This window comes from Linepithema humile, unplaced genomic scaffold (assembly GCF_040581485.1).
Source record: "Linepithema humile isolate Giens D197 unplaced genomic scaffold, Lhum_UNIL_v1.0 unplaced_3, whole genome shotgun sequence".
Lineage (NCBI taxonomy): Eukaryota > Metazoa > Arthropoda > Insecta > Hymenoptera > Formicidae > Linepithema > Linepithema humile.
Window position 1 is genome coordinate 32,707 of NW_027124987.1, and position 60,948 is coordinate 93,654.

Genomic DNA, 60,948 nt, shown 5'->3' on the forward strand with positions numbered 1-60,948 from the left:
CGTCGCTGGCACTGGGGCCAGTGGCGCGGTGCGCCGGGTGTTGCGCGCGTCGGTCCCCCGCGAGACCGCGGCAAGGTCGGCACGTTCCCCCTCTCAACCCCCGTCAACCCGGGTGACGGGGGTGACCACCAGGACCACCACAGCGAGAGGGGGTGCAGTCAGAAAGCCGCCCGGCATTTCCCCGCCGCAGACCAGCGCGGCGGGTGCGAGGAAGATGAGCCGGGCGGTGAGCGTGCCGACCGTGAAGAGCGGTGCGCGACAGCGGACACCCCCGATCATGCCAACGATCGGGGAGGCGTCGAGGGGAGGGCGGGCCGCCACGGTGAGTGCGGAGAAGAGGCCCGTCGCTCCCCCGCGTAATGAGGCGACGCCATCACCGACGCTGAGGACAGCGGGCACGCCGGCGTCGCAGGATTCGGGGGGCGAGCCGCGGACAAGGTCCGTGGGCAGCCAAACGCCCCCCATGAGGGCCCCCAGTCCGCCACTTCCATCACCCAGTGTGGCGGAGGGGCCCGTGGCCACTGCACACCGAGTGGCCATTACCGCGACGTCGGCAGCGATGACGACGACGACCACGACGACGGTGACGACGACGATGTGCCGCAGCCCCATCATGTCAACGGGGCTGCCGGCACCGACGGGGGGGACGTCGCCCCCCTTACCACCAGCCACACCCCCGTCCAACGTGGGGACGTCACCGGTCGTCAGTGGGGCCAGGAGGTCCTACACGCCGACCCACTTACCAGCGAGGGCAGCGGAGCGGCGGCAGGAGCCCAGCGTGGTGCAGCTGGACACATCGGACAGCGAGGGGGACGTGGAAGGGCCATGGAGGACGCGTCCGGGGCGAAGGGCCAAAAGGCGTCGGCTCTTGAGCGGCGGCTCGCCCGCGAACGAACCACCGGTCGCAGCGGCGACGGTTGCGCGCGCGGCGCCCGCGTTGCCACTCGCAACGCTGGCGAATCCTTTCGTAGTATTAAGACGACTCGAGGAGGAACAACCCCTCAACATAATTGGGCAACGGCGAGACGAGGCCACCCCGCCGAGGGCGCGAGAGGGAGGAGACGACCGGGCGAGTACTGGTGAGTCAAACGCCTCTCATTCGAATGCTCCGGTAAATGTCCGCGGAGTGATGGGTCGTCGACGAGGCCCGAGGACCCGCGTACAGGCCGTCGGGGAGAACGGGGCATCCGCGGTCCCTGTGGATCCAGCAAGGCGCGGGGCGAATCAGCGCCGGCCGCAACGACCGCCTGCTCAGCCCGATCGGTCGCCCCGTCGGCAGCCGGCGCGAGCGACTGTCGAAAGACAGCGCAAGCGTGTGAGGCTCGCCGCACGGGACGATCTGGTCGGTCGAGCAGCGGCCGTTGAGACGATTGCGGACCTGGAGGAGTACGCGGCACTCGTCGCGGCCTTCTTCGGGGAGGATGCAGCGCCGACGGCTGGCGGGGAGGCGCCCGGTGCCCGAGATCGTCCACGAGGGGGCGGGCGGCCGCGGGGGCGGTGTGCAGCGGAAGCAGCAGTCGCCGACGAGAGAGGGGGTGCCAGGGGGGAGGCACCGGCTGACCCCCGATTTAATATTATAAATTCGGGAGAAGGACGCGGGGGCTGGGTGCGCGAAGCAACCCGCATTCAGGCCCTGTACAGGAGGAACCGTCGCAAGGCGGTGCGAGAGGTGCTACAGGGCCCCGCTGACTTTTGCCAGGTGCCTAAGCAGCGGGTGCACCAGTACTTTGAGCGCCTGTACCGCGACGAGGGCCGACTGGATGGCGCCGATGCGGATGTGGAGCCCGCTGAACCCGCGACGCCGGAGGATGTCGCGCGCCTCACGGATCCCTTCGCGGAGCGAGAGGTGGACCGTCGGCTGCGGCGTATGACTAACTCTGCGCCGGGGCCCGACGGTGTCACCTACCGTGACCTTCGCGGAGCGGATCCTGGAGCGCGCCTTCTCGCAGCACTGTTCAACATCTGCATCCGGCTCGAGGCAGTCCCAGCGTCCTGGAAGACCTCCAATACAGTGTTAATTTTTAAGAAAGGAGACCGCGACGATTTGGAAAATTGGCGCCCTCTCGCTCTCGGTGACACTATGCCGAAGCTGTTCGCCGCTCTCGTGGCCGATCGTCTCACAGACTGGGCGATCGACCGGGAAAAACTTAGTCCCGCACAGAAGGGATTCCTGCGGGACGAGGGGTGCTACGAGCATAATTTCGTCTTGCAGGAGATCCTGACTGATGCGCGGAGGAGCCGCAGACAGGCGGTCGTCGCGTGGCTGGACCTTTCCAACGCGTTTGGTTCGGTCCCGCACGCGGCGATCCGCCGCGCTTTCGTTCGAGCCGGCGTGCCGCGGAAAGTCATAGAAATATGGCGATCCATGTACGACGATTGCACTACTCGGGTTCGCACCGTCGAGGGCTACACCGCGCCCATCAACATTCGCTCGGGGGTGCGCCAAGGGTGTCCGCTGAGCCCCATCACCTTTGACCTCGCAATCGACTCGGTGCTGCGTGCAGCTGCCGGGGCGGGGGCGGGGTATGACCTGAATGGGGTTAAATGGTCAATTTTGGCCTATGCGGACGACATTGCACTGGTGTCCGACACGCCTGAGGGAATGGAGCGGCTTTTGGCCGCGGTGGAGGGCGAGGCTCTGTCGGCAGGATTGCGGTTCAACCCTGCCAAATGCGCCACACTGCACATCGGGGCAGCTGCCGGCGGCAGGGTCCTGCCGACAAGATTCGCCGTCCGGGGCCAACCGCTGCCTTGCCTGGCAGAGGGCGAGCCTTATCGGCATCTCGGCGTCCCTACGGGATTCTCGGTCGACCAAACGCCCTACACCACAATTCGCGGCATCCTGGAGGACCTCGAGAAGGTAAACCGGTCCCTGCTCACCCCGTGGCAACGCGTAGAAATGGTTGCCGTCTACCTGTTACCTAAATTAGATTTTCTGCTGCGGGGTGCAGCCGTGGAGAAGGGCCCCCTCAAGGCCACGGACCTGCAGATCCGCAGGTTCGCCAAAACGTGGCTCAACCTCCCGCAGAGAGCAAGCGCGGAGGTAGTCTACCTGCCTCCTCACAAGGGGGGATGTGGACTGCTTCCGTTGGCTGACCTCGCCGACGTCCTCACCGTTGCTCACGCGTTCCGTATTCTTGCGCGTGACGTGGCGGTGCGTGACTTGGCGTGGGCTACGCTGCGGGGAGTGGTTCGGCGACGAATCGGCCACGTCCCTGACTGCGATGAAATCGCCGCCTTCCTCTCCGGTTCGCTGGAAGGGAGGCTGAGGGGTGGAGGGGAGTCCTCCTTCTGGTCAAGGGTCCGGAACGCCGGAAGGAGACAATCCGAAAGGTTGTCCGTGCGGTGGAGGTGGGTAAGCGAAACCGAGGAGATGACCGTGGGATGTCGGGGCCCCAGGGGAACGACGGTAGTGGTACCACCAGGAGCTCGCTCCCAGGTGATTACCCGTCTGCGCTCGGCTGTAGCTTTTTATTATTTAAATACGCTCGTGCGAAAACCGGACCAAGGGAAGGTGTACGAGGTGTCGTCGCGGAACGGGGTGAGCAATCACTTCCTCCGTGGCGGCAGCTTCACTCGTTTCGCCGACTGGCGATTTGTACATCGCGCCCGCCTAGACGTGCTCCCCTTAAATGGGGCACATCAATGGGGGGAGGGCGATAGGCGCTGTCGGCGTTGCGGTGGGGCAGCCGAGACCCTTCCCCACGTATTGGGTCACTGCGGGGTACACGCGGCCGCGATACAGCTGAGGCATGACGCCGTCTTGCACCGCCTCTGGAAGGCTTGTCGCCTGCCGGGTGAGGTACGCGTGAACCAGCGGGTTGAGGGCGTGCACGGGGAGCTTCGAGAGCTACGGCCTGATCTCGTGGTCAGGCACGAGCGATCGAAGTGCGTCGTCATTTGCGATGTCACGGTGCCCTTTGAAAACAGGCTAGTGGCTTTCGAGGAGGCTAGGGCGAGGAAGGTCGCCAAGTACTCAGCCCTAGCGGAGGAGCTGCACCGACAAGGGTATCGTGTAGCGGTGACGGCCCTCGTCGTGGGCGCTCTCGGCTCGTGGGACACGAGAAATGAGGCGGTGCTCGCGATGCTCCGCGTGAGCAACAAGTATGCGCAATTAATGCGCCGCCTCATTGTCTCGGATACCATTCGCTGGTCTAGGGACATCTATGTGGAGCATGTGAGCGGCGTGCGCCAGTACAGAGCTCCTCTCCCTCCGTCTGAAGATGGGGCCCTTGTTGAGCCGCCCCAAGCAATTCGCCAGCGTTGGCCCGACGATCAGCGCGGCGACGATCAGGGTGCTTTACGACCTTTGTGTATGCGTGTGCTCTAATGCGATAGTCGTGGCAGGTGTCTGTGATAATTTTCTGTGATAATTTTTATACTGCTTTTTTCGGCCCGCCACGACGATTGAATGAATGTCGCAATGAACCGAGTGTGAATGTCGCGGTTTTATTGATTTATTTATTTAACTTATTATTTTAATAGTTGACTAGGATTTTATTTATTTATTATTAGATTAAGCCGCGCATGCACCCCCGAGACAATTTTATCTATTGACCTATGTTTTAGGCCGAATTCCCACTAAGCGCGTCACGCGTCGGCGTCATCCGTCGTGTCACAAATTAACCAATCAAAACATCCCATTTTATTCGCGCGGCAAATGATGCAATAAAATGGGATGTTTTGATTGGTTAATTCGTGACGCAACGGATAACGCGACGCGTGACGCGCTCAGTGGGAATTCGGCCTTACTGTGTCTCTGGGGGTGCTCTATTAATAGCGCTGTCTTTTAAATTTTTACATTGCCCCAGTCTACCAGCTATATTGAAAAACATACATATTTCCTTTTATTAAAAACAGACGGGATTTTGCCCAGAGCTTATGGTTTACCAAAGATTCACAAAACAACAACAAAGGGTTATCCACTCAGATTAATAGTTTCTTCCATTAACAGTCCTCTATATAATTTAGCTAAATACATACACGAATTACTTTACAATAGTATAAACAAACCAGACAGCTATATAAAAAACAGTTTTAGTTTGTTTAAAAAATTAAACAGAACACTTATTAATCCAGATATTTACATCGCCTCTTTAGATGTGGTATCTTTATTTATTAACGTACCTATTGAAAATACAGGTGATAGCATTGAGAAACGGTGGAATCAGATGTAACGGTGCGTATTTTTACGCCTCATGGGCGGTGCGTAACGATGCGGAATTTCGACGGTGCGTAGGTAGCAAAGCGGATTTTTACGATGCGGAATTACGACGGTGCGTAGTTAGCAAAGCGGATTCTTACGACGCGGAATAACTCGCCGGTTCGCCAGAATTCGTTCGTGTGGTTTTTTGGGAGACTCCAAATTAACAAAAACAAATTAAAGTAACAATATAAATATTTATTCAAGAGAGCATTTGGATCAATATGATTATAAAAGAAAGATATAAACATTTAACAATGAGTACATAAGTAATTCCTTATCGGTTAGACGATTTAATGTTTCAACGGTATAAATGGGTATAATCCTAACTGTGAACGAATAAACAACTATCGGAATTAATCGGATAATAAATAAACTGCGTAAATTGTTGGTGCGTCTTTGGCCGAATAATAAACAACTTAAATTATTTTATTTTAAATTAATCGTCGGTCGGTTCGTACGGTATGGAGTCAAAATATTAAAAAATAAGCGATACCGCGTATATCCGAGCCCTGCTGAGTCGTCGACGGTTGCCGGTGCGCTGTGTCTGAAGACAGAGAGAGTCTTCTCTCGTGCGAGGGATATAGGAAGTCGAACGCCGGGAACACCCGACCAAAGCAGAGAACGCCCTGCTCCTGGAACGACGAGAGGTCGAAAGTCGAACGCCGGGAATACCCGACCGAGGCAGAGAACGCCCTGCCCCTAGAACGACGGAAAGTCGGAAGTCGAACGCCGGGAACACCCGACCTAGGCAGAGAACACCCTGCCCCTAGAACGACGGAAAGTCGGAAGTCGAACGCCGGGAACACCCGACCGAGGCAGAGAACGCCCTGCCCCTAGAACGACGAGGTATAGGAAGTCGAACGCCGAGAACACCCATAGGGTGTTTACGATAATTCAAGTTCAAGTTAGTTTCACTAGGACCGAAAAATGAGATAGACATAACCATCTAGAACCTTTATGATTCATGACAACTCGACGCTGTCTTGTATTGCTTGAGTTAAATTCATTGAATTTGTTGAGTTTATTGAGCAAATTTTATTGTAATAGAAAAATGTCAACTGCAAATCAGTCTATGAAAGAAACAAATAATGTTGGTATGTATGTTGGTATACCTCTTTAATAAATTAATAATAATATAATTAATAATAATAATAAATAACATTTTTCTATTACAATAAAATTTGCTCAATAAATTCAATAAATTCAATGAATATAACTCAAGCAATACAAGACAGCGTCGAGTTGTCATAAATCATAAAGGTTCTAGATGGTTATGTCTATCTCATTTTTTGGCCCTAGTGAAACTAACTCGAATTTGAATTATCGTAAACACCCATAGACATATATAACTAGATCCAGCATGCCGTATATTTCCTTATGATATTCGTTGGGTTTGGCAGAACGGAGAGAGAGACAAAACATAGGGGATATATCTGTCCTTTTTTTGCGCGCGCATCATGACAGTAATGGCCGACAATTGTCAACTGGTCATAACGTGAAAGTCGGATATCATAAGTTACGTGTTATGTGTACGAACATTATACCCTATTATTATACCATATATATAAATATGTTAAAAAATAAAGACGTGCAGTGCGTGTGGATATTGGAAGAAGCCTAACGGCCGTCACATGGCTGTCACGCTCGCTGTCAATAGCGACTGCGCATCCTACTTGCGCAGACAAAGAAAGAAATCTTCTCTTATGTTTTGCCTCTTTGTCCGTTCTGCCAAGACATGCATGCTGGGTCTAGTTATATATGTCTATGGGAACACCCGACCGAAACAGAGAACGCCCTGCTCCTAGAACGACTATCGGGATGGGAGCGAGTACGATCGGAGCTTCAGAATGCGCCCTGAGGCTTGTCCGAGTCGTACTCGGGGGAATGGTATCGGTCTGCTCCGCGAGCCGGCTTTTATACCGGTCGCGCTACCCCCACTTGGGGTGCTACCCTACCCGGCAGCTACCCCTTCTCGAGCTACTACCCTCGAGTTGGGGGATCGGAATGCGGCCCGTAATGGAGGGGTGCTCACGTGAAGCCCGTGTGACGCTTAGTAACAGCGCGTGCTGTTACACAGATAAGGGGTCATACTTCTATACCACTTAATGAATTGGTTATGGGTATCACTCTAGTCTTAAATTCTACGTTCTTCAGTTTTAACAATAAAATTTACAAACAGATTTTTGGTACACCAATGGGCTCTCCCTTATCCCCCATTATAGCGGACATTATTTTACAAGACTTGGAATGTTTAGCCATGGAACGTTTATCATGTACACCTTCGTTTTATTATAGATATTTTGACGACATCCTTATTGCAGTCTCATATAATTTACTAAATGAAACCACTACGATCTTCAATTCCATACATCCAAGGTTGCAATTCACACTGGAAATTAGCAATAATAATCGGATAAATTTTCTCAATGTCTTAATTATAAATGACAACTCGAAGATTATATTGGACATTTTTCACAAACAGACATACTCGGGAAAATATTTAAATTTCCACTCACACCATCCTTTATCTCATAAAAAAAGTGTCATTTTTGGCATGGTCGATAGGGCCCTATGGCTCTCACATCCACGTTTTCAACAAAAAAAATTTTGAAAACAATAACAATTCTGTTAAACAATAGTTATCCACTAGATTTTATTTTCTCAAATATTGGAAACAGAATTAATTTTTACATACACAAAAATTTTAACAAAAATGACGATAAGAACAACAATAATAATAATAAAAAAAGAAAAATTTTTACGATCCCGTATGTTAAAAATTTATCTGAACAATTTTTTCAATTTTCAAAAATAAATGACTGTATGTTGGTCTTTTCATGCAACAACAAATTAAACAAAATCATAAAAACTGGAAAGGACTCTAGACAGGATGAACCAGTGTGATATTGTTTATAAGATTTCTTGTCAAGACTGTGACGCCACGTACGTAGGACAGACAAAAAGACAATTACGGACTAGAATAAAAGAACACAGAACAGATATCAATAAAAAATCAGGTTTCCCCTTAGTAATTTCTTGCCACAGAAAGGATTTCAATCATGACTTCAAATAAGACAAAGTTGACATACTAGACAGAGAACCGTGTTATAGTAAAAGATTAACTTCCGAAATGCTACATATAAAAAGACAGAGTACAGAACTGAATAAACAGGAGGACACGGAATTATTACCTGATACATATCTTCCAATCCTTAAGAAATTCCCCACCCCTTAAAATTTTTCCATAATCTATTCCCTCTCCTCTTTCTTTTCTACATTTTGCCAGTCAAGCCTGGCTCACTGCCGTCGACGCATGTCTTATTTTATTTATTTGATACACATGTCTAACGCATCTCCTAAGGTATATATCTTTTTTGAAACTAATTTATTTTTCGGTTTAGTTTTGTTTTTTCTTTTAATTTTTAACCTTAATTTTAATCTAATTTATTTTTATTTATTATTTTTTTTACATTTTCTTAACTGAGTCCTAAAAATTTTTTAATCTCTGACCTATTTCTTTTTCTATTTGCAAGTTAGATGATCCTTGGCTTCACATAAGTTTAATATGAAAAAATGTACTATTCATGTCAAAAAAAGGTATTTATACATAATTAATTTTCTAAAATTTGTTGTTCGTTAATTTCGTGTTTGGAGAACGTTCTTAACTCGTTTTGTTCGTTTTCACATTAACAGAATGCGTTACCTAAATTATTCTGACTATCTTGTCAACGTTTTCCGACTAACGACGACATATTAATTTGTTACACTGAAGATGGCCACGTGTTTTAGGCCAAAACGTCTGTTTTTGTAATTATTTTATAATAAAAGGAAAATTTGAGCAATTATAACTAGCTCCTGCTCTATCAGCTTGTTGTTTTCAAGAATATTATTTTAATAAGAAAAAGAGCTACATATTTATACTATTGTATTTATAATTATTATTATTATCTATTATTATTAAATATATTTTTAAGAATAGCATGTTTGTGATGAATCTTACCTGAACGTTGTGATCCTGATATATATCAGCATTGAAAAATAAATATTTTAAATTGCAAATTGCTAAACTAAAAAAAATCTGCACGTAATAGTTAAATTTGTATAAATTAAGTAAAAAATAAAAAATAACATTTTATATATAAAAGTCAAATATAAATTAATATAAATATGGATTAATATAAAAAATAAAAAAATTAAATTTTATGAATTGAATGCGTAAAAAATATACTTTTAAAATTAAGAATCAATTTTAAGGCCGGCGTCACATAGAACCCGTAATCCGTAATCCGCACCGGAAGTCCGCAAAAGTTACTAAGGATTGCGTCCGTAACGTTACGTGTGTTTTTTCTCCTTGTGTCCCATGGAGCCGTAAATACACACGTAACGGTATTACTATTTTTTATTTAACAGATTATAATTATTTATTTGTATTTTATTCATAAGAAAACTACAGAATATATTATAATTTTAACAAAAATTTTAATTAAATCGTCAAATTTAGTTAAATAAATAAAATTAAAAAAAGCATTACTAGTAATAACTAGTAACTTTTAGTAACTTTTACGGAAATTTCATGGAATTACGGCTCCATGGGACACAAGGAGATAAAACACACGTAACGTTACGGACGCAATCCCTAGTAACTTTTGCGGACTTCCGGTGCGGATTACGGATTAGGGTGCATCCCGACGAAGGAAGAAATAGCGGAACGGAACAGTAGCGGAAAAGAAACTAGATGGAAAGTAGCCAATCAGAATGATTCCGTTTCAATTCCGTTCCGCTTTTTAACCACTGGGTTCCCCATGGCACGGAACTGTTACGGAACGGAAAAATTTCTAACCTATCGACATGAAAAATTCGCGAAGTGTCCGTTTGTTTATTCGTTTTGCAACGTACGTGCATTTTGGAAGCTGTTGGAAGGAAATAAAAAGCAATGTCGTCATCGGTACGTTATTATTGTATAAAAATAAAATATATATATATTAAAACACTATGTGTATGTTTTCACATAAATTCAATTATTTAACATGAAACTCATAAAATAGATTAGGTTAAGTTGTTCTTATAATATATAATAGAAATTTAAAAAACAGATACAATTGTATGTAATATATTTTATTGATTAGGAGAAATTCAAATGTGGATATTGTGGCTGGATTATTTGGCGTGATAAAAGTGGACAGATTTCACATGGTTGCTTTGGAAAGTGTAAAGAATTATTAATGGATAAGGATAAAAATCTTTTTAGAAATGGTACGTATATTTGTGTCTACAAAAGAGGCAATATATTCAACAAACTATTATTTATTTTTTAAGAACTGTCATTCATTTAATTAATTAAGAACTGTCATTAATTTAATTAATTGGCATGTAGAGAATGAGACTGGTGGAAATAGCACTATTGAAGAAAGTACCTACGAGAAAGAAAATATTGATGAAAATCTTGAGGAACACATTGATATCGATAAACTAGATGAAGATTTAATAAGTGCAGTAAAAGAAAGACCAGCATTATATGATTTTCGCATACCGGTGAAAGAGCGAGGAAGGAAACAAAAAGACAGCTTATGGCAAGAAGTCAGCGTACGTTTGAAAGGTAGTATTTATATTTATTTATTTATATATTTATTTATATTTATTTACTTATATATATATTTATTTGCAAGGTTTTCTGTATATAAGCAAACACACACGCACACATATGTATATATAAAACAAGTATTACACATTTAAATATATTTTTTAATTACATTATGTGTTGTAGGTTTATATACCGCTACTGAAGCGGAAAAACGATGGACCTATTTAAAAGATTGTTATAGGAAAGCAAGAAATATATTTAAAAAAAAACAAAGTATTGTGCAAAAAAGTGGTGCGGCTGGTATATCAAAAAAATATGAAATGAAACCGTCCTTTCGTCACTACAATGTAATGAATTTTTTAAATGATATGTTGGAATATCGACAGTAAGTTCAAGAATAGTGGTAGTTTTATTGATAATAATTATATAGTAATAACATCCTAACATTTATTTCAGAACCGTAACGTCTTTAAGATCAATGTGTGAAGAGCAAGCTTCAAGTTGCAACAGCATTCCTTCCACATCAACAAGCAGCGTGGATGATGTTCTGACTCCTATCACTGATGATAATACTTCCACATCACTGTCTCCAGTCTTACCGAAATCACGAAGTATGAATGTTTATTATACGCAACTTACATTAGCGAATTTGAATTTCTCCTAATCAATAAAATATATTACATACAATTGTATCTGTTTTTTAAATTTCTATTATATATTATAAGAACAACTTAACCTAATCTATTTTATGAGTTTCATGTTAAATAATTGAATTTATGTGAAAACATACACATAGTGTTTTAATATATATATTTTATTTTTATACAATAATAACGTACCGATGACGACATTGCTTTTTATTTCCTTCCAACAGCTTCCAAAATGCACGTACGTTGCAAAACGAATAAACAAACGGACACTTCGCGAATTTTTCATGTCGATAGGTTAGAAATTTTTCCGTTCCGTAACAGTTCCGTGCCATGGGGAACCCAGTGGTTAAAAAGCGGAACGGAATTGAAACGGAATCATTCTGATTGGCTACTTTCCATCTAGTTTCTTTTCCGCTACTGTTCCGTTCCGCTATTTCTTCCTTCGTCGGGATGCACCCTTACGGGTTCTATGTGACGCCGGCCTAATTCTAATATGTATCGACCAGTGATGCAAACTCGAGCCGGCCAGCACCAGGGCTCCGTGGTAGGGGAAGCATGCACACAAGCAAGAATCGTATTCATATAGGTGCGAAGGCGTGCGATAGGTCTTCACGTGAGCGGTAGTAAAAAACAAAAACAAAAACTCACTGTAGGGATGGGATATCAAACACAGATGTCTATACTAGTACTAGATCGCTAACTTCGTCAAAAGAGCTGAGGCCGGCAGGATTTCCGGTTTTGGCCATGACACTCTACAACAAAATGACGACAAAATGCGTGTGTTATGTGTATATCTCTACGTGCGTATGCACATGTGATACCCAGCGTGGTGATACAAATTGATAATATCGTAAAAATTCTTGAAAGATGCCGAGCAGTTGTTGCATTCCAAAATGCAAAAATACCACAAAAGATGGTTTTCATTTATTTAGGTAAGTAAAATGTATTTATTTATAATTCGAGATTTGTAATATTTGAAGATTATGTTTCAGTTAAAAATGTAAATATTTCAGATTTCCATTGAATCGTCCAGACATTTTAAAAATGTGGATGAATGCCATTGGAAGAGACGATTTTGAACCCACAAAATATCATTTAATCTGTAGTGCTCATTTCATAGATACAGATTTTATGGAAAGGCCTAATGCAAGTGGCGCACGTTTAAAAAATCTTGCTGTACCTTCGGTATTTTGTGAAACTCCAGCTCCTACCGTTAATTCTATTCCTGAGGATGTTACAACAATTGAGACTTCTTCAATTAAGTTTGATACTACTCCTGCTTCTGCATCTGCTGTGATGCCAGCAACTGCATGGAAAATAAGTATATTGAAACCAAGAGAAGAAAATTCAACATTTTCAATTCCATCGCCGAGTACAAGTGCTACTGATACCATCAAAATGAACATGCGAAAACTTATCAAAATTAATACTTTTTAATAATATTACATAAATTATACTTTAATAAATATAGTAATGTTTTTTGCAATTCTTTTAATAAAATGTATTTTTTACTATAATATTAATGTTTTATTATTATTTTATGCGTCCATAGCATACGTTTTATTATTTTATAAATGTTATAAATATTTTTTTAAATATTAGAATTAAAAAATGTTATTTTATTGAAAATGAAAAAAAATACAAAATAAAAATATTTTAGTACATTTCATGCAATAGCGGGAGCGGCCATTTTGTTGTAGGGTGTCATGGCCGAAACCGGAAATCCTGCCAGCCTCAGTTTTTCCATACGTCAAAGCCTAAAGTTAGCGATCTAGTACTAGTATAGACATCTGTGGCAATAAAGAACAAACCTCTCTAGTGGCAGCTAGTGCATAGAAAGTAACTTTCGACGTGACCATATTGTAATTTGAAGTAGCTTTGCCAACTAATTGTCCTACTTTTTGAGCGAAATACAACCTCGACGATAAGAATATCGCGCGTTTATCAGTATTGATTACGAAGCAGATTTTCACATTATTTTTCCATTACGTAAAGTTTCGCATTACTGTGCAACCGCAATGGCTACTTGGGATGGTTCGTATTCGGAAGATCCGAATTACTTTGCGTACTCCGATCAAAACGCACCCAATGTCGTTGGAAGAAATTGGCCATACCTTGGTAGGAACGTCACGCATCCGCAAGAAGTTTCCGTAGAAAACTACTATTCAGGAACTAGTGGACAACACATTTACGAGCAAAACAGATCTGCTGCTGTTTTACATCAGGTCGGCACTCAGCAATTGCCAATGACATCAAATATGTTGCCTTTGGAGAATACTTATCAGGAACAAATGCTGCCAAATACCACGCTCATGGACAATGTCCAAGTACCAAATGGTTTGCAAGATTCCATTAGTAATATTTCGCATAACATGCCGCCTTTTTTTCACTACAATTACAAGTCGAGGTACAAGACTAACAGGGCGACTGGTAAGCATTTGCAATCATCAAAAAGCAATAGCACTCACTCCATTGTAGTACAAAATTCAAATTTGCATCCTACAGCTAGTGAGTTTGTGCCAAACAATGTTAAATGTAAAAAGGATAGGTTCAATAAAAAGAATGATCAAAATGGTGCAATGGAAAGAAATAGCTGTAATGCTGATGTGGAAAGTTTCAGATCAAAATCATTTATGAATACATCTTTGCCGAACAATAGATATAGGAATGAAAGGCACTATGATAACAGAAAAGGTGTGAATTATAAGCAGAAAAACTCGCAAAACGCACAAGTGTCATCCAGCTTTAGCTACAGAGATACTCATAAAATGTATAATGCAAGAAATAATAAATTTCAAAACGGCAAATATTACAATAGAAAACATCAATCAAATGTATCTTCTGCAGAAGAACATGCTTTTGGAAAAAATTTTCTGTCTACAAATGAACCTTCTCCTTCATCAAAATCTAATAATCTTGAGATTGAAAAGGATGACTTGAGCGCAACAGTTGGCACAAGAAGAGAGGAGAAAACACGTGAAGAAAATTCACAGAATGTGCTTTCGACGAATGATACACAGCGAAACAGCAATAAATTTAATCGATTCACTAGTCATCATAAATTTAATTCGGGTGATGTACAATCCGAACCTGGTGCCAAATATAAAACAATGAGGTATATGCAAAAAAGAAATAATGAAGCAACAAATCACAAGGAGAAAAGATTGGAAAATTGGAGAGATAAAATAGATAATACCAAAGCATATGTACAAGAGAAACGTTTGAAAAAGAAAGCAGAATTTGGTATGCTTCTACAATTTATAAAAACAAATTTTTATTAACATTATTTTCAATATAGATTATGTGTCAAAAGATTGTGTTTTATATATGTTTGACAGATAACGATGCCAGTCAAAGAGAAAGATTAACCGAGCAGTTGAATAGAGGAACATTGGAATGTTTAGTTTGTTACGAGCATATCAGGCAAAGCGAACACGTTTGGTCTTGTACTAATTGTTATTATGTATTACACTTGAAATGCATCAAAAGATGGGCAAAATCATCACAAAATGGTACATTACATTGATCTAGTTATTTTGTCAAATCAGAAGGAATTTATTTAATTAATTAAATTTCACTATTTACTAATCCTTTTTTATTTATTTCCATTTAGATAACAGTTGGAAATGTCCGGCTTGCCGAGCTATCAGTTTTCTCGTACCAGAAGATTACTTCTGTTTCTGCGGAAAGAAAAAGATGCCAGAATGGAATCGTAGGGATGTCCCGCATTCATGCGGCGAAATTTGCGCTCGGAATTTGTCCAAGAATAATTGCACGCACAAATGTACTTTGCTCTGCCACCCTGGCTCTTGTCCGCAATGCGCAGCGATGGTGACCAAGTACTGCGGCTGTGGAAAAACTTCGAGGATGCTATTATGCAGTGCTGACCAATTGTTGTGCGAATCAATATGTGGAAAGGATTTGCCATGTGGCAAGCACACTTGTCAGAGAAAGTGCCATCAAGGAGAATGCGGATCTTGCGACAAGACTATGCAACAAAGTAATATATTTTTATTTAGGGATTAATTAAGAGATTTTCTAAACTACAAGTTCTAAACTACTAATTATGATGACATTGTAAAAGTTTGGTTTCATTTTGTTTAGCCTGTTTCTGCGGTGAGAACACTCGGGAGGTACTTTGTCGAGCTAATGTCTCAAAAATGTATTCTTGTAACAATGTCTGTAACAAAATATTGGACTGCGGCAAGCATTATTGTCAGAAAATCTGTCATCTAGAGCCTTGCGAGCCTTGTTTCTTAACGCCAGAGAGAGTTACGATGTGCTGTTGCGGTCAAACACCGTTAGCCGAAAAGAGAGAAAGTTGTTTGGATCCCGTGCCGATCTGTGATAAGATCTGCTCAAAGCGCCTAAAATGCGGCCAGCCTAGTAAATATCTATTGTTTTATTCCTTTTTTTACTTAAATATTTTATAAAAGGAATATATGTAATTATTGATATTTTGTCTCATGTAAAAAATTTGATTTTTATTTACAAGCTTGTTTACGGTTACAAAAAATGAATAAGCACCTGTCTTTTTACGCAGGTAATCCGCATATTTGTAAAGCGCCATGCCATGCAGGAGAATGTCCGGCTTGTGATTTAAGTACCGATGTCAAGTGTCGATGCGGCAACATGGATCGCGAGATTACTTGCAAGGACTTGAAGAGTAAGGCCGATGACGCGCGTTGCGAGAAGCGCTGCAAGAAAAAAAGATCTTGCGGTAAGCATAATTGCAATCAGCTGTGTTGCATCGATATTGAGCACATTTGCCCATTACCATGTTCCAAGACCCTGAGCTGTGGTCGACACAAGTGTCAGGACAGATGTCATATGGGTAAGTACATCTTTGTTTATAATCATACTTGGGTATCATACTTGGAGCTTTTTTCTTCTTCGATAGGAAGATGTTTGCCTTGTTGGCAGAGCAGCTTTGACGAATTATACTGCGAATGCGGCGCAGAGGTAATTTATCCACCGGTGCCATGTGGCACAAGAAGGCCCACTTGCAATCGACCGTGTTCGCGCCAGCATTCGTGCGATCACGAGATACTACACAACTGTCACAGCGAGTCTACATGTCCACCTTGCAGCGTGTTGACACAAAGATGGTGTCACGGTAAACATGAGCTTAGAAAGGCCGTACCATGTCACGTGAAAGAGATCTCGTGCGGTCTGCCGTGTAACAAACCGCTGATATGCGAACGGCATAAATGCATCGCGATGTGTCACGCAGGACTCTGCGAAAAACCTGGACAACAATGCATACAACCTTGCACGATAATGAGGGAGATGTGCGGGCATATTTGTGGCGCTTCGTGTCATGAAGGCAAGTGTCCAGATACACCTTGCAAAGAGATGGTTAAGGTAAGAGGAATCTGTATTTGTGTGTATCTGTGTGTATAAATAGAGATTTTGTCTTATTGGCAACGCGTTATAAAATTTTAGAAACTTGAGAATCACGTTGTAAACATTTTGCTGCTGTATTACAGGTTACATGCCAATGCGGACACAGAAGTATGAGTCGTGTCTGCGCCGATAACGCTCGGGAGTATCAAAGAATAGCGAGCAACATACTAGCCAGTAAGATGGCTGATATGCAACTCGGTCATTCCGTCGATTTGGAGGAAGTATTCGGGCAAGGTGCAAAAAAACAAAATCAGCTGAAAACCTTGGAGTGCAATGATGAGTGTAAGATAATCGAGAGAAACAGAAAACTTGCATTGGGATTGCAAATCGTTAATCCTGACTTGAGTGGTAAGTTGATGCCCAGGTACAGCGATTACATGAAACAGTGGGCCAAAAAGGATCCACAATTTTGTCAAATGGTTCATGAAAAACTGACAGAATTAGTGCAGTTAGCAAAAATGTCTAAGCAGAGGTCTCGAAGCTATTCCTTCGAAGTCATGAATAGAGAAAAGCGTCATTTCGTACACGAATCATGCGAACACTTTGGTTGCGAAAGTCAAGCATACGACGAGGAACCAAAGAGAAACGTCGTTGCCACAGCTGTGAAAGAGAAGGTTAGATCTCTTCAATGATATGTAGTGCGATTTAATTATATGGTCATCTTTATAAAGAATACGTCTTGTTACAGTGTTGGTTACCCAGTTACAGTTTACTAGAAATGGTGCAGAGGGAGAAAGGACAAAGAAAGGTACCAGGACCGGTACTTAACACTTCTAAGGAAAAAAATTCTACAAAGTAAGATATTTTTCGCAATTGCTAAGAAACCACAAAATGACGTAATAAGTTTTTTTTTATGATGATAATTAGAAAACTCTCCGACTCACATAATAAAATTATTATATTACAGGACTGTTCTTTCGTTACCTGTGAAACAAAGTCAACAATCGATATCGTCATCAACTGCAAGATCTTCTGACAAAGAAATCGATTACTTCGATTATCGAGAATAAATTAATAAATAGTCACTAATGTGTGAATCAAAACTGTATAATGACGTTCATGCTGTATAAACAAGGCTTATGCGTCTATGATTATATAACCATGAAAGATATGTATAACTGAATGCTTATAAAATTGGGTCATTAAAATCAAGAAAATTTTTTGCTATAAATTTTTAATAGATTCCATTCTTATATTTTTATAGCACACACACATAGAAGACGTTTTAATTCATAATATTTTTTTCAACAAATTTATATAGCTTGATATTAATGGTAATATTTTTGTAAAGAAAAAAAGTATTTTAAAACTTCAAAAATATATCTATTACAATATATTTACACATAAAGCATTTTTGACTTTACTATATACTCGTATACTACACCTCTAAACATATGTTGATATTCATACGAGGCATACATCTGTTGAATTAAAGAATTAATAAACTGGAGAAAAGGTATACACTTCTTTTCTTTGTCTTTATTTCTACACAAAATTCTGTTTTTTTTTCCAATAAACCTTTTACATAGTTAATGGTTGTATTAATATCTCTTAAATATAATAATATGGTATAATATTTTGACTAGTACAATAAAACAATACTAACAATAAAAACAATAACGGATTTTTTAATATTACTTTTGGCTATGTTACTACAGGACAATTTCTATTTTACATACGGAATATAGCTATATAAAGTATTCAAAAATTAATCAACAAAATAAAGAAACTCTTATCCTATATAATGTTATGTTTGTTTGGTCAAAGTTATATTGCTAAGAGTAAAATCAGTGCTATGTTGGTGCCATATGATGTATACTGATATAGCTTTTTTATCTTTGGGCGAGGTGTTTCAAAAATTTTTTCAAGAATTTCAGACATCATTTGCAGTTCATTTATCAATCAATCTTGATTGTATGTATATAATATTCATCATAATTCACAACTTTATTATAGATAACTATATTTAATTGTCAGTCATCAGTTAAGAAATGATTTACTTGTATTTCAGATGCAATAGAGAAAAGAGAGTCTCTATTGAAAATTTTAATAGTGTATCTTAAATCTGTTTATATATACAGTAGAAACTCATTAATCCGACACTATTACAAACGAGGTAGTGCCAAATTAATGGATTTGCCGGATTACTGGAATATAAGGAATATTGTGGGATTTTTATTAGTGAATATATGTATAAATAAACAACTTCAAGAAAAAATTTTCCCCATCACCGTAATTGCCCCCTTAAACAGTGCACCTTTTTCCTCAGATATTTTTTTGTATCGTCAAAAACAACCAGAAATATTTCAGGTGATAGACACCTATACGCAACACTCTGTATATAATAATTTCCAAGTTCACAATTTGATTAAAATGACAATTTGTTAATTATTGTACATCTAATTTTATACAAATATTTATTTATGTCTATGGTTTTGTTATAAGATTCTTGTTTTAGAAGATTCTGTATCTCTTATAAACATTTAAAATAGTTAACACGAGTATTTGGCACATGAAACATCAATGATACAATTTAAATTGCTACTTTTGTAATATTATAAATTTCAAACAGATATTTGTTGAGACCTTTTATGCTCCTGTAAGTATTACTACTAGATTTGTCACTTGCTCTACTCTTGATTTTTCTACAAGTTTGAGATTATAACAGAATGATATAATGATATAAATAGGAAATATATATATGGCGCGTCCCATTTTAAATGCCTCAGACAAATATCTCGAAAATTAAAAAAATATAAACAATAAATACATATTCTTTATTTTTATATATATACGGGGTATATAAAAAAGGTTGGGAAAAGTCTCGAAAAATATAAGTTTTATAAAAAAATGTTTTAGATAAGAGTTGTAGAGTTTAAAAAAATCTATTTACTGATCTTATCAGTTTGACCTTAAGTGGCATCGCCAAGGTTTGGGCAAGGTCATTTTTAATTTTTTAAATGAAATTTCCTATTTTCTATTGCATATTTTTATAACACTTCTTAGAGCCCAATTTGCGATAAAAAATGGAGTCCCTATTTTAAAAAATCGACATGAACCTGATTGGGCCCAACTGGACCCACACATTACCTACCATCCCTTTTTCCATTCATTAGTATGATATGATAGTGGTATCTCCACTTATTTCATTTTGAGTAAAGCTGCAGTCACCGACATCTTATTGTAAAAACTTCGATAACTTCGAAACGGCTGACCCAAAGTGGATAAAATTATAGTGTTTTGAAAAGGCTTCAAGAAGGGTTATAAGAATATGCAATAAAAAATAGGGAGTTCCATTTAAAAAATTCAATGTGCCCTGACCTTGGCGACACCACTCAAGGTCAAACTGATAAGATCAGTAAATAGATCTTTTTAAACCTTACAACTTTTATTTGAAACATTTTTTTATAAAACTTATATTTTTCGAGATATTCTGGGACTTTTCCGGACCTTTTTTACATCCTGGTGTGTGTGTGTGTGTGCGTGTGTGTGTGTGTGTGTGTCTCAAATTAAATTTAAATATATAAACAGATGCATCAATGTTTCAATAAAACAATATTGGCTATCCTAGTTATATAAAACATTAAACACATTAAACATATAAAACAAATTGAACACAATCGCAATAAAGCTATAATACAGCTCTGTTTTTATCATAAACTCCCTTTTACAGTCTTGTATCTCATGGAATATAGTGTTATTTAACCTTACATAAGCGTAAAATGGTCTCCTACTCTAAACACATAAATATGATATCACATGTAAGATCACAACACTGTTACAAATTCCATTTGCAGATAAACCATCTACGTATTAGTCATTGTAATAATAATTTCTTGAATATTTAATAGTAGGGCACTTTGAGAGTTGGGTTTGTATTTTTACTTCTAAGCTTGGTGCGGTTGACATAGAGTAAAAACGCGTTATTCCACGTGTTATAAATATCATTGATTATTTTGACTTGTCTTTGTTTATATACAGTCTCTTTCTTTTTTTCTTTTCTCTCTGTTTTGCTTCAAAAATATTCTTTTATATTTGAGTTGGATATCAATTAAGAAATGATATATATTTATTCAACAGCAGAAAATACGTGTATATATATGTATATGTATTCCTATGAGAAAAACACATTAAAAATCAGAAAATTAATGCATCGACAAACTAATCTAATAGTTAAAAAAATAGTTGATAGTTTTGTGAGTTTATGTAATTCGAATGAACACTTTCCATAAAAAGTGGCTTTTAGAAATACTACTTAACTATTGCACTTGCTTTTAGATTTTGTCCAAACACGCATTTTTTTTATTTAGAATGTTTTACTGATCTATTGTTATGCTTTCATGTATAGCATATTTTATAATTCTCCATTTTCTTTATCAATTTCTGTATCGGTTATGATGCCTTTGCATTTTATACATTTCATGTTTTTCAATGGAAACTATTAGCAATTTATGATTATGTATCAAAACAAATATTAAATTTTTTTAGAAAAAATTAATCTTTTCTCTCGTATAAAAAGAAACTAATTTTGACAAGAATTGAAAGAAACAACAAATGTAAATGTATCGTATTCATATATATGATACATTTACATTTATAAAATCTGTTATTAAAAATAATCAGTGATTAGAATTATTGGAAAATATATTAGTCGTCGTTCAAAAGAATAGTATTAAAATCCGATAAAAAAAAAGAGAAAATTTTTATTTGGCATCTTGATTTCGCCAACGGCTGAGTAGACTATTGCTTCATATGTAAGGATTATTTGTCCGCTTTACGCGTGGGGAATAATTAGGATAATTGCTCAAATACTGATGTCGCGGACTTACTGATGGCTGTTTAGTTACACTCGCCATGGCACAACCCATCACAAATTCAAATCCCCTGGATATTGTTTGATAGCACAACCACGGCCACGGTGTTGGATATTGCATCGTCATTGGTTCTGTACCGTATCGTACAGTGTCAGCAAACAGTCCTAAAAAAATATTAATTTTACTTAAATATGAATAAAAAAACTTTTCTCCGTTTTCAAAGAGAACCATAGGTCGTAGTCGATTTTTATTTACAGCACAAACATAACACAATTCGGCACAATTAAGAAAAATATAAAATTCGAAAAATGCTGGGCTAACTTCACACACGTTATATATAATATATTTTTGGAAGATATTAGCAAAATATTTGGATTTTTATCACTTATTCATTAGTTATTCTATTATAGTTATCTATTGTAATTACCGTATGGTCCAAAAATGCGAAAAGCATCCGTGACACACAAAAGAATTCCTAGAATCGCAGTAGCGCGTGTAACGTTTAATACTCTTTGCATTTGAGATTTTCTGGCAGCCGCGGTATCCGCTTCCGGTATATGCAACGGCGTGTCGGATTTCGCTCGATTCACATATGCAATGTGATTCAGTATCGAGTGAAGAGTAAAATCCGTACCCTGTGTAATCAGTATGCATATATTTAATAGATAAAATAAATCCGTATAAAGTGCTGCTTAAGTAACACAAGACATCTAAAAAATGTCCAAGTGTCATAAGAATATATAACATGTTCTAGATGTTTCTTTTTGCACTCTGTAAACTTAATTACAAGTAAAGAATTATACCATAACTCTTGTTTCATTAGATGTATTTTCGGGAAGCAAATTAGTCTCTGGTGTAATATCCTCGGGATCTTCCAAGTTCTTATCGTTCCATGACAGGTTTTTCTTGTGTACTTTCGTCTCTTCCTCTTTGTTCTTTGACTTGTCGTTCATTAATGCTACCTTCTCACTACAATCAGGTTGATCGGAATCTGACTCGGACTTATCTGGCGCCTCTATTTTTCCAGGTAATATATTCTGAAAGTGTGTAGGACTCCTATCCAAAGTTCTGATGCTGATGTCGCTACTTCGGCGATTTATAATTAACGGTTTAATATGAACAAACTCGGAATTACGTCTGCAGGTGCTCTCAGAGTTTCTACGCGAGTCGGGTCTGGTTACAAAAGCACCGATATCAGAATTGCGTCTTGATCCTGAAAAACGTGAATAAACAGTGTTTATTTCGTGTAAATTAGTAGTATAATCTTCAAAAAGATGATTATATCCGCGGCGATATTTACCCGCGGGGCTTAAATCCAAAACCTTGGGCAATCTAGATTGTTCGTCAGGTGGTAGCATTCTTCTGGGCGTTCTGTTACCGAAATCACTGTTCCTCCTCAGCTTAATTGCAAACTGCGAGCCGCGGTTTTTCTCGTGGGTGAAATCGGAGCACCGTCTTAGTTCTCTGGCACTGCCGGTTGGCGTGATGTTCTCCGAGTATCGTCGGGATATGTTGTCAGGCGAGCGGCTTCTCTCAAACTCATCTCGCACTCTCGGCGAATGTCTAGGGCTGCCTTCCGTTGTGCGTCTGTATTCCGTCATCGCGTCTTCCTCGTTTATAAACCTAACGCTACACTCTGAATTTCTACGCGAAGATTTGGTGGACGTGTCACTACCTCGTCGGCTGGCAACGGAGCTCCTACGACTCGGGCTGGATACGGTTATAATCGGCAGATTAGTGGTCGACGGAGTAGGAGTCGGTGGCCTAACGTAAACTTGTGGTACCGCTGACGATGATTTTTGTTCTTGCAACGATGATTGTACGGTGCACGTAGGTATCGTGACATTAAGTATTTCCTTCTGCATCGGTTCTTCCACCTTGCACACTTTGACTTTGGTAATTGTGACTTTCGACTCTGAAAACAGATCTCAATCAAATTATGTCTTTAAATTTATTTCCTATTATTACTTAATATCATTTATACATGTAAAATTATTATTCAAATTTTGATAAAAATACTTTACGCTCGATGTAACTCACTTGAAATGAATTATCTTCGATCATATTCGATTCAAAGATTAAAATAATATTCGTATACATCACCTTCTTCCACATGTACCTCTTCCGCACTTTTCCTCGTATTTGCAAGTTCGTTTTCTTCCGTACCCCTTATTTTAGCGCCGAGTAAAGTAGGTACCAAAGTAGCGGCAACTGAAGTTGCCAGGTTGCTGTACGGTGCCAGCATCGCAAGTTGCATAATACCTAAATTGTAAGTAATTTTGAAAATAATCGCGCGGAAAGCAGAAAACAACATAGTATGTATACATAGCATGTATACTTTATAATATACTCGGAAAATCATTGGTATAAAAATAATTCAAATTCTTATTCGCGACCAAATCACATTAGGATTTTTGCTTCATCATTATCGTAAAACAATTGTCATGCATCTTTCCGAATTATTACAGAATTATGCGTAAAAATATAAAATATGTATGTATAACATTCATATTAACGGAGCTGCAATATACTTTACTTGTGCCCGTACGTTCAGAGAGTTAGAACAGACCTTTTTGATGTGCGTTGGAATTGTCTCGTGTCAACATGCTACTCGGCATAGTTCGCAGCAAATGATCAACTTTGTAAGCCGCGTGTAGAAACGCGAGGTACAAAAAGATACTCCAGACGAGAAATGCCGCTTGAACGACATATTTTATCATGTAGCAATTATGAGATGACAGAGTGATGTCGCTGGCGATAATGAAGAAGAAGTGTGCTGTTATAATGAGACTGAGGCAAGATTCCTTTTGTATTTTCTCCGGGCCAAATTTTAACTGAAAATTGACCATAGCGAGTTTACAACAATGTATAAAGCAAGTTTACGTGATTACATATATCACACATTTTAGTGCATAACAATAAATAAGTACCTTTGTCAGCTGCAAAAAGGCCAATTGTATCAAACAAAAGGCAGATGTAATACAGGGATAACCAACGTCCCATATAATTGATCCAATCACTTTGGGCATTATCTCCTTAAGGTTGTACGGGTCTATGAACAAGCAAGCAGCTCTTGATGCTCCCAGTAGACACAAGAATATATTAATTGTGGACATGAACGGCCGGCTTGATATGAGAGACCTGAAAAGATGAAAAAAATAAATTATCACAAGTACAAAGACATAAACTTTTCCTATTTTAATATCGACATTTACAATATACTCATTATACCTTAAATTTAGAATAGAGAAGAAGGTATAAAATCCAAGTACAAAGAAGAGGCATGCATAGCCGTATGTGTGAAGTAGGAATATCCATTTCAAATCTTGCTGTACCGAACTCCACGACGGTGCAGTGACTAACGATTTGTCTAGGATCACAGAGGTTGACGAATTTGATACGCAATTTTGTCCCACGACGGGTGCTACAGTTGTTGTGTTTACACCTAATAACAGTAAAAGATTAAATGACATGTGCATATGTATCATACCAGAAAAAGCGCTTGTAGGAGAGTTTACAAATAATGTAAAAAGTAACTATATCACGTCATCGCGTCATTTTACATAGTTTATAGGTTTCAAGTGCACTTTGCCAAGTGTTTCAACAAGAAACATACATAAAAATATTTAATTTTGCATTTCTCCGTAGAAACTCTAATCGCATATTTCGCATAGAAAAATAGCACTTGCTACCCGCGTCTTATATGAGCAATAATAAAAAGAATAAAAAACTGACCACGAGTCCAATTGACCAGCTTATCCATAATCTCTCGGTGTGTCCAAAGCACATCACTGAAGCTTGTAATTAGTAATCAGTCTTATGATAGACAGTTGATGTGTCGTTTAATGCAGCGCGTTCCGCGAACTTGTGGTAAGCAGCAACAGGCGCTTTACCTATAGAATAATTCGATTCACGTACCCTTTCTTACTGAATACAGCCGCTGTCTCCCTTAGTTGGGATTATTGATCTTAGTTGAAGAGGGTTGGAGGGGGCACACATGCCCACACAAAGCACCTGGTCTGTGTTGGTCGGTTGTTTATCTTTAGAGTTTAAATGGAGCAGTGTTAAATTTATCGGTTTATGTTACGTTATGATTCATAGGCCTGTTATTTTTGTAAAAAGAAACTTTCACCTTAGTTTCTATCAACATTTTCTGAGGGATGCTCACTACAAATGCCATACACAAAGAATATATTTGGGAAAGCAAGATGGTTAAAAATAGTTTATCTTTAAATACTTCAAATCTTTCACAAACACGATTACACGATTACGAATTGACTCTCTTTTACGTTTGAAATAATGAATTATTCATAAAAATAGCAACAGCATAGATTCTAAATTAAACCATCTTGTTTTTATAATAGTTAATATCATATTTTCTTCGTTATTAAAGAATTTATTTATTCACAAAAGAAATCAATACTTATTAGCTATATCGAAACTCAAGCCGATATATTATGAAATAACGTTTTCTATTAATAAATATGTAAATTTATATAAATTAATAATATAGCAATATAAATATAAAGAATTGATATACACATTTAAAATATTTATAGAATAAATAATGTCTTAATACATTGTTATATTACTTCAATTAACATTCTTGCATCATCCACATTTATTGTCTTCTTAAAAATATCTTGAAAAGACGTTTCTTAAATGTATGTATCTGACGTAGCATATATATTCTTATATTCAGAAATAAATCAATAATATTTACATAATATTAATAATACGGATATCCATAATATTAAATAGAAAGGATAGAAACATTAAGTAATATTTAAAGATGAAACATATTTCAAATAATTTAATCTAAATAATCAATCTAACAAAATGTTTACTTTCTTTAATGTAGCTGACAGGCTCTTACTGCGATCAATTGTAGCAGAATGAATACAGGGCTCAAAACTTCCGAGTATTCCAATGTGCTTTGTCCAGAAAGTTTTTTGCATAAGAGATATTTAAAGACAAAAACCAAGAGTAATGACATTAAACTCCATATTGCTCGTAAGATACCTGATTTAATCATTCCTTCCATATGCATCCTTATTAATATAATAGCACAAAAATATGTGTTTAAACCATCAGCTATGAAAAGCGGTGAAAACACTTCCCACCATCCTGATGCATCCAAAAAATAATTTTCATCTAATTTTAAAGCTAGCAACACAGTAAAGAATGTTAAGGCGATTAAATTGATCCATATTTCAAAGATTGTCAAACCTAACCAATGAACTAATTCGTTCAAAGAAAAGATCATGGTAAAAATAATACAGTTTTGTATCAGCTGTATTATATTATCGCAAATTAAATAATAATTCTATCCATTCAGCTGTATAGTTGAATGAATAATTCTATTCATTCAACTGTATAGTGCAGTTTCATCAATCAAAAATGTTACTTCACAGAATTGTTATCAGTTTGTCTCTCTTTAGATCTCAACACAGCCAATGGCACTTTTCTGAAGACACGTATGTGTATGGCAGAGCTTTGCCTGTTGATTATTTCATCATCCGTCTCATCACTCAGCGTCTCCAATTTATCTATAAATAAATATAATTGCTTGATTAATATCAAATAAATGTAATTAATTATATAGAAAGAATAAACATAATGTAAAATATAAACTAAAACTATCTACAATTCTAACTACAATTTTGCATTAATCTATATTAAGTATAGAAAGTATAAAAAGTATGTACCTGCTAAAGTCACAGTACAAGTTTTAATATCAAGGTCTAAAGTTCCATAATGAATCTCTTTCAACTGCAGAGCTAGTTGGCTTGCTTTATAGACAGCAGCCCCAAGACCATGAATGATCAACTCTGATTCGCCTTTATCAAACACTTTTTCACATTTGTACAATTGTCCCTTAAAAATATTTAATTAGATATAATGCAGTAAGAAAATTTCGAAATCAATATATGTTTATTAAATTAAATTTAAATTTAAAGTACAAAAGGTTATGGTGTTCAGAAGCAAACTACCTTGAAAGAAGTTTTATTATTAACATAAATATCTCTGCCGTTTTTCCTCAATTCCAAGAGTTGTTTCTTTCGCAGAACATGCTTAGTGCTCAACGATATCGTTTTGCCGTTTTTGCAACGCACGCTTTTCAGTGTTTCAAAGTTGAATTTGTTTAACTTCAAACTATCATCCGCCTCAGCCATTCTGGCATTTTTCACCGACTGTTTCACATAGATTATTTAGGGTGCGTTCGCTTTGACCAGCTCACGCTTAGGGTATATCCAGCAAACTTGTATAGATGCATTAGCATAGCACAGTGGATTGGTTCATTTTCTTATGCATATACTTAAGGCCATCACACACAAAATGACATAACTGCATATGCATAGCATAAGACCGTCTCGACCAATGAGCATGCTGTGTAAATCAATATGGCGCCTTTATGCTAGATGTTCATTGGTCGAGACGGTCTTATGCTATGCATATGCAGTTATGTCATTTTGTGTATGATGGCCTTAAGAATATAAGGTGATTTCACGACCATTGTATTCTATCAAAAAATCTGTGATCAAGATGTCATAGTTAAGGCATGTCACACAAGAGGTCTGTTTTTTATAGCTGAACTGGCTGCACTAGTTCAGAGTTTATCTTTCTCCTTCCATTGTGGAGGGAAAAAGATAAACTCTGAACTAGTACAGCCCATGGACATAGGAATATAGGGACGGAGCGTAAACTTGGTTGATAGACGAGGGGAGTGAAGCCAAAATGCGGGGGGGTCCGCCATGATACTGTGCCTGAATCTGATTGGTTATCGTTATACGTATGCTATTGTTATTATACACTAGGTAATGCATTTCGTCTAATAGCGTTTTCGATTATACAGGATTTGAACGACCCAGGGTTGATCAATCACTATTTTACTATAAATGCAAGTCTTTCATTGGTGGAGAGGTTGCAATGACGTCATTAACCAACCCTGGGTCGTTCAAATCCTGTATAATCGAAAACGCTATAAGTCGAGTTATCAAACATGTTCTGTCAAAGAATTTCTCTTCAAAGTGGACAGAGCAAATACGAGCTGTACTTGGGATAGATGATGAATTTATTTCCAAAATATCTAACCACAATGTACGAGTTTTAGGATCTTTGGGAAAACTAAGAAAAAAAAACAATATTTCTAACAACTCTCTCTCTCTTATACTCTTAAAATAAAATATATAATATTATTTTAAACATATAATATTAACTTTAATATGAATAAATAATTTCAATACCTGTGAAATGTTATTTTTACATTATTTCTGCTATTACTTTGTTTCCAATTTTGATAGTCAGATCTATTTTTACAAGACTGTACAAAACACTGCACCATTTTTTATATTCACAAAATATATTTAAAATAACAATTTTAATTAATGTTTTTTCTTGATATAACTTCAAATGCTCATTATATCTGCCCAAATTGCATAATATTTTTGCGTCGAATAATGACCAATTGCACTTGCGTCAAATAGTAGCCAATCAAAAATATGCACAGTTTACCTCGTCCCCTTCCTTCAGTGATTTTCCTCTCGCGACGTTACACTCCGACCCTATGGGCGGTATTCATAGTCCGTTCTTATATTCAAGATCGTCTTAAGCACGAACTTATATTCGCTCTCTTCGTCAGACACAATCTATGTGTGACGAAGAGAGCGAATATAAGTCCGTGCTTAAGACAATCTTAAATATAAGAACGGACTATGAATACCGGCCTATATTCCTATGTCCATGCACACTGGAAGTCGCACGATACTTACATCGCGCTTGCGCAAACTAATAGCCAATCAAATTTAGGCACACTTTACCTCGTCGCACCGTCCCGCAGTAGCTTCCCCCCCGCACGATATGCTCGGTCCCTATATTCCTATGTCTATGGCCTATACACATTACACACGCATTGTCGCCATTTTGTTGTAGGGTGTCATGGCCGAAACCGGAAATCCTGTCGGCCTCAGCTCTTTTGACGAAGTTAGCGATCTAGTACTAGTATAGACATCTGTGAGAATCGCTTACATCACACGTACGTGTGCGCACACGCTTGTGTGCTGCTTCCCCTACCACGGAGCCCTGGTGCTGGCCGGCTCGAGTTTGCATCACTGGACGTCGTTAATGTTTGCTAACGTCGCGCCAACAGCACGCGAATACGTGTGAAAAACGTTTATTTATTAGAAGTAATCGTATCTCATTCGAATATGGTTTACAAAAAGAGGTAATGAATTTGCTTATGAATTTATTAGAATAGCAAAAATTAAATCCTGGTTTAAAAGTAATAAATTTAATTGGTGAATAAACATTTATTGCAATTCTATTTGAGGTTAAGATAAAGATATATATTTAATTCATTTATAAAAATATCAATTTATTTTTTCTTATTAGAGCAAAGAAGCCGCTCGATGATGAGGAGAACAATGATATAGATGATATCAAAGACATCGATATGAATGCTGTAACAGACTCAGAAGAAGAATATACAGAAACTGAGAAAAAACTGCTAGAGAAAGTACGAAAACAATGCATTATCGAAAATTATGATAGCGATGACGAAGTTTACGGATTACAAGATGATAGCGAGGAGGAAGAGCAAGAAGACGATCAACAAGATTCAATGGAATTTGATATTGAGGGATTGAAAGAGGAAGATTATGATATGCCGAATGATAGAGCTTGGGGCAACAGGGCAAAAACTTTTTATTCATCGGATTTCAAATATACTGATTATGCATCTGCGCCACAAAAGGATTTAATCAATGCGGACATGGAAGAGGATGAAGGAAAAAAACTCCATATGAGATCGATGGAAGAGCATTTAGCATTCGAGGGTTCAAATTTAATTGGAATTGTACAAACTATGGAAGATTGCAAAGAAGATCAAGAGGACAATGAGCAAGTATCCGATGAAAAATCTTTCATGTTTATAGTCGATGTTTTTAAAGGTATGTATAAGATATGTACAATATTATTAAGGATGTGTTTTTGGCTATTATTTTATTACAATAATTATTATACTATATAGTGATTTAATAAATTATAAATTAAAATTTCTATTTCTGATTAAGGGAAGTTCTCAACTTTCATAAAGTTGTTTTGATATAATTTTTTGTTGTTATAAGTAAAGGATGCCAGATTTCCCTTCAAATCCCAAAATCTTTTGTCTTCCTGAGAAAAAATGGTGTAATATGGTCAAATGCAAATATATATAATTATGAAAAGATCTAATAACATATGTAATTTTATATGATCATATAAAATTCAGACCTTTTCATAACTAATTGTATATATTTACATCTGACCAATTATATCATTTTTTTCTCAGGTTTTATTAACAATTTCTACATAGAGGGAAATAAATTTAATGTTCATAGAACAATTTTTTGGTAGTGCCTAGTATAAAGCTGGGTGATAAAAAGAGTAAAGAATAAATTTTTTTTGTAGATTGTATGACAGAGATAAATGATATTCTAGCTCCTTTTCTTAAATTGGTTGAAAATGGAACATGTCCTGATTGTGACGCAGCAACTTTTGTCAGAACTAAATATCACATTCTATTGAATTACTGTATCAATGTTTCTTTTTGCTTGATATTGAAAGTCAAAGGATTGCCAGTAAAATCACATCCAGTCGTAAAGCGTTTAGCACAGTACCGTCAATTACTCGATCAATTGCAATCAAAGCAAGGAAATTTGTTGGAGCAAGTAACAGAGATACTGAAAGCAGTTAAGGAGGACAAACCTCTTTATAGCATATCGAATGGTTCTCAGATACAAACTCATAAGAAGATTCTAGGACTTGGCAATATAAATAAAAAATTAAAACGTCTGAAAGAGACAGAAAAACAAGACAAGCAAGAACAATTATCATCCGATACTACAGATGAAGAAGCAAGTATGGATGAAGCAGATCTATATAATGATGAAACTGCAGATAGTAAAGATGATATCCTAGATACTACGAATGAAGAGAAAGGAAAGAGAGCGATAACATATCAAATAGCAAAGAACAGAGGTCTTACCCCTTATCGTAAAAAAGAACTACGCAATCCTCGTGTAAAGCATAGAAATAAGTATCGTAAAGCCAAGATTCGCAGGAAGGGCGCGGTATGTATAAAATACAATATTTAATCATGTTACTGTACTAATAATAAGAGTTTTTAGTATGTTTTATATCTAAAAAAATTATTTCTTACAGGTAAGAGAAGTGAGAAAGGAGTTGACACGATACGAAGGAGAAATTTCAGGTATCAAGGCGGGTGTTAAGAAAGGCATTAAATTGAAATAAAAGAAGTTTAATTTTGTACAATATTGATTATATTTGTATATTTTTTTAAAATAAGCACCATGATTATTTAACCTAATTAAGCGTTATTCTTTATTAATACGTAATCATTTCTGGCATTAATACATATTGGGCATGTGATAATGAGGCAGGTAAATGACAGACAAACATTTTATTTTATCAGAAAATTGTATGTACATGAGACAATAAGAAACAACGGCGCTTTAGCAGCAACAGATTTTTTTTTAATTAAATCTTTTTATATCTAAGTCATATAGATAACTCATAGTTACCCGAGAGACATTACACATTTTCCTGCATAAATTGATTCGTGAAGTTTTAAAGAAACGATTTGCAATGTTTACAAAACTGGGAACAAATGGAATAAGTAATTAACTTAATTTTTAACTTCTACTTTGGCTAATATATCCGATTCGCGAAACAGATGATATTCTTTCTTATCATCAAGTTCAACTTTTGTGCCACCATATTCCGGGAGTAATACAACGTCTCCGATCTTGATACTCAAAGGCACATGTTCTCCTTTCTAATGAAACAAAAAAAACAAAGAGATGCATGTATGTATTAATATTTTAAAGACTTTAAAAGTCAAGTGCGAATAGAATATTCCATATACACATACATCATTTCTTGCTCCAGGTCCTGTTGCTACAACTGTGCCTTGCAAAACTTTTGCTTGTGCTTTTTCTGGCAATACAATACCACCTTTCGTTTTGGTTATAGCTTCGGCTCTTTGTACAAGGACTCTGTCGAAAAGTGGAATGAGTCTCTTTACAACGTTAGCAGCAGCCTGAAATATATATATATATATATATATTTGCAGTTTGTTTTATATACACTCTCAACTTTATATATCAATTTATATCAATTTTAATCGTGTTAGGAATTAGAAATGTTAATAATAAATTAAATTGTTTTTTTATTATTTATCTGATTGATTATCATTATTTTTATTATAATCTTTTTCACTATTTTTCTCTATTGTATATATTTATACAAAATAACATGAAACTGTGACAAAAAACTGTTCAACAAAGAATGTACAATGAATGCAAGTTGGTAACCAAATTTCTTACTATATAACAAAAATTCGTAAAATACTTGCATATTTATTTATTTTAGAAAGCAGAGATTTTTTAAATTATTATGAATGTGAATAACACGATGTGATTGCAATCGAAACACACATTTATCTATCTTCACAGATTCATAAACAAATGCGATTTGATGATCACAAATTATTACAAAGCAAACAGGATGCAACAAAAGATCACGCAATATTTTTCATTATTCATAGCTTCGGGAATAATTTGGCGTGAAAATTACTTCCAGCATAAATAATACTGAATAAAAAACATCGTCTCATGGATACCACATTAAAGGTTACCGAAAATAAAAAGATGAATTGGATGAAATTGCTTAATCAGAAGAAACTTTCTATTATTATCTTACATTATAAAGATTAATTTATAGCAAAATATCTCACCATGATCGCAGTTTCTTTGCAATTGGAAGTCAAATGGGATATGAGACCAATATTTTACGCACGTTAAAGAACTCGTGCACGTTGTGTAACCTAAACTGCAGCCGGCACGAAGCAGAATACAGCGCGCAGCGATTTTCTCGAAGCTTCTCCATAGAGTGGTTCACCCCACTCAATGTATCGCGCATCGATCAGTTATCACTGCTATAAGGATCGCAAGAGGATTATGTAATCAAGATTCCCTGCGAAAATGCGCTATTAATTTCTCAACCTAAATCAACTATTGAAACTGTTGTAAAGAAATTTAATCTTTTCTTTTCGTATTTTTCCTTTTTTTCTTTTTTTTAAATAACAAACTTCTTGTTTTATTTATTGTTCTATCAAAAATTAAGATAAATTAATAAAAATAGTAAAAGAAGGAACGTCTTAATCTTAGAAACTATGTTTTTAGATTTTATTGATCGTTTTTTGTAAAGATTTTAATATTGATGGGAATAGAAATGTTTACACACAACTTTCTCTCTGACAATACATAATATTGTCATTACAATTGACATGAGATAACAGAAAATGAAACTAAATGATAAAATAACTTCTTTTTCTCTTACAAATTCTGTCAAGTATAAATATAATGGTACAATAGATGCGAAGATTCTTGCATTTATTTCGATAATGAAGGACTTGCAGGCATGCGTGCATTGGAAGATAAATCAGAAATGTAACTTTTGTTTCGTTTCCATATATATCAGCGAAAAAGCTTATATTTTTAAATATCTGATAATAGCAAAAGGAATACATAAAAATAATAGACGTCGAACGGTAGATTGCATCACACGGATCGTACTTTCTAGAACTTGCGCCACGTGGGAGACCTCTCGATGTGTCGAACAAAATCACAACTTTTGAGATAAAATTTTCATGAAATCTCAAAGAAAATTGCTCCTAGCGATACATTTCGCCCATATGATGTCTGTCTGATCATCAAATACTTTATTATAAGAAATTAATTGTTGCGCTTAAGGTTAGATACACTCGATATGGGGATGAGGAGAGAGAAGCGAAAAGGGGGCACGGCTACACAGCACGCTTTGATCTCTACATTTCCATTCCATTGCTAGCGAGACAACGTGCAGCCACGCCGATCTTCAGCTCGCTCTCGACATCGACACATATTATCTTGAGAAATCTCTTTGAGAATTAAAGGTAAGAAGACTGAATCGCGGAAAAGTGTCCTTCTGAAAAGATCGCGAAAGTTCACCGAAGCAATTTTGCCGGCCGGAATTTTCGTTCGCGTGTGATTTTCGCAAACGTTGACGAAAATTTATTTCGGTAAACGATTTATGAGAAAGAAGCGATTATGTATATATTACATAAGGTTAAATCTGATTGATTGTTAATGAAACAGTTTTTAATTTGAATTCAGCAACAATTTTGATCCGCAAACGGTACTCCAATCGCCACTCCATGCGGGATTTTACATAACCGCATTTTCATTCCAAATAATTGACTAAGTGACAATGCGATAGATAAATTTAGATTTAGATATATTCGCGATAAATTACTTTTTTGATTGTACATTAATGATTAATTAATCTTTGTTAATGAGATACGTTAAATAGTCTTAAGGCTTACTGTTATTTTAACAAAATTTTTGCACTTTGATATGGTTCACTTGAATATCACATTCAACATATAAGAATATTCTCAAAATTACTTATTTTTGACTGATTGAATGCTTTAGTATGCTTTTGATGATTGTCTTGACAGAAAGTCTAAAGTTATTTCAAATTAAACTTACATTAGTGATTACTTGTTTTAAGGTTAAAATTTTAATGTGCATTATATATATATATATATATATATATATACACACACACACACACACACACACATACATACATACATACATACATACATACATACATACATACATATATACATACATATATACATACATATATACATACATATATACATACATACATACATACATACATACATACATACATACATACATACATACATACATACATACATACATACATACATACATACATATATACATACATACAACCATACATACATACATACATACATATTTATTTATTTATTTATTTATTTATAGATGTACAGACTACCAGCCTTGTTGAGAGGAACTGCTCTACGCCAGTTACAGACGCGTACTTATGCCAAAGATGTTCGTTTTGGATCGGATGTTCGTGCCTTGATGTTACAGGGTGTAGACATCTTGGCAGATGCCGTGGCTGTGACAATGGGCCCTAAAGGACGTAACGTTATTCTGGAACAAAGCTGGGGCAGTCCAAAGATTACAAAGGACGGTGTAACTGTGGCAAAAGGCATTGAGCTAAAGGATAAGTTTCAAAATATTGGAGCCAAATTAGTACAAGATGTAGCAAATAATACAAATGAGGAAGCTGGTGATGGTACAACAACAGCAACTGTATTAGCTAGAGCAATAGCCAAAGAAGGATTTGAGAAAATTAGTAAAGGTGCAAATCCTGTAGAAATTAGACGAGGTAAATTATTTATTCATAATTCTTTCTCTTTCTTGCACAGTATCTTTTGAAACTTTGGTTTGCACTGTGACATAAATCAAAGATCAATTTAAATGTGTTATTACACACAATTTTTACTGTGAGATAACATTAAATATTTTGTGACTTGTTAGGTGTAATGCTAGCAGTAGATAGAGTCACCGATGAGCTTAAAACTTTAAGCAAGCCTGTTACAACACCGGAAGAAATTGCTCAAGTAGCAACAATATCCGCTAACGGTGACAAAGCCATTGGCAACTTGATTTCCGACGCCATGAAAAAAGTCGGAAAAGAAGGTGTGATCACTGTGAAAGATGGCAAAACACTGACTGACGAACTAGAAGTCATTGAGGGAATGAAATTGGACAGAGGCTACATCTCTCCATACTTCATCAATTCCAGCAAAGGAGCCAAGGTCGAATTCCAAGATGCTCTCCTTCTTTTTAGCGAGAAAAAGATTTCCTCTGTACAAAGCATTATTCCTGCCTTGGAATTGGCCAATGCACAACGCAAACCTCTCGTTATAATCGCCGAAGATGTGGATGGTGAAGCTTTATCGACGCTTGTTGTCAATCGTCTGAAGATTGGATTGCAAGTGGCTGCAGTTAAAGCTCCCGGCTTTGGTGACAATAGGAAAGCCACTCTTCAAGACATGGCGATATCCACTGGCGGCATTGTGTTTGGCGATGATGCCAATCTCGTCAAATTGGAAGACGTTCAGGTAAATATAAATCTAATAAGAAAAAAAGGGCCGAACAAATCAATACAAGAAATATACTATAAGTGCGAATAATAACAATATTATATTTTTATTGTAATTCAAAATAAAATTAAATACAATTACAAACCTAATTGAAATGAAAATGGTGACATGAAACCTTTTCAATAAAAATCTAATCATAATGATCTGTTCAATTAATCGTACCAGATAAATTTCACTTTTTCTTTTTAGGCAAGTGACTTGGGTCAGGTGGGAGAAGTCATTATCACGAAAGATGACACTCTGATTTTAAAAGGCAAAGGAAAAAAGATAGATATCGACAGAAGAGCCGATCAGATTAGGGATCAAATCGAAAACACTACGTCTGACTATGAGAAAGAAAAGCTGCAAGAGCGTCTGGCGAGATTAGCGTCCGGAGTCGCTGTTCTGAGAGTTGGTGGCAGCAGCGAAGTGGAAGTCAATGAAAAGAAGGACCGTGTGCACGACGCACTCAATGCCACTCGTGCTGCCGTCGAAGAAGGAATCGTTCCTGGAGGTAAATACTGATCTGTATTGGCTGATCTCCGTGTAATCATCGCATAAAAAAATTGTTATATTTTATTGTATGTTATATTTTCTTACAGGTGGGACTGCTCTGTTGAGGTGCATACCAGTGTTGCGACAGCTCAAAGCAACGAATGGCGATCAGGAAACCGGAATCAAGATTGTGGCAAACGCTTTACGTATGCCGTGTCTGCAGATTGCACAGAATGCCGGTGTCGACGCTAGTCTGGTGGTGGCTAAAGTGAGCGAGAGCAAGCTCGGTTATGATGCTTTGAACGATGAATATGTTGATATGATTGAGAAGGGCATCATCGACCCCACGAAGGTCGTACGTACGGCGCTCACCGATGCGGCGGGCGTCGCATCGTTGTTGACGACGGCGGAAGCGGTCGTCACAGAGTTGCCTAAGGAAGAACCCCAATCGCCAATGGGTGGTATGGGCGGTATGGGAGGAATGGGTGGCATGGGCGGCATGGGCATGTAAAAAGAAAAACAAAGACTGAAAGAAAGATAGCCCATATTGTGGTGGTTATTAACAATGTTCTTCTTAATTATATACTATTTGTTGGAAAGTATTGCTTCATGCATGTTTCGTAAAAGAGCAGTACAAAAGTACATAATATTTAATATGTATTTAATATATAATGAATTTATATGTATATATTTCACCATACTATATACGGCAAGTCTTTTTTTCATTTTCAAATATTTCAGTGAACAGATGTGCACTGGGAGAAGTGTGTGATATTTGGAACTATAATTGCATAAGACTATAATTATAGTCGGAATACTTATTTTTATAGGAATTGTTACTACAATGTTAGCAATAATAACCTTATGTGTATAATACTGCCGATTATATAACTTACCATGGTTACTGCAATTATTCTTTTCTCTCGATATGAGAACAGCAAATTAATCATATGTGCTGTCATTTCGTTCAAATGGAATTACATATTATGTAGAATCGATAATTGTAATACTATATATTATATAAGTAAAATTTATTTTGAACTATTTTTAAACAATTGACACTTGTGTGTGCTAATCAAAAGTTGTGTTTACATCTAAGATTTTCAAGATCGTTTATTGCTCTTATGCGAACTATGTACAAAAAACACTTTCAAATGAATGATATACAATTAAGAAAGTGTATATGTATAAGTTATTCTAGAAAATACAACTGTTTCATAAAGCCAGAAACAAAAATGAGCAGCCTTTCCATATGACATTTTATAGTTTTTCCAATTATAATATTCGTTAAAGATACAAACGTAAAAGTAAGTATATATGTCAATTGTCGGAGGCTGGTTATTTAGATATCTTATTTAGATATTTCATAATTTTATAATTGTTAGATTTATTTTCTCTTTCTCAATAAATATTTAAATTACAATTTTCTTTTTATTTCATTATTTAATACTACAAATTATATTATGGCAAATAAGTAAATAGTTGAAAATATTTAATCAACTAAAATTTTATTTAGAATAGAAATATTATTATTATTATGCTTTATTTTGACCATTTCTTTTTCCTCTTTTAAAGAATACAAATATTAAAACAATCTTTCGTTTACAAAATGAGAATCATGTTATCGTCATTGGGTTGTATAAGATTCATCACGACGTGATCATTTTAAATATCTATCGACATTTATATTTTCAGAATATTATGCATTATGGAAATTTAAAGCTACTGTTATTTTCTGAAACGATAAACATTCAGAGAGATACTTAGGCCGATCATATCATACGGATTGAGATGTGTTATGTATGTAGATATCTTCAAAAATAATCCACGATCAACGCGATGTAGTAAAAGAATAATCTTATCTTTACATTTGTATGAGTATTCCATATTGTGTACAGAAACGCAAAACACCTTTATTTAGTATTTCTAACATTATATGTCGCATTAATTGCTTTATAAGTGTGTCAAACTTCGAAAATATCCCATTTTTTCTTCGGAAAACAAAGATGACAGCAGTTCAACACAAAAAAGAGAAAAAAAAGTTAGTATGTTCTATACGCATGCAGTTAGCACACACACACACATATGCAACATATAAAAATATTTTTCTCCATTCAGTTTTATCTTTATGATATTTCTTGACCGATCAGATTTGTATTTCAATCCAACAAAATGTAGCTGAGAGAGGTAGTGAGAAAGAGGAGTGTAAGAGAGAAAAAAGCGCTTTTCTCTAATATAGCATTGTTGGAAAAGAAACGTTTCATATTCTTTCAAAATACAAAAAAGTCCGCTTTAAAAAATATTACATTAAAGCCTAACTATATTCATAATAAAAGTATACTTATGGTCGCTATATATGTATACATGTATATATATTAACCTAAGCTCCGATTTTCTCAATTTCGTCCGCATCCTCCGCATCAAGATAACGAATTTCTTTACCAAAATGTTTCTCTATGTCTTTACACAATTGCAGTGCATGTGGCGAGTCGATTAAATTAATAGCGATCCCTGCTTTGCCAAATCGTCCTGTTCGCCCGATCCTATGCAAATACGTTTCACAGTCGGCTTGCCGTTTTTGATCCATCGGCAAATCGAAGTTTACCACTATTGTCACTTGCTCGACATCGATGCCTATCGAATATTGTAAAATACATTATAAATTGCACCGTCCACAGTACTTTAATAGATTAGTTTGTAAATTATCTCCATACGCTACATGTTATATTTTTTTATTCATTTCTGATTTCATTATATATTGCACTCTTCATATTTATCTCTAATTATATATTGCACATCATATTTACCTCTAGCTAAGACATTCGTAGTGATAAGGACTTTCTCAAGTCCTGCTCTAAATCTATCTAGCACGGAAATCCTTTGTTCCACTGTTAAATCACCAGACAATATTGCCACTGCATGTCCATCTTTTGTCATTTTTTCAGCTAACCAGCTGGCGGTTTTTTTCGTCTGAAAAAAATATAATACATTATATTGTACTTTGTCATAAGAGTTGCTTTTTAAGATTTAATGAAAATGATATAAAATTCTTACATGACAGAAAATAATTGCTTGCCCAATAGTGATTACACCATAGATGTTGGTGATGGCAGCATACTTTTCTTCTGAATTTTTGCATTGGATGTAGTACTGTTTGATATTGTCTAAACTCTCTTCTTCTCTTAACAGCCGTATTACTAACGGATTGCTGACTATAATCTCTGCAAACTCCATTACTTCTCGTTCGTACGTCGCAGAGAAGAACATCATTTGACACGTACGTGGAAGTAATCTATATAAAATGAACATAAGTAACGGTTATACGGGAAACGTGTTATTAAATTTATAACGTTTGAGTATCTCCGAGAAATTACTTGTGAATACGAATACACTGATCTTGATGACCCTGCGTAGCAATCATAACGTCAGCCTCATCCAACACAAATACCGATATTTTGTTCAGATCGAAGAACTTAAACTTTTGTCCCCAATCCAGCACTTTGCCTGGAGTTCCTATAATGATGTGCTCAGTGATTTTTGATCCACGGGTTACTAAAACAATTAAAACATTAATCATAAGAATTCCATCATAATACATAATTCAAATTGCATAAGAAAATGTGATATATTACTTTCTTCTCCCCTGACGGCATATTTTATTTTTATTTGAGAACAGAAGCGTGACATTTTTGCTGCTACTTCGCCAGTTTGGATTGCAAGTTCATAAGTTGGCGATAGACAAAGAACTTGTGGATAATTTTCAGTAGGATCTACTCGACTCAACATGGCAAGTACAAACGCAGCTGTTTTGCCAGTACCAGATTGAGATTGCGCTATCATATTCTGTGGTCTAAAAAAATTTTCACAATAGTTTAAGACGGTTTGCATGTTAGTAAAAAAGAATATAGTAAGATAAAACTATTAGTGTTGCTTACGGATCAGCAAGTAAGGTGGGTAAAGCGGTTTCTTGAATTCTTGAAGGAGCATTAAATCCCATAGCATAGACACCTTTGAGTAATTCAGGCTTACTATAAGCAGTTAAAAAAACCATGTTACTTCAATTTGAATACACCCCCCCCCCCCACACAAAATTATGAAATATACAATTAAAAATTATTTACAGATGAAGTGCATCAAATGTTTTGACACTGTGTAATGGAGAATTAGGGTTATTTCTTTGAATGTCTATAGCTTTTGTTGTTTCCACTAATCCCTTTCTTATAATTTTTTGTAGAAGCGATTGTTCTGCTGGTGAAATCTGTTCTTCAGAAGTATCATCCTCGCTCTTTGAATCTCCATCTTTCACAGGAGCAGGAATGGATGTCGAATTTGATTTGTCCAAATTCAGATTTGTTACCTGCAACGAATAATATATATAATTAATAAACCATTTAAACTCAGTCCGATATAACAGTTTAAACTAATAAATATATTTTTCGGACGAAAACAAAACATAAAGTATATAGGAAGAACAGGTTAATTGTACAAAGGTTATATATAAAACATAATTTAAAAAAAACCAACATATGCCATGGATTGGAGTACATCTCAAAAGTTACGAAACAAACATTTTCTGCTGCATTGAATAAGCATCACAACGTCAAAAGAGTCACGTTTATGCCGGTAATTCCGACAAAAATCCCGATATATACCTTTGACGCCAATTTGTCCTGTTCGTCGGCATATTGTCCCCAGTCAACCTTAGTTGAAGCCATAACCGTCGGTTATTCCGTTGGAATTAGAAGAAAGAGATGTCTCAACTTTAGTAATTCTTAATTTAAAACTCGTAAATCAAATCTGTTATTGGCGATCGATTGAGATTTGCCCGTAAGCACCCGTACGTGCCGCCAAACAGAAACACTTGTCAATTTGTTTGATCGCTACTGAAGTTGCTCTCGAAATATGAGTTCTGTTGGTAACGCACAAAACTGTATGCGATTGCGAAGCGATTGTGAAGGATTGGCAAAAATGAGTAAAGGCGAGTTTTCATGATACACAGAGAAATGTGTACTTTTTTCTTCCTTCTTCAGAGGCAAGTTCGATTCATTTTATGCTCCATGTTATTTTATACTTTATGGCCTACACAGAGATTCATGAGTTTTTTGGAATGTCAAAAATTTAAAAACTACATGACTTAAATGCGTTGAGCATTAGCAGTTTATTCAAATTTACAATTTCTTATATATGAATAATTTCCTTTGTAGAAATATTATTATTTATTGCTATTTTTCTATTATAAATAATAAGCAATTTTTATTTTTGTAGAATATTGTCGATAAAAATGCTTGATGAATGTAAATATTCCATTGCAAAAACAAGCATAGGAATAAAATTGGGAAGTAGTTTTTAAAAATATCAATTTATTATAAATATTAAATATATTTTCAGTAATAATTTTTAACGATATTTTTTTAACAATTCTATTTTTGGAACATATTGAAAGACAAAAAAAAACAATGTGTATATTTTATTTTACGATATTGTACGATGTTGTACACAAATGTAGGGAAATATAGATAATTGACAATGAGATAGTTTGATTGGATAAGGAAAAGTAAATAGACAATTTGTATCTGCCAAAAATTTCATTAACTGAATATGACAAGCGCTATATGTAATGAAATTGATATTTCAAGTGAATTTTATATTATTGTTTATATATATATATATATACAAATTCATCATATATCTTACCTAAATCATACATCATGAGGTATTAGAATTTTTCATATAATGGAGCATTTTCTTATTTAAATATATATTTTTATTCTACATATATAAAGTTCGATATATTCTTTGCCATATGCAATTAATAGAGCGGCTTTATTTCCTTTTGAAAAACACTGTCTACACTGTTCTTGCAGGAAATATTCTTGTTATATCGTTATGATAATCTTTATATACTCATTTTTGTCTTCTATGTCCGTGTATTGTTGAGTTACTTTATTTTTTCATATGCACATATCATCATACATTATTTTATACGAAATATACAATTTCTCATCATATATACAAATGAAGTCGATCGTATCCGGTTGCGAAGTTTTTAAGATTTATCATTTATATTGTTCTGCACTGGAAACCAAATCGTTCAAAATTTACAAATTTGTGAGGTGTAATATATATTTTGCAGAATATATGTATAACATATAGTTAATAAGTGTTTTATCTTTTAAAGATTTTTATATATATAATAAACAAGACTTTACACTTTAAACAAATCTAATGAACTTGAATCATTGAAATGAAAAGTGCCTTTTGAGAACTGGTTTACATCAAATTAACGTTACAGATATATTGAAAATATTTCGATTTTCCTTTAGGATTTCTTTGTGACCGCCGTTACCATTTTATTGCCGGATGTGCTTTGTGGCACAAGACGAACGGTTATCAGCGATAGATCGAGCATTTTACGCTGGTATTTCTTGTGAAACACCATGGCAGCGGATTGTGTCTTAAACACAATGGTCGCATTACCCTCGCCCATATGTATGCTCTATAACACGAAGAATAGAAAGGACACTGTTATTAAATTGTCGAGTATATCGTTTATTTAAAATAGATATAAATCTAGATAGAAGAAATAAAAAAATGTAATAACTTGGTGATAAACATAAGGAATCTTTGATGTGTGTGTCTGCATTACATACAATTTACATCAGGGCGAAATAAAATAAGAAATCAATAAAACGGTAACTAAGTTATTTTAACAAGCCTTGTAGAATTTGTGACCAACTTTTATTACAAAAATTGTCTCAAATTCGCATTTCCAACACAAAAAATTTACATATCACTAATCTTCTAAATATTCTAATTGTATATTCTCTCAACAAAAAGAAAAGGAAAAAAATCAACAAAAATACATTGAAAAATTATATAAATGAACACACACGCACACACACAAACACGCACGCACACACACCAATTTTGATATCAAATGCTACATGTTCGAATACTGTAATATAATGACATAACACTTTATGAATCGATATTACTTAATCTATATATAAAAACATATTTTTGTCAATGTTATATGTGTTACGAATGTAATAACCTCAGATCAATTTTTAAATTAAAAGTTTTAAGTACAAGTCATTTTATTATATGCATTATAGCGTGCATAGTCATGCATGTGTATTCAAATTAAACAAATTGTAAATCGAATTGTAAAATCGATGATCTTAATATTTAGTAACTGAATGAAACTAAAACAAATGTATTATATTATGCAAAAACATGTGTGTCATAAATTATATGTATTATATATACCTTATTTCTAATTATACTTTGGAATATAGCTTTGGGATCTTACAGCCATTTAACACACACACACAATAACAGAATTAATAATTAGAGTAATCGATCAAATATAATATACATTGAATAGCAGTTTTTGATACTTTGCTGCAATTTTTTGTAGTTACAAATTTCCGCAAAGAAATGATCTACATTTGATACGTATGCATGTTTGTTCAAATAGAATGCAGCTCTTATAAAGAGAAATACATATAAAAAAATACATGCAAAAAATAAATCACTGCACTATGAAATCTGTAAACTTAAATACTTTGTATAAGGAAAGTATAAAATGTGTGTAATAAAAGTAAAAGCGAAAGTAAAAGGAGAGAGAAAGAGAGCGAGAAGATTAATGAAAAAGCGTGTGTGTCACATGAAACGCATTTTCACGTAAATATAGTCACCTCGATCGTTCCGATGGCTTGACACATACGTCTGATTTGCGCCTCAGACGTACTCGCGGCCAAATTCTCTAATCTGACCGTATTCGTCTTTATCTCAGGCAACCTTTTGCCTTGAAGGGGGGATTTTTGCAGTACGATTCGCTGTGGATTTTGTTGCGCGCTTACAATTTTCTGAATCGTCACAGCATCGTTGATCACGGTCTTCTGCAGGCCACCCGATGCTTTGTGAGTTACTATTCTCTGACTGACAGTCCCAATTTTCGATCCAACTGTCACAGGCTTTTGTAACGCAGTACTTTGATTTTGTACAATCTTTTGAGTTTGTACAACTTGCGTTGGATTGGACACTTTATGCTGCAATCCTTGATGTTTTTGCAAATTAGAAACAGTTTTCTGTATCGTAGTAGCAATTTTTTGAAGAGGTGGCTTTTGTATTACCACTCTTCTCACAGATTGTTGTATGACTTGTCGCGAATCACCAGTTTGATTTACATATCCAGCGTTATCTTTCGAAGCAGCTGTGTCTGACAAATCGTTGGTCTGTATAGTTGGTATTGTTCTGACAATACGCACACTATGCGTCTGTCTGTCTGCGACCTGCAACAAAAAAGCATGTCATTTTAGAGAAAAATTTATTATGCAGAACATGATTGTAAAATTAGTTATTTTATCGAAATAGCAATAACATAAAGCAAATACATCACAATACATCTCATAGACGGTCTAATTTTTAAATGAAAAATTTTGAATTTTAAAGTTTGTCGAGACATGTTTCAGTCTTGGAGAAAATAAAAAGAAACAAAATTTATTGGAAAAGTACATTTTATTTAAACATAAAGAGAGAATGTACAATAACTTTTAATTGTACGCGTATATGAAATTAAGTAATATTTCATGTAAAAATATGTATATGTATAGTTATAACTAGTTGTAAATGTTAAAAAAAAATGGTATTTTTCTTTTCTAACAATAATTAACAAACATGCAGCACAACTGCAATTATAAAAAGAGGATTTGAATGGACTAGCCAATATTTCTGTTTTGAATTTTAACATACACACACGCACACGCACACGCACACGCACACGCGCATACACACACACACACACACACACACGCGCGCGCGCGCGCGCGCGCGCACATTTATACAATATTTTGTAAACTGATCAATAAGCACATTGCAAAATGCATTAAAAAATACTATCACTGTAAACATATATATCACACACACATATATATATATTCTTTTTATTCGTATTTGATTCGTAATAACTAATGCTAAAATAAGTCTAAAAAATGCGTCGTAAAATATCTCAAATGTTATAAGCAAAAATATATATATCGTGTGCACAATTGATATTACATCTAGTCGAAATTAATCAAAACTGAAGAATATCACATAATGATACATTTAATGTTGTACCTCTGTGCTCTGTGTATTGACAGGACGACCGCGTCCTTTAGCAACACCTGGGCGAGCTTTAACAGCGATGTTATCCTTCACAATTCCTATTAGCGCTGACACAGGCTTCGTTTCTTGTTGCGTGTTTTCATTCGCTGAACAATTCCAGTCATATCGTTGTATAATCAACACCAAAGAAAAAAAATACCCGTATCATAATTATGTAGAGATAATAATTCAATTTACCTGCTGCATTCGAATCGACATTCGCATTTTCATTTTGTTTTTCCATTGCGGCCATCTTACGTCTGTTCTCCTTTTCACGTAATATTTTTTCCCGAAGACGCTTTTGTTCTTCCATTTTCTTGCGGTACTCTTGCATCTCCGGATCGTTATCTTCATCCTAAAATAGTATTATATAGTTTTGCGACATACACTTGGATTATGTTGCATCACAAAGGTAAGTCTTGAGAATGAAAATGGGAAAATGAGAAAACTCACTTTTTTCTCGGCAGCTGGTTCACTTGCCGTATCCATCTTTCGTACTTCTTGAAGATTTCTGTTATTAGGCGGTTTACTGCGCTTTGAATTTACTTCCCACGATTCTTTATCCGAGGATTCGGAAATTCTTTTTTGCGCTGCCTTATTCACTCCACGAGGCGCAGCGTTCGTCGATCGAAATTTCTGAGTATGATTCTGATCATAGGAATCGTTGCGATATGCACTAGGAGGCGTTCTACTTCTCTGCACATGATCATTCCTTGTTCGTAACGGCAAATCTCTTTCTCGATAATTTTGCTGAGATCCTCTGTGCTCCTAATTAGAAAAAGAAAAAAAAAAGAGAGGCGATTGAACATCTAAAGTAGATAAAATAATACACAATTATCAAACTTTCGTATTGTAACATTTACTTCTTGATAATTATCTCTTTGATCCCACTGGCTGTCTGATTTATACTTATTGCTATCATTGTAGTTACCCTCCCGGGAATAATTGTTATCAGAGGGATAATGTTTACTCGGGCTCGCATTCTGAGATTTCTGTGGTCTATTTTCCTGCCACACATCAGAAAAGTACGCGTATGGATCCTGCAATGAGATGATTTTAATGATACACAATCTACTCATTCAGTATATCTATTGTATCGTATCTACTATTATGTATCATTTATTTACATCGCTCTTATTCTGTTGGTAGTTTTGCTGATACTGCGACGGACCTTGCTGGGGCTGATTATAGGGTCCTTGATTCTGATACGACGTGGATTGTGGAAACTGCCCGCTGTGAGAAACTTGCGGTTGGGCTTGATTAGAATCCCAAACAAGCCGAGCTGCGTGCGATCATGATTTAGAAAAAACATTAGCAAAAGTACCGATCCAGTATATATCCACAATCAATGCAAATCAATACGCTGATAAAGATTAAAATAAAACTCACCATCATTTGCAGGTTGAACGGTGCCTCTAAAGTGAGGATTGATTAGAATCTTGTGGCCTGGAGGTAAGGACACACTGTGTGACACATTAGATGCCGACTGTTGCGGTACCGGTTGTACCGTATTATTAAATGGACTGTTGGATACTTGATCGGGATGATAACCGCCGCCTCTCGCGTCGTACGCGTTCCGGTTTTCAAAATGCGGCTCTTGGAACGGCGGCAATCTGTTTTCGAAGGGCGGCTGACTAGGCATTTGCATGTTTGGCGGCAAATTTTGCATGGGCGGACCTTGGGAGGATGGCAGCGGTTGCTGCTGACGCGGAAATCCTTGCATAGGCATCGGCAAGTTTCCTCCTGGCAGCATCATATTTGGCGGATTTCCAGGCAGCATGTTCGGATTACCGAGGAGCGATCCTGCTCCCGGATTTCCTTGCAATAGAGGGCCCTGATTACCCTGCATCGGCCGGCTCTCCTGCATAATACTGCCTGTATTTTGAAACGGCGGTTGCATTGGCGGGTGATAGGGTGGCTGATGGGGTGGACAATTGAAATTCGGTCCTTGCATGGATCCTCCCGCCACCAAGGGACCTCTAGGTCCGTATTCGGACGCTCTCGAGCTGACCGGACGCAACTGTGGAGGGCCCTGGAATTGTCCGGGATTGAATTGCGGTCTATTCTCTGTAAATTGCGTCGGCGGCCCTTGCATCGGACCGTTCGGGCCAAAGGGCTGTTGAAAGGACTGTTGTGGATTAGTTTGTTGGTACATTATCTGCTGATTTTGTAAGTTACTTGGCATGCCCAGGAGACACGGAGGTCTGGTCTCTATTAGTGGCGGTCTATACGCAGGTGGCTGATTATCAAAACCACTACCCGGCCGTATCGCACCAACAAACCTGAAAAGTGTTTTGTATGAAGAAAGGTAAATAGCATCAAAGCAGCGTGTAGATGTGAGAGTGTGACGCTGCTTTATTTTTGTTTACTTTATAATTATAAAACTATTGTTAATCCTCACTCTCTCTCTCTCTCATTAATTGCCTCAAATGGCACAAGCTTTCTTATCAAAATATATATTACCTTGGATTAAAGTTTCCGGTATTTTGTACATTGAATCTTCCTCCTCTGCTTCCTCTTGCACCGCGACTTCTTCCTCTTCCTCTGAACGGCGCTCTGGATGGTTCCGATGTGACTACATTCTCTAATGTGTCCGGGATGTCATTGTTCATCTTTGGAGAAATGATTGTACGCTCGTTTTGAAATCTGTTTCGTCTCTCCCTCTCCTCCTCGCAGTCGTCGTCTTCTGCTCCTTGCCCGTTGCCGATGTAAATATTTTTTTGTACGTTTCTTTGCAGTTTCTCGCGCAAATCGCCTTTGCCAATGTTATTGCAAACATTAACGCTATTAGACTCTGAATTCCTGTCGGACTGACATGCCTCATGTTCGTTCGCGTACTCGGCATTCTCATCTTGTTCGTAATACGACGACGTAGGCTGTACCCCCGGATGTTCTCCATCTTTATAGAAATCGTTATCACTACGTTTATCAGTATTGCCTCTACTAAACTCTATATTTTCGTCTTCACCATCTAAGTCGTCGAGCGCGTCCGTGACTCCTAAGTCCAGTACATCATCTGTTTCCTCTTCTCCCTTATAGCTATTCTGCTGCTCGGGGAATCAAATTGCCAGATATTTGTAATGCACATATTTATCCGTAATGTAGATATAATTTATATACTATCAACTAACGTATTTCTAAGGAGTGAGTGAATGAATGGATGAATAAACGAGTGAATGAATGAATGAATAAATGAATGAATGAGTGACCAAGTATATATGTTTCTCCCCCCCCCTCTCTCTCTCTCTCTCTCTCTCTCTCTCTCTCTCTCTCTCTCTCTGTACCCGTTTGTGAATAGAATATTCTCCACTTCAAGTGTTAAGACTAAATGCTTATCAATATATATATTTGCACAGTATCGAGTCCATATTCCGTAGTATGTATATGATCCTTTCAGCACACGAGAAATGTAGCTTTTAAAGAGATTTGTCTTTTTAAACATTTCTTCTGCACCTGCTATCAATTATTAACGTATTGAAAAAACATGCTCCTATGTCCAACAATCTAATAATAATGTAACATAATCTTACAAGTAGATGTGATTGATTGCGACAAATCAGAGTACATTGTCGCAGGAAAATGCCGTAATGTGTAATAAATAATACTATAATACTACAATATTCGGTATATGATTTATACGTAACATTATTTGTATATATAATAAAATTTTGTTCTTCTTCGTAATTGAAAACTTGTACATTTTCAAACTTTCAGTATAGTGATACAAGATATAATTCAGTCCAAGTCAGTATACGCATATACAATTACAATCGAATTTACAAGTACAATTTGATAAAATTAGTTAAAATTAGTATCTGAACGCATACAAAATTTGTAATATATATTTAAATTAAACACTTTGAAATATAATACAAATTGTAGTAAAAATTAATTTCTATTATTGTAGTAATTTAAAAAAGCATAGATTATAGAATTAATATGCAATTTTGATCATTAAGTGGAAAAATTCAAGTTATTGTAAGATCAGTGAGAATATATCTCATTGCATCAATATAACTGAATTATTTCTTACAACATTTGATTGTTAGATGCATTGAGAAAACTTAACACTAGAAATTACGACGTACAATTTCGCGAGGGGTTTTCACAATCATTGTTGAAATTACATTGTTGAAAATCAAGATAACAATGTCCATAAGATACATTGAAATGGCATAATAAGAGAACTTACTTCATGAGAAAGTATTTGCTTTATATGTACATTTACACTTTTCAAATATATGTATATCTGTATGTGTTTCTCTTATCACTTTTAAAAGGCACTCCACAAAATTGATCGTATATTTTTTACTTGAAAATAATAATAATTTATTATCATAAAGTACTAACACTGTAAAAATAAGAAAAACATTTGGTAATAGATAACCTCTCATATTATAATAATACAGTTACATTATTAACACATTAAATTATCAAGTAATCAAGTTCTTTCATAATATAATGATAAATTATTTATACATTGACAATTAATAGATTATTAAATTATGCACATAGAGCACATAAATTTCACCAATCTATTGCCATTAGAATGAACTTGTGAACATTGCAGATTTGCCATCTTATTATTGGTATTAATGACATATCGCTTAGTAATAATGAAATCTCAATTTACAAAAGTTACAATCGCAGTTATACAGCAGGGTGAAAATACACATAGCATTGATATCATCAAGTATTGTGAAAAATATTGCAAGGCAAATACAAATATCTCATATTAAATATATTATTAAATTATCAAAAACAAATTTATTATTATTATCATAAAATAAAACAAAGCTCACTAATATTCATAATTATTTTATGTTTAATACATAAGTAGTCGTTATTTATTTAGATTTTATTGTTGCTTTTTCTTCCTTCCATTAACTTGTCTGATATTTTCAGCAGCTACCTGTACTTTTTCAACCTGTATAATTTTATATTTGTCCATTAAAACAAATGACATGCCAAGTGCACATTTTTCACATTGCAATGACAATTTTCATAAACATTTGCATTAAAACAAAAATGTATATGATAATTCGTTATACAATTTTAGTTTGATTATTTTTGTATATTTCTCCATGTATATTATATAAAACATGTGTATTTCTACGTTCAAAATGCCTATTCATAATTAAAGTATTGTAAAGTATCTAATCGTGTGAAATATTATATAAATACATCTTTGTTAGCACTTAATCTATGTAATAATTATATCACGCATATATTTGAAGCTTAAGAAGTTGAAGAATACATAGCTTAGGTATTTCTCTTCTTAGTATAACCAACAACAAGTTTCCTACTTTCATTAATATTGCACTTGTGTTGCAATATCAATTCTTTCAATTCGCATCTAAAATATTTTTTGTGGTAATATAATAAATGTATATAGACATCAATATCCGATAGTCAATCCGCTGTCCAGAAATTTCAGAGTATATAAGTAACATCAAGTACAACTTTTTTATGTCTAGTAAAATTATCGTACATCAAAATATTTATGTAAAATGATATTATCGTTGCCTTTAACTCACTTAATTGCTTCACTTTGAGATAGTCCTATTCTTATAATTAACGTTAAATAATTGCAAAAAAAAACCATCTTTAATATTAAATAATTAAAAACTAGGTCAACAGAAGTCAAATAGACATAAGACAAAATCTAAGAATGAAATAATTTTGAGATTAAAGTATCATTATACCAAAGCATGATTCAAATAACTGAATGCATCAGGTGTAAAATTTCATCCAATTGAAAAATAATGGGCAAACAATATGCTCACCCTCTCTAGTTCATAGTCATCTGCTAGGAGAGCTTCTTCCTCATCATTACCCAGATCATATTCCTCGTCTCCAAGATCTTCGTCCAGCAAGGTATCGTCACTGCAAGAGATCAATGAGAAAAGACTCTTATAAACTATTGATAGGAACCTGAATGAGCAGTTGATGTAGACCAGATGCCCGTTTCAAGTCGCAACATCTGCATCATTGGTAGTAAGCGTTCTAACCTGTTTACTTCAAGTGATTTTGTGACTAAAGCAATCGCTTACTTACGGGAATCTCAATGGAAAATTATGCAAGTGGAAATACGAAAGTGATTGTATTTTTTCTCTGGAGCAAGAAATAAAAACACTTACTGTTCCGACATGGTACGTTTTCAGTTTTTAATGATCTTGTAGTAGGCGAAAAAGACGATGATTCGTGATGGCTGGCGACACAATCACATCGGAGGTTTATTGATAATTAGGGGGATACACACACACACACACACACACACACACACGCGCGCGCGCGCGCGCGCGCGCAAGGGGATAAAGGATTCACTACGTGGCGCTCTCTAGTTGCGCAATGCGCATCACTAATATCATCGACTATACAGATAATACTAAGGGCGGTATTCATAGTCCGTTCTTATATTCAAGATCGTCTTAAGAACGAACTTATATTCGCTCTCTTCGTCACACATAGATTGTGTCTGACGAAGAGAGCGAATATAAGTTCGTGCTTAAGACGATCTTAAATATGGCCGGTATTCATAGTCCGTTCTTATATTCAAGATCGTCTTAAGCACGAACTTATATTCGCTCTCTTCGTCAGACACAATCTATGTTTGACGAAGAGAGCGAATATAAGTCCGTGCTTAAGACGATTTTGAATATAAGAAGGGACTATGAATACCGCCCTATAAGAACGGATTATGAATACCGGCCAGAGAAGAAATCGACTAATCAACTACTTCATCTATGCTATATCGCTGCATCTTATGGAAGATTTAGGCTGTATCTCCATGGAGAAAGAAATAACGGAACGGAACAGTAACAGAACAGTGATTAAAAAGAGATATATTTATCATATCTCTTTTCTTCTACTGTTCTGTTAGGCCGGATCTACAATAGGTGTAGTAAGCTTTAAGCCATAAAATATTGACCAATCATAGTCAATTATTCTTTACACATTCGTCTGTGAATGGACAATTTCTTACGGCCTAAAGCTTATTACACCTATTGTAGATCCGGTCTTACTGTTCCGTTCCGCTATTTCTTTCTCCATGGGGATACAGCTTTAGGGTGCCGTCACATAGGCCGGTATTCATAGTCCGTTCTTATGGCCGGAGCACAGACTTTTGCATAAAGCATAACGCATAAGCATAAGGAAATTGATTGGTCCATTTCCTTATGCATTTGCTTATGCTTATATATAGACCAATCAATTTCCTTATGCTTATGCGTTATGCTTTATGTAAAAGCTTGTGCTCTCGGCTTAACCGTTTGTTCAATCAATTATGAGGTTAGGTTAGGTCTTTTCATTCGTATTTATCATTCTATAAATGTGTTTAATTTCTATGATTTCTATGATTATGTATTTGTTAATCTATATAACAGTTTGTTTTTCTAATATGTAATGGCTAAATGTGCGCACTCTTTGTACAAAACGTCATTAAGGTTTTGTCAATTAAAACGGTTCAAATTTCTATATGCATCTAGTCTGACATTAAATGTAGTGCGAAAGTTTGCGGACGACAAGCCAGCAATTATTTTAGGAATCGAAACGAGTTGTGACGACACAGGATGTGGAATAATAAATACTACAGGAAAAATATTAGGCGAAGCATTAAACTCTCAGCATCTCACTCATTTAAAGTAATTGCGATTGTTGCTATATTTATATTACTGCGTATATTTTGAGTTTATTAATCAACATAAACTTGATATATGAATTTAGTTTACAATTAAACGCAACATTTTTTTTATTAAACAAGATTTTTCCTATTTATTGATCAAAATATAAACTTGGCTCTATATGTTATTGAAAAGATTTACACAAAAATTTAGATTTTATTTGCATTATTTTTAACGTGACTTGTGCCACCTATTTTAAAAGTATTGACAATTTGTTTGCAATTTGTATTTCTATTTATTTTTAGACATGGCGGCATAATTCCTACAATTGCTCATGAAATGCACAGGCAGCATATTACTGAAGTCTGTGAGGATGCGTTGAGATCAGCGCATTTAAGGTTAAGAGATATAGATGTTATTGCAACCACAATTAAACCAGGTCTTCCCTTGTCACTTGCCATTGGAAATACCTTTGGCAAGTATCTCTCTAGAATTGGCAATAAACCATATATACCGATACATCATATGGAAGCTCATGCATTAACTGTACGAATGGTCCGAAAAGTATGTTGGAACAATTTATATATGACACATGTATGTAACACAAATTATTAATATATATTTTATAGGTAGACTTTCCCTATCTCGTTTTGTTAGTATCAGGCGGCCACAGTTTATTGGCTATTGTTGAAGATGTGGATAAATTTTATATGCTAGGTACTACGACAGATAATGCACCTGGAGAAGTTCTAGATAAGGTACACTTGCAAATTGTTATTTATATATAATGTGTCAAAAATTTATAAACAATAACGATTGTAGCTTGCTCGCAGACTCAAACTTGCAAATATACCAGAGTTTTCACATATGAGTGGTGGGCAAGCAATAGAGAACGCAGCGAGGAAGGCGACTAATCCGACTAAATTCACTTATGAAGCAATCTTGACAAGAAGGAGAGACTGCCAATTTAGTTTTGCGGGTTTACGAAGCAAAAGTTTAAAATACATTAACAAACAAGAAAAAGAACTGAATATTGACGGCAGTACGATAATTCCAGATGTGTATAATCTCTGCGCAGCGGTGCAAACGTGTCTTGTAAAGCACATTTGTCTTAGAACACAGAGAGCAATAGAATTTATTGATAAGTTGAATTTGATATCACGTGAAAAGCGAACTCTGGTATTAATATTTTCAGTTTTATTTCTGATTTTAAAATTTTTATTAATTTCCAAATTTTTTGTTTTACATATTTATTTCTCAATACAGGTAATATCTGGTGGAGTAGCGTGCAACAACGCTTTAGCAAAAGCATTAGAAATTGTTTGTACAGAAAGAGGCTTTACATTCGTTAGAACCCCGCCTGAATTGTGCAACGACAATGGCGTAATGATAGCATGGAACGGTGCGGAGAAATGGATGGCGAATAAAGGAGTTATCCGATGCAAGGACGAAATCGAAATGGTAACTGTTGAGAAAAAAGCATCATTTGGGGAAAGTTGGATCGAAAGAGTAAAAGAGGCGAACATAAAATGTAAATTAGTAACATTAAAGGGGTTTTGATTGAACGTCAATTTTTCCATCTTAATCTTTTATGTAGGTTTTTATGTTTTAATGAATAATTAACAAACAGACTTATTGCAAAATGTCGCAATTAGAAATTTTTCCACTTTTAAAAATTTAGATTTTGAGTCGTTGAGGCGTTATTAATTATAAAATAAAATCAACATTTACAGTCCCAAACATTCATTTCCATATGTTAAAAAAATTTATACAACAGTCGGTGTATGCTGTACACTTTGTCGCATTGTCTTTTCCATTAATTGAGAATCCAAGGAATCGCCATAAGTGGCGATATGTTTCCGTTCTTCATATTTATCCAAGATCTTTCGTATCTTCTCTTTTAGCTTTTCTATCTCAGTTTTATTTTTTGAGATTAAAGATACTGACAAAATATCTTCGAAATGTATCACTTGCTTAGGCTGCATTTCCTCCGGACATTTAGTTACATAGTCAGATAACTTGTGCAATGTCGGTTTAATTTCTTTTAGGATATTATCAGCATTATTAGTGTCCATTTTATTGATTATAATCACAGCTGGCATTTTTAATAGGTCTGGATTGTAGAGTTCGATCTCCTTGTTCAGCAAGACCACTGTTTCCAAACAGGACTTGTGCACATACTTTGGTGACAATTGAAAACCCTGTATATCTACAATAAATAAGAGTAGCTTTGTCCTTTCCACATGTTTCAAGAATTTGTGACCCATCCCGATATTCATATGAGCACCTTCGATCAAACCTGGTAAGTCCGCAACAGTAATTTTCCTGTAATCCTTATAGTTTATCACTCCTAGCCTAGGCCTTATAGTGGTGACTGTAACAAAAGTGTAATGTAACAAAGATTTATATTAATGGGTATGTTTTTTTCAAGACTACCATTAAAATCAATGAATTAGATTACATAGTGAACAGTATTACGAATTATAAAAATCAGTATTGAGTATTTTTGTTAAAGGTTTTCTTTTTCAAATCAATACTAAATAGATTCATAAGATAAAATTGCATAAAAAAATCTTACAAGGATAATCAGCAATTTTAGGCTTAGCATTTGAAACTGCTGCTAAGAATGTGCTCTTTCCTGCGTTAGGAAAACCAACTAGCCCAATATCAGCAATTAGTTTTAAATCTAAATTTATTGTCTGAGATTCCCCCTTCAATCCACAGTAGCCTGTTTCTTCACAGCCTCCTGTACCACCTTTGGCTACCAATAGTTTTGAGTCCTCTGTATTTAACTCTCCTAAATTTTTAGTAAAAAATAAACAAAATGATGAATATATTTATATAAACGCAAAGCGTTATAAATTTTGCTCACCCAACAATACTCCATTCTGATTGTACACTAAAACACCACATGGAATGGAAATGATCTTATCATCACCAGGTATACCAATAATTCCCTTTGCTGAACTGTCACCTCCTGAATCTGCTTTGATTCGTTTGCTCTGTAATTTCTTGACAACGTTCTCTAGTGTCAGCCCATCTTTTGCAACCAGGTACACATTACCTCCTGTACCTCCTATTCCTCCATAGCGTGGTAAACCAGCACCGCCTGTTCCACCTCTAACATGAAGGCGCAGCGTGTCGATAAATCTAGTGCGTTGATACTTTCTAGATAGCTGCAATCAAGCAAAAAGTCCCCTTTGTTAGTCAAATATAATGCTTGTCACTTAAATATGCAATAATGTTTTACAATATTTAATTCAACTATGTATCTACCTTTTTGACACAATTTAAAACTTGTGAAAAAAGTACCATTATGTAGATACTGCAGATATTATAGTATGAAATATGTGACTATAAGAACTTTTTTAATATCTCTACACTACAAATATCTACCGATTGATTTTTTTCACGAGAGGTTAAATTTATTGCTGTCGCATTCGAAATTACTTGAGCTGAAAGGATGTCATCTAGCGACAAATGTGTAATAGTTAAAATGTCGCATGCTACCGTTAGATGGCACTGCGACATCAAATAGTGTCGCGAGTAGCCACTAGGTTGCACCTTACCCGTTCGCACGTTACATTGCAGCCATTGCAGATTTGAATGTCTAAAGTAATATCGAACTCGCTGAGATTTTGCATCATCCCGTACGTAACTGTTTGTTGATGTAAAGTTATATCACGTAAACAATAACTCTGTTTGATATACTAGGTGTTCCAACTTGTTCGAGTTGAGTTTGCACGACAAATTCTTCCTTTGAAGACAACTCCTTCGCAATTAATCGAAGATAAAGGGCGTTTTCGCCAATAGAGCTGAAGTCAAACAAAAAGAAAATTCAAGATCTGAAAATATTGATAACAAAATTTCGTTCTTTGTTTTAAGTTTAAAAGTCTTGCATTTTCAAAATATTGATTGAAAATGTTGTTAATTAAGGGATTTAATCTTTAATGTTGATAAGTAAAGTTTGAAATTTTTTTTACTACACACATTAAAGTTAATAACCAAATTTATTATTAACATTTAAATTATAAACTTCTAATATGTTTCTCTCAGACATCCTATATAGATGTACAATGGTTACATTACATTGATTGATCTGAAATAAAACACTGGTGATTAAAGAGAAAATTCACAAGTCTCATGTGTGCAGTTATTGAGGAGACATTAGTTGTATATAGTTTATTATTTACACACATCACGCGCTTCGAAATGAGCCACATAACACTGAAATAGATGCGAAGGAAGTCCACTCACATATGTCGCGGTGTAAATATTTTATTGACGCAATTGTAATGTGTATAAATTGCAATACATTTTATTTATATCGATAATATGAAGTAAGATGCCGTCGTATTTTGAAGATATTACAGAAAAAGAATTGAAAGAGTACATATGAAATTTAAATATAGGAAGAAAATAGGAGAATGTTAAAAGTAATCTGTTATATTGAAAATTGAATTATATATAATAATATATAATATATAATTATATATAATATATATTGATGTTGTAAAATATAATGATTATACAACAATGATGGAAGAAATCAGAGAGATCTCTCTTATCTATAATATCTTAATAAAATAAGTATTTAAGGCAATTTTACTTGTATAATTCAATATACGTCATTGTGTACGATAAAATCATTACAACCAGTTTAGTTAAGATAATTGCAGTCCAACTAATTCTTTTTGTGTTTTTCCAGTTTTATTTCTAAATAAATACGGATATTGTGGACATTGTAGAACATGAACACAGTTGCAAGTCGATTGCATTTTCCAGGAGCCGATCAAACGTGCGATGCATATCCTGAGGTCAAGTGAAATCAATTGCAACGAGTTTCGCAGCGTATCAACAGACGGCGTCATCGAGGTGGCGGGGTAAGAGGGCGTACACACTTCTCTCTTCTCGGCGAAACTCGGAGGCTCGTCTAAACGAAGGCGTGTACGTGAAGCGTTAAAATTAAATCTAGCCAGAGGCCGTCGACTACGTCGTCTGCGACGGCGACGTCGTGGCGAGTCGTCGCGTCCTCTAGCTCAGTCTCAAGAGCACACCCCGGTTGCACGGATGCATTCCGGTCGCCGATTGATCTAGCATCCCTTCTTCGCGACTCCTTTCTCGCGAATCGCTCGTTCTCTTTTCGCTCGACTCGCACCCTTGAGATCTCTCCGTCGATTGTTAAAGGATTTTCCGTGTAACACCAAATTCGCGCAAACTAAAACACCTTTGACTACCTTGTGTTCTTCATCGAGGTAATCTTTTTATTAAAGTATTTATTAAATTCTTATATTAAAGTTCAAGTTTACGATTTTAAATACAATGCAAGGATTACCGTTTCTGTGACATTCCCGTTTATCGTGTTGATTAGGTTCGGTTTATTTGATAGGTTCAGTTTAATCGGTTTAATTTTACCGCGTAAAATTAGCAGGACACTGTAGAATATAAACGCCAATATCACTGTTTGACTAGATTTGCTGATAAGAGAATGCTTGACTACGTAATCATCCAAGTTTACGTACTGTCAATTTTCCGATATCTTTTTGACCAAATTAAAATTTGATTGAGATGTTTATCGAATATTTTTTTTGTAATATTTTTATGTAATTCTATTTATAATCAATCAAATCTATTCAGCTAGAGATAAGAAAACATTCTGATAACGCGATGATACGTAGAAAATGGATCTGGCGAAACAATTTCAGGCCAAGTTTCTCATCGCTTGATCATTCCTGAATGGTCGTAGGCTGAGAAGAAAGAGATACGCGGGTGCGAGGAGTGTGTCATCGGGTTACTAGCCTTGATCATCGGCCAAATAGTTGACAGGGAAAGCGTACCGTTGTCATGCTACTTGTGCTAATTTTGTGTATCACGTACGACGCAAAAAATGATGAAAATTGACAGTAATGGTGAAACCTGGTACAATTATCAGATTGTTGCTCTCTGACAATTGCAATACGTGTGTCCAATCGTACAGTTGAATGTGCGCAACTGACAAATTGTTAACATTATAGCAAATATATCTCAGAGATATAGCTAATTAGAAAAAATGTGTGCACACACTTTTTAAAATTGTATCAATTTAAACTCTTTTTCTCTTTTGAAAAAAAAGCAAGAAAATTTTGAAAGAATAATAAATTTTTATATGAAATTGATAAAAATATATGTATAATTGAATGATGAAAAAATTATTGTATATTCTTGTCTTGTCTCTCGTATTAATTGAATTTTGCATTAGCCAGGAAATCTTAAAAAGCTGGATATATGATGTTTATATTTAATTGCGAAATTGCGGTTCCGACAGATGGAACGAGAAGACGAGGATTTTGGCGAGGGTTATATCGCGGAATCGCACCCGCTGAGACCGACGCATCTCACCGTGCCGCTCGGTGGACGTTCCGATTCGCGTGCACCCAGTATCAGCAGCAGCGTCAGCGACCTCGACGTTCCGATATACACCAGGGAAACCACCGTACCGCTCTCGGCGAGAAAGGTAAGTTCTCATCTTGACGCGTTCATTGAACGAACGAATGAGCAAAGAGTTTGTTGCTTCGCGTAAAGCTAAAAAATACACGTTCCAAGATTAAAACGTTACGTGAATTAAACGATGTACCTAACAAGATTGACATCTCATACGAGGAACAGCTTGACAATGACTTGATTTCATTTAAATTTTGTTGATTTATAAATAGGAATTGAATATTGAATGTCGCTGGAAATTATTATACGTGTACGTCTGTGCTCTGTGAGACAATTGTTTGAATATCAAATGTTTTCTACATTTGTTCCGAAGAGCAAAGATTTGGGGTAATTCTTTCTTAAGCAGATCACAGTATCAGCACTATTTAAGCAAAAGTGAAAAATTGTCATTCATTTCAAAGAGAGTTTTAAAAACATTTCGTTTATTATCGAAAGACATTATCACAGCAAAATTTG

The 60,948-nt window shown here is 36.2% G+C and overlaps 11 protein-coding genes and 2 long non-coding RNA genes across 17 annotated transcripts; 5 read left to right on the forward strand and 8 right to left on the reverse strand.

Annotated features, from left to right (window-relative positions):
• Positions 1-9,926: 9,926 nt before the first annotated feature.
• On the forward strand, positions 9,927-11,474 carry LOC105673651 (uncharacterized). Its single transcript, XR_010891694.1, has 5 exons — positions 9,927-10,151; positions 10,333-10,459; positions 10,581-10,802; positions 10,971-11,172; positions 11,244-11,474. It is a non-coding gene; the product is annotated as an uncharacterized lncRNA (long non-coding RNA).
• On the reverse strand, positions 11,178-11,907 carry LOC137001881 (uncharacterized). Its single transcript, XR_010891695.1, has 2 exons — positions 11,627-11,907; positions 11,178-11,447 (listed from the first exon to the last, which is right to left on the reverse strand). It is a non-coding gene; the product is annotated as an uncharacterized lncRNA (long non-coding RNA).
• Positions 11,908-13,215: 1,308 nt separating this feature from the next.
• Positions 13,216-18,302, forward strand: stc (nuclear transcription factor, X-box binding stc). Its single transcript, XM_012367934.2, has 9 exons — positions 13,216-14,680; positions 14,776-14,949; positions 15,051-15,437; positions 15,542-15,823; positions 15,981-16,271; positions 16,338-16,801; positions 16,927-17,457; positions 17,532-17,638; positions 17,751-18,302. The coding sequence occupies exons 1-9, from the start codon at positions 13,456-13,458 to the stop codon at positions 17,851-17,853; spliced, it is 3,564 nt and encodes a 1,187-aa protein (XP_012223357.1). The 5' UTR covers positions 13,216-13,455; the 3' UTR covers positions 17,854-18,302.
• LOC105672778 (uncharacterized) lies at positions 18,303-25,876 on the reverse strand. Its single transcript, XM_012367935.2, has 9 exons — positions 25,393-25,876; positions 24,889-25,102; positions 24,588-24,798; positions 24,227-24,491; positions 23,761-23,919; positions 22,958-23,572; positions 22,461-22,870; positions 22,085-22,292; positions 18,303-21,821 (listed from the first exon to the last, which is right to left on the reverse strand). The coding sequence occupies exons 1-9, from the start codon at positions 25,418-25,420 to the stop codon at positions 21,592-21,594; spliced, it is 2,340 nt and encodes a 779-aa protein (XP_012223358.1). The 5' UTR covers positions 25,421-25,876; the 3' UTR covers positions 18,303-21,591.
• A 156-nt stretch (positions 25,877-26,032) lies between these two features.
• On the reverse strand, positions 26,033-26,923 carry LOC105672780 (transmembrane protein 203). Its single transcript, XM_012367937.2, has one exon. It carries the CDS (start codon positions 26,921-26,923, stop codon positions 26,510-26,512), a length of 414 nt encoding a protein of 137 aa, XP_012223360.1. The 3' UTR covers positions 26,033-26,509.
• A 137-nt stretch (positions 26,924-27,060) lies between these two features.
• Rpp20 (ribonuclease P protein subunit p20) lies at positions 27,061-27,879 on the reverse strand. The gene is made up of 3 exons (XM_012367936.2): positions 27,651-27,879; positions 27,366-27,534; positions 27,061-27,206 (listed from the first exon to the last, which is right to left on the reverse strand). Exons 1-3 carry the CDS (start codon positions 27,831-27,833, stop codon positions 27,061-27,063), a joined length of 498 nt encoding a protein of 165 aa, XP_012223359.1. The 5' UTR covers positions 27,834-27,879.
• Positions 27,880-29,720: 1,841 nt separating this feature from the next.
• Sas10 (UTP3 small subunit processome component Sas10) lies at positions 29,721-31,968 on the forward strand. Its single transcript, XM_012367932.2, has 4 exons — positions 29,721-29,881; positions 30,049-30,605; positions 31,105-31,766; positions 31,858-31,968. The coding sequence occupies exons 1-4, from the start codon at positions 29,865-29,867 to the stop codon at positions 31,945-31,947; spliced, it is 1,326 nt and encodes a 441-aa protein (XP_012223355.1). The 5' UTR covers positions 29,721-29,864; the 3' UTR covers positions 31,948-31,968.
• Positions 31,969-32,101: 133 nt separating this feature from the next.
• On the reverse strand, positions 32,102-33,612 carry LOC105672776 (10 kDa heat shock protein, mitochondrial). Its single transcript, XM_012367933.2, has 3 exons — positions 33,452-33,612; positions 32,588-32,755; positions 32,102-32,491 (listed from the first exon to the last, which is right to left on the reverse strand). The coding sequence occupies exons 1-3, from the start codon at positions 33,452-33,454 to the stop codon at positions 32,342-32,344; spliced, it is 321 nt and encodes a 106-aa protein (XP_012223356.1). The 5' UTR covers positions 33,455-33,612; the 3' UTR covers positions 32,102-32,341.
• Positions 33,613-34,471: 859 nt separating this feature from the next.
• Positions 34,472-38,663, forward strand: LOC105672773 (Heat shock protein 60A). 2 transcript variants are annotated; one of them, XM_067361076.1, is made up of 5 exons: positions 34,472-34,777; positions 35,574-35,985; positions 36,138-36,724; positions 36,956-37,259; positions 37,348-38,663. In XM_067361076.1, exons 2-5 carry the CDS (start codon positions 35,574-35,576, stop codon positions 37,749-37,751), a joined length of 1,707 nt encoding a protein of 568 aa, XP_067217177.1. In that variant the 5' UTR covers positions 34,472-34,777; the 3' UTR covers positions 37,752-38,663. The 2 variants fall into 2 exon arrangements, with proteins under 2 accessions (XP_067217177.1, XP_012223352.1); XM_012367929.2 differs by having other exon boundaries at positions 34,474-34,651.
• Positions 38,664-39,476: 813 nt separating this feature from the next.
• LOC105672774 (putative ATP-dependent RNA helicase Dbp80) lies at positions 39,477-42,190 on the reverse strand. Of its 2 annotated transcripts, none has more exons than XM_012367931.2 (8): positions 41,893-42,190; positions 41,362-41,597; positions 41,176-41,268; positions 40,873-41,090; positions 40,615-40,792; positions 40,295-40,532; positions 40,048-40,210; positions 39,477-39,874 (listed from the first exon to the last, which is right to left on the reverse strand). In XM_012367931.2, the coding sequence occupies exons 1-8, from the start codon at positions 41,953-41,955 to the stop codon at positions 39,621-39,623; spliced, it is 1,443 nt and encodes a 480-aa protein (XP_012223354.1). In that variant the 5' UTR covers positions 41,956-42,190; the 3' UTR covers positions 39,477-39,620. The 2 variants fall into 2 exon arrangements, with proteins under 2 accessions (XP_012223354.1, XP_067217178.1); XM_067361077.1 differs by lacking the exon at positions 41,893-42,190 and adding an exon at positions 41,765-41,788.
• Positions 42,191-42,806: 616 nt separating this feature from the next.
• On the reverse strand, positions 42,807-52,690 carry LOC105672765 (RNA-binding protein 33-like). 2 transcript variants are annotated; one of them, XM_012367914.2, is made up of 12 exons: positions 52,531-52,690; positions 52,177-52,276; positions 49,359-49,437; positions 48,854-49,289; positions 47,780-48,672; positions 47,518-47,672; positions 47,254-47,430; positions 46,844-47,158; positions 46,589-46,745; positions 46,364-46,497; positions 44,941-45,537; positions 42,807-43,736 (listed from the first exon to the last, which is right to left on the reverse strand). In XM_012367914.2, the coding sequence occupies exons 1-12, from the start codon at positions 52,539-52,541 to the stop codon at positions 43,560-43,562; spliced, it is 3,231 nt and encodes a 1,076-aa protein (XP_012223337.1). In that variant the 5' UTR covers positions 52,542-52,690; the 3' UTR covers positions 42,807-43,559. The 2 variants fall into 2 exon arrangements, with proteins under 2 accessions (XP_012223337.1, XP_012223335.1); XM_012367912.2 differs by having other exon boundaries at positions 48,854-49,437.
• A 965-nt stretch (positions 52,691-53,655) lies between these two features.
• Positions 53,656-60,486, forward strand: Tcs4 (Threonyl-carbamoyl synthesis 4). The gene is made up of 7 exons (XM_012367921.2): positions 53,656-54,033; positions 54,318-54,576; positions 54,642-54,770; positions 54,835-55,191; positions 55,279-55,473; positions 58,798-58,895; positions 60,317-60,486. The coding sequence occupies exons 1-7, from the start codon at positions 53,795-53,797 to the stop codon at positions 60,372-60,374; spliced, it is 1,335 nt and encodes a 444-aa protein (XP_012223344.1). The 5' UTR covers positions 53,656-53,794; the 3' UTR covers positions 60,375-60,486.
• LOC137001883 (GTP-binding protein 10 homolog) lies at positions 55,475-57,494 on the reverse strand. 2 transcript variants are annotated; one of them, XM_067361080.1, is made up of 5 exons: positions 57,289-57,494; positions 56,885-57,188; positions 56,591-56,809; positions 56,300-56,386; positions 55,475-56,221 (listed from the first exon to the last, which is right to left on the reverse strand). In XM_067361080.1, the coding sequence occupies exons 1-5, from the start codon at positions 57,325-57,327 to the stop codon at positions 55,779-55,781; spliced, it is 1,092 nt and encodes a 363-aa protein (XP_067217181.1). In that variant the 5' UTR covers positions 57,328-57,494; the 3' UTR covers positions 55,475-55,778. The 2 variants fall into 2 exon arrangements, with proteins under 2 accessions (XP_067217181.1, XP_067217180.1); XM_067361079.1 differs by having other exon boundaries at positions 55,475-56,386; positions 57,289-57,493.
• Positions 60,487-60,948: the final 462 nt, after the last annotated feature.

Excerpts from the sequence above, each read along its gene's own strand:
- LOC105672773 (XM_067361076.1), top strand. The coding sequence starts at position 35,574 with ATGTACAGACTACCAGCCTTGTTGAGAGGAACTGCTCTACGCCAGTTA. Across the intron at positions 35,986-36,137 it reads TCCTGTAGAAATTAGACGAG|GTGTAATGCTAGCAGTAGAT; the intron begins GTAAATTATTTA and ends GTGACTTGTTAG. Across the intron at positions 36,725-36,955 it reads TCAAATTGGAAGACGTTCAG|GCAAGTGACTTGGGTCAGGT; the intron begins GTAAATATAAAT and ends TTTTCTTTTTAG.
- LOC105672765 (XM_012367912.2), bottom strand. Across the intron at positions 45,538-46,363 it reads TCAATACACAGAGCACAGAG|GTCGCAGACAGACAGACGCA; the intron begins GTACAACATTAA and ends TTTTTGTTGCAG. Across the intron at positions 43,737-44,940 it reads AAGCCATCGGAACGATCGAG|AGCATACATATGGGCGAGGG; the intron begins GTGACTATATTT and ends TTCGTGTTATAG.
- Tcs4 (XM_012367921.2), top strand. The coding sequence starts at position 53,795 with ATGGCTAAATGTGCGCACTCTTTGTACAAAACGTCATTAAGGTTTTGT. Across the intron at positions 54,034-54,317 it reads CAGCATCTCACTCATTTAAA|ACATGGCGGCATAATTCCTA; the intron begins GTAATTGCGATT and ends ATTTATTTTTAG. Across the intron at positions 54,771-54,834 it reads CTGGAGAAGTTCTAGATAAG|CTTGCTCGCAGACTCAAACT; the intron begins GTACACTTGCAA and ends TAACGATTGTAG.
- LOC105672780 (XM_012367937.2), bottom strand. The coding sequence starts at position 26,923 with ATGATCTTTTCTTTGAACGAATTAGTTCATTGGTTAGGTTTGACAATC.
- LOC105672776 (XM_012367933.2), bottom strand. Across the intron at positions 32,492-32,587 it reads GACCTGGAGCAAGAAATGAT|AAAGGAGAACATGTGCCTTT; the intron begins GTATGTGTATAT and ends TTGTTTCATTAG.
- stc (XM_012367934.2), top strand. The coding sequence starts at position 13,456 with ATGGCTACTTGGGATGGTTCGTATTCGGAAGATCCGAATTACTTTGCG. Across the intron at positions 16,802-16,926 it reads CTTGCAAAGAGATGGTTAAG|GTTACATGCCAATGCGGACA; the intron begins GTAAGAGGAATC and ends GCTGTATTACAG. Across the intron at positions 17,639-17,750 it reads AAGGAAAAAAATTCTACAAA|GACTGTTCTTTCGTTACCTG; the intron begins GTAAGATATTTT and ends ATTATATTACAG.
- LOC105672774 (XM_012367931.2), bottom strand. The coding sequence starts at position 41,955 with ATGGCTTCAACTAAGGTTGACTGGGGACAATATGCCGACGAACAGGAC. Across the intron at positions 41,091-41,175 it reads CCCACCTTACTTGCTGATCC|ACCACAGAATATGATAGCGC; the intron begins GTAAGCAACACT and ends AAATTTTTTTAG. Across the intron at positions 40,533-40,614 it reads CAGTGTATTCGTATTCACAA|ATTACTTCCACGTACGTGTC; the intron begins GTAATTTCTCGG and ends CATTTTATATAG.
- LOC137001883 (XM_067361079.1), bottom strand. The coding sequence starts at position 57,327 with ATGGTACTTTTTTCACAAGTTTTAAATTGTGTCAAAAAG. Across the intron at positions 57,189-57,288 it reads TTTTAAATTGTGTCAAAAAG|CTATCTAGAAAGTATCAACG; the intron begins GTAGATACATAG and ends GCTTGATTGCAG. Across the intron at positions 56,387-56,590 it reads TAAAATTGCTGATTATCCTT|TCACCACTATAAGGCCTAGG; the intron begins GTAAGATTTTTT and ends CTTTTGTTACAG.
- Rpp20 (XM_012367936.2), bottom strand. The coding sequence starts at position 27,833 with ATGGCTGAGGCGGATGATAGTTTGAAGTTAAACAAATTCAACTTTGAA. Across the intron at positions 27,535-27,650 it reads ATAATAAAACTTCTTTCAAG|GGACAATTGTACAAATGTGA; the intron begins GTAGTTTGCTTC and ends AATATTTTTAAG. Across the intron at positions 27,207-27,365 it reads TTGTACTGTGACTTTAGCAG|ATAAATTGGAGACGCTGAGT; the intron begins GTACATACTTTT and ends ATTTATTTATAG.
- Sas10 (XM_012367932.2), top strand. Across the intron at positions 30,606-31,104 it reads TATAGTCGATGTTTTTAAAG|ATTGTATGACAGAGATAAAT; the intron begins GTATGTATAAGA and ends TTTTTTTTGTAG. Across the intron at positions 31,767-31,857 it reads AGATTCGCAGGAAGGGCGCG|GTAAGAGAAGTGAGAAAGGA; the intron begins GTATGTATAAAA and ends TATTTCTTACAG.
- LOC105672778 (XM_012367935.2), bottom strand. The coding sequence starts at position 25,420 with ATGGATAAGCTGGTCAATTGGACTCGTG. Across the intron at positions 23,573-23,760 it reads AGAGGTACATGTGGAAGAAG|AGTCGAAAGTCACAATTACC; the intron begins GTGATGTATACG and ends ATCTGTTTTCAG. Across the intron at positions 22,871-22,957 it reads TTTGGATTTAAGCCCCGCGG|GATCAAGACGCAATTCTGAT; the intron begins GTAAATATCGCC and ends CACGTTTTTCAG.